Source organism: Crocodylus siamensis, chromosome 5, assembly GCF_052110815.1.
Source record: "Crocodylus siamensis isolate JL-2025a chromosome 5, ASM5211081v1, whole genome shotgun sequence".
NCBI classification, from domain to species: domain Eukaryota; kingdom Metazoa; phylum Chordata; order Crocodylia; family Crocodylidae; genus Crocodylus; species Crocodylus siamensis.
Genome location: NC_143399.1, coordinates 156,097,535 through 156,169,623, shown reverse-complemented (window position 1 = coordinate 156,169,623; position 72,089 = coordinate 156,097,535). Strand labels below are relative to the sequence as shown.

At 42.7% G+C, this 72,089-nt stretch overlaps 1 protein-coding gene across 4 annotated transcripts; it reads right to left on the bottom strand.

The window, feature by feature from the left end:
* Window positions 1-15,062: 15,062 nt before the first annotated feature.
* Window positions 15,063-36,711, bottom strand: TMEM196 (transmembrane protein 196). Of its 4 annotated transcripts, none has more exons than XM_090049467.1 (5): window positions 36,544-36,711; window positions 23,302-23,358; window positions 21,111-21,365; window positions 18,297-18,370; window positions 15,645-15,712 (listed from the first exon to the last, which is right to left on the bottom strand). In XM_090049467.1, the coding sequence occupies exons 1-5, from the start codon at window positions 36,706-36,708 to the stop codon at window positions 15,706-15,708; spliced, it is 558 nt and encodes a 185-aa protein (XP_089905593.1). In that variant the 5' UTR covers window positions 36,709-36,711; the 3' UTR covers window positions 15,645-15,705. The 4 variants fall into 4 exon arrangements, with proteins under 4 accessions (XP_089905594.1, XP_089905596.1, XP_089905593.1 ...); XM_090049469.1 differs by having other exon boundaries at window positions 36,562-36,711; XM_090049468.1 differs by lacking the exon at window positions 18,297-18,370 and having other exon boundaries at window positions 15,063-15,712.
* Between the last annotated feature and the right edge of the window lie 35,378 nt (window positions 36,712-72,089).

Below are 72,089 nucleotides of genomic sequence, written 5' to 3'. Positions count from 1 at the left end.
CCAGCTCCTGCTAGGAGTAGTCTGGTCTCCTGGGGTACACATAGCAGCAGGAGATACACCCCTGGATGAGTCGCTCTCAGCTCCATTCTGTGCCTCCTGGGATGTGCAGCACCTGCCCCTCCCCTAACCCCAGCCTCAGCCCCAGCCCCAGCCCCACTCTCTCTGCACCCCTGTTGCAGCTGCCGGAAACACTCAGCCAGGCTGCTTTGTGGCCCTACCGCTGCCCTTGGGGGCTAAAATTTGTGTGTGGGGGTCCATTAGCCCCCAGTTCCACCGCCTATGTCAGGAGGGGTCCCAGACAACTGCAAAAGGGCAAGTATAGTGTCCATCTTTAAGAAAAGGAAGAAGAAGGATCTGGGGAACTATAGACCAGTCAGCTTCCCCACAGTCCCTGGAAAAATCATGGAGCAGGTCTTCAAGGAATGCATTTCACAGCATTTGGAAGAGAAGAAGGTGATTCAGAATAGTCAGCATAGATTCACCAAAGGCAAGTCATGCCTGACTAATCTGATTGCCTTCTGTGATGAGATGACTAGCTCTATGGGTGCAGGGTGAGACATGGACATTATATACCTTGATTTTAGCAAGGCTTTTGTTATGGTCTCCCACAACATTCTCACAAGCAAGCTATGGGGAGTATGGGCTGAATGAATGGACTGTAAGGTGAATAGAAAACTGGCTGGGTTGTTGGACTCAAAGGGTAGGAATCAGTGGTTCTATCCAGTTGGCAGCTGGTATCAAGTAAAGTGCACCAAGACTGAGTCCTGCGGCTGGTTTTGTTAAATGTCTTCATCAACAACCTGGAAGTTGGGATGGAGTGCAGATTTTCTAATGACACCAAGCTAGGGGGAGTCCTAGATACATCAGAGGGTAGGGCTAGGATTCAGAGAGAGACTTAGACAAATTTGAGGATTGAACCAAAATAAATCTCATGAGGTTCAATAAGTGCAAAGTCCTGCACTTAGGACAGAACAATCCTATGCACTGGTACAGACTGGGGACTAACTGGCTAAGCAGCATGTAACAGGTCACCCTCCCCAGCGCCATCTTTTGAGTTATCTGTGCCCTATGTGGGGGCACCCTTGAAGTCCCCTAAAGGTTTCCCACTCTCTACTTCTCTGCTGAGTCTGGATGGAAATATTATAAATGGAAGACTGCCTATTGTTTTTTGTATGTTGGGGTCCTATGCCAACACTGGCCTTGACCCCAGTCTTTCTCTGGCTAGGCATCCCCATCTAAACCCACCAGATAGGGTTTGACTCCGATGCACTAGCTCTTTAGTCTTGGGGCTCATGGCCCTCCTTTTTGCTCCAATCTGGAGCACAGCCTTCCTGACCCAGAGGCCCATCCCACAGCCAGGCGGTAGCAAGTTCAAAGCCAGGCAAAGGCCTGGACCTCCCATGTCCCAGTTCAGGAAAAAAAAAAGCATTAAAAAAAACCACACACAGTTGCATCCAGGGTGCACCAGGCCACCCTGGCCTTTTAGCCTTGCCCTCTCTGTCACTGTGCCTGTGTACCCTGAACACGGTGCCTACACAGGCACCAGAGTTCCCATGCTGTAGTGGGGCTCCAGTGAGGCCTCTTCCTTCCCCAGTAGCCTCACCCAAACCATCGGTATCACCGAGGTATCAGCACTTGTACCACTTCTTCTTCCCCCCCTACCAGCACGCTGTGCCCAGAAAGTTCTGGTTTTAAAAGGGCTGGCCTGCCTTCTGGTAACAGGGCTAGGGTTCCCTGTTACACAACAGCTCTGCAGAAAAGGACCTGGGGGTTACAATGGACAATAAGCTGAATATGACCCAAGAGTGTGCCCTTGTTGCAAAGAAGACTAACAGCATACTGGGCTGCATTAGTAGGAACATTGCCAACAAATCAAGAGAAGTGATTATTCTCACTATTCGGTGCTGGTGAGGTCACATCTGGAGTTCTGTGTCAAGTTTTGGATCCCCCACTATAGAAGGAACATGGACAAGTTGGAGAGAGTCCAGTGGAAGGCAATGAAAATGATTAGGGGGCTGGGGCACATGACTTATGATCAGGGATCCTGATTTTCTCAGTTTAAAAATCACAAATTCTCTGATAAAAAATCACAAATTCTCAGATTTAAAAAAAGCAACAACCAAATCTGCATTTTTCTGTGATTAAAATGAAAGACCACTATATAGATGTGTCAACTGAATGCAATGTTTTATTGATATATTTACAATTTTAAAGCAATTTGGAAGCCTGCCAGTACCTCAATCACTATAATAAAATGAATTCTAAAACCCTATAAATTTGGCATTTGATTTTGGGCTTTTTATCATGGAGAAATCAGAGCTCTACCTGCCACCTTCACTCACATGGGTACAGCTGTGGCTGTCCCCACCTCCCTCCCTCTCTCCCCTCTGCTTTGTGGCACTGAAAAGCCCTAATATGCTGATACCCTCCCTATGCCATTGCCCCTCACTCCCCACCCACAGCCCCCCTCCCCACCTAGTGGTGGCCTCCGGCCACTGGGGCCATGGGGCTAGGGACTCAGGTCTACAGCCCTCTGCACTCCCTAGCAGTACCTGAGTCCCAGCTGCTGCCCAGCTCCCTCCCCCTGCAGATGGTATGGCTGGAGTGAAGCCCATGGGAGTGGGGCTGGATGCGGACTGCTCGCTGTGGGTTTGGGCTCCCTGCCTTGCTGCCCTTCCCCAGGTGCCTCTGCAGCCTAGCAGGTGAGACCCAGTGTGGCAGAGCACAGCCAGATGGAGAGGCTTGGTGCCGCTGCCAGGAGCCCCATGTCATCATGGCAAGATACCTCCTGCCTACTCGGCAGCATTGGGGAGCACAACTCTGCACCACCATACCCCGATGCTGCTGGGCAGGTGGGGCATGCCTTGTCATGATGGCACGGGGCTCCCAGCTCTGCCCTGCCGCACTGGTTCTGCCCACTGGGCCAAGGAGGCCCCCAGGGGAGAGAAGTAAGGCAGGGATCCCTGAGACCAAAACCACCAGGCCATATCTGCCCCCACCCAGTACACAAATCTAGCGGGCTCATGCCCCCTCCCCCACTCCCCAGAAGTGTATGTAGCAGCAAGGAACCAATCCTTCCCTTGCCCCCTGATGAGCTGCCCACAGCTCCATCCCACTCCCTTCCCAGGCCCTGTTGCTGCACATTCTGGCCCTGGGCCCCGAGTCCCACGCACCACCCCAGCTGGGCAGCAGCCCCAGCCCTACCCAACTCCTTCCTTCACAATGGGGGCCTCACCTCCCCCTGCCCCCCCGCAGACTTACCCACAGGAGCTGCTCTCCAGGCCGCCTGGCTGCCATGTGCATGTGTGCACACACGTGCATATGGCGCCCCCTGCCTGATCACCTTCCTCCCACTCCTAGCCCCTTGCGCGCTGCAACTCTGCCAGCCTGCAAGGAAAACCCACAATTTCCTACATTTTTCCCTTTTAGAGGAGAAAATCTGGGGTTTTCTCCTTAAAAAGAGAAATTCCTGGTTTTCTCTTTAAAATAAGAAAATCTGGGTTTTACTGCATTTTTCTGTGGCAAACTGAAAACCTGTATCTCTGCTTATGAGGAGAGGCTGAAGGAACTGGATGTATTTAGTCTGCAGAAGAGAAGACTGAGAGGGGGCTAGACTGTTCTTAGTGTGAGTCTCAAGTCTTTTGATGGTCTCAGGTTGCAGCAAGGGAAGTTTAGGTTACATATGAGGAAAAGCTTTCTTACTAGGAGGGTAGGAAAGCACTGGAACAGATTACCCAGAGAGGTGGTGGAATTTAAGAGGTTTTTAAGACCTGTCTAGACAAGACCTTGGCTGGGATGATATAGTTGGAGATGGGCATGCTTTGACTAGGGATTTGACTAGATGACCTCCTGAGGTCCGTTCTAACTTTGATTTTCCATGATTCTATACACGATAAGCATAGAACCATTGCCTACTGCTCTTTTGGTCATGTCTTTAAAAAAAGCCCAGATCACTTCTTTCATAGAGTTCTTATAGGGGCTTACTCTTGGAAAAGGATTCAGGCTCTGGATCCCAGTTGGATGGAGGTACCTCCTTTGCAAGCACATTCTTTCTACAGAGGCAGGAAACTGGGCACACCTCTGTGCTGCCTATTTCCTAGTGACTAGATATAGCTGGCTTCTTGGTCAGCATCTGTCCTTCTGAGCTGCTTCTAACTCCCCACACAAATTATATATGGAGTCTCGGTGCTTTAGTCTAGGTTTCAGATTCCATTCTGGGGAACAGGTGCTTACAATTTAGGTATGACATCATGTGATGTACAAGTGTCCATGTCCATTTTGTTTGTTCTAGTGGTTAATGCATATATTGTCTTATTTCAAGTTATGTTAAAAAAGCCAGGGTCTCTAAAAGGATCACTTGGTATTTCTCAAAGCAATTGTGTTCAGTGTAATTTTCGAGTGAACCTAAGTGATCGTTCATACACATAATATAATTTTCCTGGCAAGTAGATGCAATTTTAATTTTAGTTAATGTTTCACTGGGAATGCACATTTGTAAATGTGCCTTTTCTGATTCCTTAGTTAAGAAGAACTGACAAGCACTGATTTATATATTTATAATAATTGAACTCCTTGGCTGTCATATATTTTTGGTAGGACATATTACAGATGTTTCCATGGAAAAGAATTTATATTTATAAAGTGAGTGTAACTCTGCCAAGTTATGAAACTCTATTTGGAAGTAAAGTTCCTGCTTAACCATACTTAAGACATTAGTGTAAACATTTGAAATACCGATGCCAAAAAATGAGTGTCTCCAAAAAAGGAAGATCTGAAAATTTGATTCTTAATTGTAAATAAATGTGCCATTTTGACAGTCATCCTACTATTTGCCAGTAAGATGGTGGGGATTTGCTCTGACTCTGTTCCTTGCCAGACTTGATGAATATTTTGGAAGTCCCCAGAATGCACATTTATACAAAATAAAAGGTAAATTTCTCCAGACAAGTCTTCAGAGTTCAAGTACGAACTTTTTATCTGAGGCCAAGTATGTTGCAGAGGAATACATTACATTTAAATGACTCAAAATAAAGATGTTTCAGATTTACAGTTTGGTAGCTATTAAAATAAGTAACATTATACTTACCCTGATTGGTACTGGGGTTGATATCCTGCCCTCAACCTGCATACAGCCCCTGTTAACAATATTAGCAATTTTACCAAGGCATTGGGACTGGATTTTTACAGCTGAAGGTTAGTTTTCTTAGTTACATGGATACAGATCTGGAGTAATAATAAAATTCATTGGGATTACTCCAATATTAGGCACTAATTTAAGAAAGTATTCATAGTAAAGAGGTTATTTAGCTTCCTGCCTAACCTTAAGCATGTACCTATCCCATTGACAATAGGAATTAAACACATTTTTTAAAATAAGTGTATTTCTATGTGCTTTCCTGAAAAGGACCCCTAATTCATGATTTGGGGAGCATCATACCCCAAAATACATGTATACATAACGTTTTGGTCACAAAGCTAATGCATTTAAAAATTGCTCAGTTTATAAGAAAAGCAGACACAGACCTATCTTATTTTAATAATACCCTCTCTTGCTCATGATAATCCCAAATCATAAACATTAAAAGCATGAAAATAAAAAAAAGGCAACAACCATGGTGGTTTCATTCTGAATGGAGCTGCTTTTTAACCTTAGAGATTTCAAAACCTCTTTGAATAATTTACCTTGAAACATTAGTTTAACTTCTATGTATGACCTCCCAATTTTTAATTATGTTATTTTCACTGACTCACAGTTTATCTTCAAATTTTCCCCAAAGTGCAACAAGGACATGATTGATTTATTTGTACATACACAAACTTACTGTTAAGGCGATACAGTTACCACGGAGCTAAGAATGTTGCAACATTTGCTTGAACTGTGGCAAATTCATGTGAGTGTCCTTGGAAATCTTTTTAGAACTGTTCTGTTAAATATTTATTCTGGCTAAATCAGTTGCCAAACAAATGGTATGGCCCAAATCCTGGATCCAGTAATTTCCATAGCACGGACCCTGAAGAAACTAGTATACATACTGTGAGGAATGAAAGCATTGCCGTGTGAAGCATTCATTTGCCACTTAGGCAGACACACAGCTGCTCCTCTGTTATGAGGGACCAAGACACAGATTCCGCATAGCCCAGATGCTTTTTGTGAGCATTAGACCTTGGTATCAGGAGAAGCACTCATGTGTGCAGCACTGAGCATGAGTCTGACACAGGGTAAAAACAGATGTCGGGATTCTCCAGAGACAAAGCCTTTCATCCTGGGATCCTACAGACAGACAAGCCGATTGTACCACTTTAAGTACCGGTGCAGTATCTAAAGCTAGAAACACCATCTTTACCAGTATCCGAGGCAACTTTGAATTTAAGGTGATCCCCTCTCCCAGCCCCAATGATTAGATTCTATATATGGAAAATTATAAATTTATTATAGTTTTCAATAATAAATAGAATTTAATTATTGGGGGGGGTGTCTTAAATTTAGCACCCCCTAAAACACCAGTGAGGGTCAAGGGCCAGATCTTTGCCCCTTGCCTCCTGCCTGCTCGCTGCTCCTTACTCACACACACCTATCCCTGCTCCCCTGCTGCCTTCCCCTCCTGCCCCCCTGCTCCTTGCCCCTCGATGCCTGCTCCTATGCCTATGCAGCCCCTTGCTGTCTGCCCCGTTTCCCAAATGCCATCCCATTTATTACCCCTGCATCTCTCAGGTGTCTGCTTTCAGGGCAGCAGCTCTGGGTCTGGGGCAGTCAGCAGCAGTGGTGGCAGCTTTGAGTTTGGCCCAGCTCAGCTTGGCCAGGGAGAAGCAGCAGTGGCAGCTCTGGACCCAGCTGATTTGGAAGAGCTGGAGCTGGAAGTGAAAGTAAGCAGTGGAGGGAGCAGGGAGGGGGCAATTGACTGTAGGGGAGTGGTAGGGGAGGCTGTGTTTTCTCTCCCATGCTTTCTCCCAAGCCACATATCACAGATCTCCCATGTATGCCCTGCCAACCATGCAGTCTCCCCCTGTGCTTTTCCTACCATGTGCCTCCTCCTCTGCTGCACACAGCAAGCAACTCAACTCTGGCTCCAGTCTTAGCCTGGGGCTAAGCTGGAGCTGAGATGCTGCCTGCCATGGGCTGGTACTCAAATGTAAGACTAGGCTCTTTTTCCCGCCATAGTGATCAGAGAAAAAAACTTCATCATGGATTTGAGTAAATACAGTAGATGACACCAAATAAAGCAGATCAGCTCTGCCAGGATGTGTACCAGTACAGCTGATCTGCTTCATTGTGTGAAACACATCCCCAGTTGTCCCTGGAGATCAATGGGCAGGATATCAGGTGATATGTTCTCTGCTTTCCAATATACCCCTAGCAATCTCTGGGGTGAGCTTCTCAAGTATGGAACCCCAACTGGGAGCACCTGGCTGGAGTGGCGGGTGTGTGAGCAGTTCTAGCTTTCTGCGCTATCCTCCCATAAAGCAAATAGACAGCTGCCTCAATAAAGTAGTAACAATCTGTTACTACCTTTTGTCACAGCCGCACTGTGGTTTAACAAAAGGTATGGATATCTATTTTCTGTCTGTTTGTGGGTCCATGAAAATTTTTAGAGTAACACAAAAGATAACACTTCTTGCTTGGGACAATCACAGCTAATTCGGGTTAATTGCCATGTGTCCCAGGGACAAGCTGCATTTGTGAAGGGCTATGCCGCTTCCGGGTTTTGACTCAGATCTATCTGAACCGCCTCAAATATGGTGTCTGTTTTTACCCACACTGAATGTCCTTAGGTGGGAGTTTCTCTGCTGCTGACTATCTGCCAGAGCAAAATTAAAGGATCAGCTTCTGGGTAGACACCTCCAAAATAAGATCATCAACTCATAAGAAGTGTGAAATCAAAGATTCGTTCTTGCAGGAGAAGAATAATTCTTTAAAGATCATTCTTAAATCTCTTGCAGAGGACCCTCCCTGATCCCTCTCCTTCCTCATCAACACATCCATTATGAAGGGCATTTTGGCTAAGTGGCTTATATTTAGCCCCTGGCAGATATCTTTTGTATTAGGTGTACAGACCTGGCAGATATCTTTTGTATTTATTACTCACCACATCTAAGAGAGAGGTAATGATATTTGCCTGCCTCCTATAATAGGTGCTATGAGATCTTATTCTGTAATAAGTATAAAGAGCACAATCTATCAGGAGAAGTGATCAGGCTTAAACTGCAAGCCTCTTAAAACAGTGCACTATCCCCTAGGCTAATGGGTACTGTGATTAAAGAGTGCAAATGGGCATGTTCATTCTGATGGAACTTTGTTCAACAAAGTACTGACAGTGCATAACAAAATGTAAGGCAATACAGCTATAACTGACTTGTGTATTAGAAACAGTATAGCCATATGAGTACAATGAATGCCTGGGTTAATTAGCACAGAGAATCAGGGTATGGTACTCTGGATAGAGGACTTAGGGATACTGCTCTGGTACCAGACCAAGTCTGATTTGAGTTAGTTTCATTATTACTGCATTGTGCTTTTTCTTGCTCATGCATACTTACGTTACGTTGATATCATAAGGTTAAAACTATATGCCTGTGTGTACACACATCCATTTCTGCTTTTTGCTCTAGCCATTTCTCATTGAATGATAAGGCCTTTTTTGACATGAGAAACAGTAGTTATATTCAGATGTAGCAGTACTAATGCACTGAAAATGTCAATGCTGAAAACTGTTTTTGGAAGCACCCATGTTGTACCTGATGACAGGACTGAAGTTTGATGAATTTCAGAAATGATTTATTGAAGTAACCTTTTTGCTGACAAAAGTAAAATCACATTGATGGGAAAATCATTAAAGCCACCTGCCATGTCTCTGCTTACCAGAATAAAAGCCTATGTAAAAACCAAAATTAAAAATCACAAACTGCCAATTTCATCTACACATATAACTTATATGAAGATACCTTATAAGGAACAACAGTAGCTCTAAACCACTTGGCTTTCAGACATAAAGGCCCAAATACTTGGCTTTCAGACATAAAGGCCCTGTTTAGGTGGGGAAGTATTACTTCCTTGTCTATGTTTAGATATACTGGTGGCATTTAGGACCACTTACACCTACCTTTTTTAGATTCTACTCCCCTCCACCACCCTGCAACTCCAGCATGCTCAAATGGGATCTTCTATGGCCACTTATTTCTTGTAATTCTAGTCTGCATGGGAAGATGTGTGATTCCATTTAAATGCTTGAAAAATTAGAGAAAAACTACAGACCATTTAATGGGAGAGGAGGGCCCTCCTACTTAATTGGCAAATGGACTACTGCAGTGATTCTCAGCTATGGTGCTGCAGCACCCTAGGATACCATTAGGTGTTTTTTAAGGCGCCATAGAGTGCTACACAAGATTAGTACTGTTGGGTATGCAAAGACTTACACATGCTTTACAAAATAAACCCAGAGATTTCAAAGAGCAATACGTAGCATTCAAAAACATTTTTGAATGTGTAGTGGACCTTCTGAATTCTTTCCAGCAGAATTGCTCTATTATTTTTCTGTAGACAACAAACAAGTGAAAGCTAACAGCTAGTATTTTCTGAGGGGTTTCTTGTATCTAATGGGGTTGAGAACCACTAATTTAGTGGGTAGCATATACACCGAGGGAGTGGGAGACCCAGGCTTTAGGCCATTGGGCAATAGACATGTTTCTAAGCCACAGGGCATTAGAACCCACGTATTGACTTCCCAAGAAAGTGTCCTAGCCACCAGATCATAGGATAAGCAGGGCCAAGAGCATGATCTCCATATTCTGTTGAACCTTTTTCCCAGACAGGCTGGATAGGCAGTGTCTCATCTGTCTGTGGGCCAGATCCTGCCTTGGTCTGATCTGGCACTGTGGCCAGAGCAGTGGGCACCATGTGGCCACACAGAGGGGGTGGGGGCAGCCCAAGTGCAGCCTGGACCCCATGGGGAAAAAGGGGGTAAGGCTTGGCCCCATGAGGGGAAAGAGGGGGCATAGCCTGGGTCCACAGGGGGAAAGAGGTGTGACTCAGCCCTATAGGAGGGAAGATGTGTGGCTTGCCCCTGCTGGAGGAACAAGGTCCTGGCTTGGCCCCAACCCGGCCCTGTGATGGGAAGGGGCATGGCCCAGCTCCACAGGGAAAGGGGACATGGCTTGGCTTTGTTGGAGAAGGGCTGTGGCCCTCCCCCAAAATGGTTCCACGGGGGGATGGGGATGTGGCCCAGCCCCAATTCTGATATGGGGGAGAGGGTGTAGCCCAGCTGTGCCTGGCAGTATGGGGCTTGGAGTTTTGGAATTGGGCAGGGGGAGGGTGACTGAATTAACATCCACTGCTCCCTCATTACCAAAGTTCCTGCTCCATGGGGAGCCCTGTGGGCCACATGCGATGGCTCCATGGGCCACGTTTGCCCCATGGGCTGGAGGTGCCTGCTCTAAATCCCTGCCCTAAATTATGGTTTCATGTTGTGACTTTTAGAGGTGCAATGTAAATCTCACTCAAGCTATTTTTAAATCAGTACAAGAGCCTCCTAACTCCCTCTAAAATGTCCTCAGACCCAGTCTTCTCTTATATAAATTTTTTCAGAGGAATAGAATGAGGACTGTGAAACTCAGGACCACAGAAGATAGGAATGACTGCATTTTTCACAGCATTCAAAACTCAGTGTAGTTTGATGTGGTACTATGTGGTGCAGTGTAGAGATAACTGAGCAAGCTCCAGAAGCAATCCAGCCATGTTAGTGTAATGTTCAGCAGGGCTCATTAGCCCTACCTAAGAAAATGGTATGCTGTTTCTGCTAGCTAAGCTAGTTTAGAGCTAGCTCAGGGGTCTTTACAGAACACTGTTGCACTGTGTAGATATTCCTTAAATGCAAACTCTACCTCTCCAGCTTGACTTTCACCTGATAGTTCTTTATGCAGAGACACTTCCCATCTATAAATACAAACTATAAATTAATCAAGCTATGTCTCCTGCAGGCCAGAAATGGACACAGATATTCATTGTTATTTCTATGTATAACTAGTTGGTGGGGGGTACTCATATTGTGAGTGAGGTAGATTAATTGGTTTTATAACATCAAGCACAGCTGTCCAACTGGTGGCTTGTGTGCAGTCAGAGAGCAGTTGAAATGTGGCTGCTGCTTTCCCTTATTATTCCAGCTGCCTAAGGGGCAGGGCAGCACAGCTCACAGCACTGGGGGAGCCCATGCCACAGTGCAGCAAGGGGGTTCAGATGGGTCCACCTACATAGTGCGGTGTTGGAGGTGGGAAGTGAGGTCACCCACACATGCAGCAGTGGGTTGTTGAGGGAGGTGCCACTTGCATGTGTGGTGCAGTTAGGGGGGTGGCTTGGAGGCCTATGGCTTGAGGGCCTGTGGTTTGTACATGTGTAGCCCATGTAGCGGCCGTTGGCTGCTCAGCTGTTGGACAGCCCTGATATAGAGCTTCTGTGTCTGCCTTAGTATTTAACTATATTACATCTCTTTAGAGTGGGCTGATACTCTCTTGACAGCTCGAAAATGACTTTACCAGACAAAATCATAGCCTTAAGGAAAGCTCTAATATGAATATCTATTTGTGATTATGCACTGCTTCGTATAAATTTAGCATTGAACCTGACCTCACCACCATCCGAGTTAATGCCAATTTGTCTTAATGCAATAAATATGTATTCAGGGCAGAACAGTGCAAAGCTTTTAAATAGATATTCTATGCACCAATTTGCTCCATGTTCTTCCCAATTTGCAATAATCCATTTTCTGTTGATTGTTCTGAATTCAGTGCATGTCTGCACTTATTAAATACCAAAGTTCTATAAATTGGCAGGCACAGATAACTCTATAGTCTCACTAAAAGTTAATATATATAATAAGAAGGATGAATCAGATCCACTCTGTATCTTTTATCTTAAATGATTAACCCTTTAAGACATTAAGCAGTTTGACCCAAGAGATAACATCCTTACAGAGGAAATTTTTCTAGATAAGATTTCAGGGATATCTCCATCCTCTTGCCTTCTGACATGTTTTCACTGTGATTCATTTATCTAAGGCAACCAGTGCTATGCTGGTTGTGAATTTGTCTAATTAGATCTCAAAACGCTGCCTGTACAGTATTGTCTTTTGTATCCCAGGGGACTTGAAAGGTGTCAAGCTTGTTGGACAATTTCTCAAGCAAAGCACAGGCAAGCTGTAACAATGAAAGAGCTCACAAATACTTATATTCATACTTTCTAAATTTTATTTTTTATTATATAGAAACAGAACACTTGATTCCCAATTCCAAGTGTTCCACAGGGGTTGCAGGTCATACCATGAGCATACAATTGTTTCACATAGCTATGAAGGAAGAGAGGCTGCAGTTTCAACCTGTTTGCTGGTGGGGATGATAGCTTTCACTAAGACTTTGTCACAGTAAAGAAGGAAAGAGATTCCTGTGTTCAGTTTTTCTGAAAGAATTTGGGCTTTTGTCTATTTTCACTGCAGCATTAGTCAGGAATAACTGCACTGAAGTCAGTGAGAGTTTGAGCATCTCTGAAAAATCAGGCCAGTTACTTATGTACCTAAAATGGATTTCAGTGACACCCTTTTAGACTGTTGAGTTTGAAAACTTTGGCTTTAATATGTTATTACATGTGTTCAAAAAATTAATGCCTCAATCATTAACATGATTTACATACCTGATTTAATAATCTTTTCTCCAATCCTACCATTAATGAAAATGTTCAGAAAAAGTTCTGTTTGAATAGAACTGTGCTCACACTTAAGGAATGAAACTGCATTAGTGGTTAAAATATTTTCCAGGTACATTATTTTTATGAGCATGCCTGTAAAGCTTTGGTCATTTAATTTTACGTTAAAAACATGTTTTATTTCTCAAGAAGAAGCAATCTTTTCACTGTCACACTAGTTATGTAGGTCTCCTAGTTGTCAGTTTCTCATTTTAAAGGCTTTCACAGAAGGCATAAATGAAGAATTCATATTGTAGTCCTTGGCCTGCTTGTCTACATTCCACATTCTTGGCAGCAAAATCAGAAGAAGCAATTTAATTATACTTTGTTTTGTTTTGTCTTGTTTTTTTGGCTCAGAGCCTTGTTCCCCACCTCTGCAGAAAAGTAACAGCACTGATACAGTTCCACGGCATTTTGGGATCCAGACTTCCAGCTAACTCCCGTCCTCTAGAAAAGCAAATGCTCCTTCCACTTGTAAAGACAGAAGACATAGATGTTGTACTTGGGAGCTCATTTGGGTATACTGCAGTTAGATGTTCTACCTCCCCTACACAATATCACCATCATGCTGAGAGGCAATGGCTTTGTGTCTAAAAATCATTTGAACATTAAGCGACTAGTACTCAACTTGCAGTGGACAGTTGTGGCAACTGGGTTTGCCTCAGACTATAAAGCAGTTATTTTCAGTCAGGATTATGACTAGGAATTTCTTACCAAACCATTACCAAGTGGCTTCCAGCTCCTTATTTTAGGGCATAGTTTCTAGTTAAAGGTTATGTGGCTAATCTCATAGTTTTATTAGACATTCTTAAAGCTCCAACTTCAGAAGTCATATGTTTGCATTGCAGCTTTAATTTAAACTATAAAATAAGTGTCTAGGCCAGTGATTTGCATCCAGCCATGGCACCCTGGGATGCCATAAGATCCTTTTAAAGGGGACACCACACAATATTGGAACTGTTAGCTGTACAACCATGATTCATGACACAAACCCAGAAATTTCAAGTAGGAATTCATGTCAAAAACATTCTGACATTCACTTACCCTAGTTTAAAAAGCATAGTTGTAAAGCCTTTTTAGGGAAAGAAAAATTATAACTAAAGCACCAACCTGGGACTGCTCATATGCTGAAAGTTAAGCCTATGCATAAGTGCTTTCAGTTTAGCAATGAATATAAAAACTTTATAAATAGTCAAGTCTTTTTAATTGTTTATTATTAAACACAATATTTTAAGGTCTGATATTTTATATCTTTCTTGAGTTTGAAACAAATGCCTTGTACTTTCAGAATTTCTAAGCTGCTCTCTGCTGGGGTAAACCAGTTATTTTGAGTTCTGATGAGTTAGATTGCATATTCATGGAATAAAGGTACTATCTGTACTCATTAGGGAGGACCTGCAAAATTCATCTGGGTAATGTTGCTACCCACTAAACTGCTCCTCTAGCAAACTGAGGCTAATAATATCTATTTTACAGTACACACTCATGTCTTCACTAAGTAGTGTGACTGTGTGTGTGTATGTGTATGTGTGTAATGGATCAATGTGTGCCTGTATAATGTGCATATTAGCATATTATATGTACATAAAATGTGCATGTTATACGCTATAATGAAGATTGATCCAAAATATTTTTCAGGTGATTTTGGTGAAATGATTAAAAAAGTAAATATCTGTTTTGGATGAAGGAATCATTTGAACATTCAACTACTAGTACTCAACTTTTTACTCAAAGGGAAAAATCAAATGATTCCTTCATCCAAAACAGATTTTTACCTTTGAGTAAAAAGGAATAATTTGAAATTTACCTTTGAGTAAAAAGGAATAATTTGAAATGTTTTATGTATCATTTAGCTTTGGATTATTTAGCTTTTTTGTTTAATCATTGTTTAATTGGGACTTCTTCTGAATGAAAGCCTACATTTGAAAGGAAAAGCCAAAATCTTTTGTTTGGAAAATATCAAAATAGAATGTTTTGACTGTGGTGAATTTCCCCTTCCCATCTTTTTTGGGTGAAATAAATTGCTGAAATTATTTTTCTATCACTCCAAAACTATATTTTCAACAATTTATTTTTAGTTGCAGAAAATATTTTGCCAGCTCCAGCCTTGACATATACCTTTGCTTCAGTAGACACCATCATAGGCATGCGTGTGTTGTTCTGCCCTAGCCAACCCATGCCGTTCTCACCCTCCTCCAGCCAGTGCCTTTTCCACCCTTTTCTTATTGACCCCTCAATATCTTGTGCAAAATCCAAATATGATGATCCAACTTCACAGATCTTTCTAAAAAAGAAAAAATGAAGTAATCTTTGCTTTAGATTTCATTTTATTGGTCATCTTTTATGAACAAATTACGAAATATACTTCATTCACAAATTGGAAATATTTACAGTCTCTTTACAACAAGGCATTGTTGAGGTTTTGATTTATGGCATTCTTAAAACAGTCTGTCTTTCAAAACAAAGACATCAGTGTTGTTTTCAGCATGCCCATCATTTGTTCATGTGTACTCCGCATGTGAAATGCAAGCTTTTTAAAGTCCAATTTGCACTTTCTTCATGAGACAAGCTGCTGGTTTATCTCTCTTCTTTTTAATGATTTTATAAAGTCTTCTTGAGAAGAAGAGTCTGAAAAGTCTGTTTCAAATGCTATCACAATTTTGGAAAGTTAATCAGAACAAAGAAGGTGGGGAATCAGGGTTATAAGGGGGATGAATAAATATTGCATATCAGCAAAGTACTTAGGAAAGGAATTTAGTACACGCTTCTAAATGGAATTCCAACTGTGCTGCTGTTCTGCACTTGTGAAATTTTAGTAATAAAAGCCAAGATTGTTTCAGTTTCACATCAGTCTCTGGGTGGCTATTTATATTTTTTTCCTGAAGAAAATCTCAAAACGTTTTGTTCCTTGAACTTTTAAATCTCTTAGTACACTCTTCCATTATAAATCAGATGTGGGCCTCCATTGCTTAGGTTGTCCGTCATTTCCTGTAACAAGAAGGAAGAACATTGATTTAAATTAAAATTATTTGTACAACTTGAAAAGTGTTTAGCTACTGGTGTTCGATAGCTAACAAAGAAGCTTAATTTATTTCATGTTTTTGTAAATCGCATTATAAAGTGGAAAAAACCCATAGTTTATGTCAATGAAGTTCCTATGAAAGACACTAGCCTGAGTCCTGTAAATGGCCATTTTCTACCTACAAAATTAAATATACAGCCCAGATGGCAGCAGTGCAGATTTCATCATGCTGCCTTTTCAATAGACTTTAGTGCCAGATAGATAGTAATCTAACCAGGAATGAAATAGTGCTCCACTGTCTAGGTCCATTTGAACCTTGGCTTCTCTGTGGAGATAACAAAAGGTTGCTAGTGAATGCTATCTGTACTAGATTTTTGTAATGTAAAGCTAAATCCAAATAGGGACTTAAGTGTTAAAACAGAACTTAGATAGATTTTAGGTAACTAAGTTCATTTCTCAATGGCAAGCATCCTATGGCAGACAGTAGTGCCTTCAAGCATTCTGTGCTGCTCCACACAAGTTGCCTCCATTGCTGCATTTACATGGTGCTACATAGGAATTAATTAGTATGGCAATGGGATGATTTAGCCCTATTATTTAGTCATTAGCCCTGAAGTGTTGCATGGACACTTGGGCAGAGCTGTGCAATATAGATAAGTATGGATTTATGCTGTCATTGCATAAATTTCCCATGTCCACAAACCCTCGATTCCCAAGCTTAAATCCTAACTTTGCTAGGCACCTCCATGTGTGACCTGAAAGTTCTCAAAGAGACAAAAATATCTTTCTACATGCCCAGACGTTCCCCAGTCTCAAGAGTCCAGTGCGTAGCTCATGTATAAGCCAATCAGGCTCTTGGAACTAGATGCCACTCCACTTTCCCTGCTTGAGGGGCCTGATTCATTAGGTATGCTCAAAGCAAATCCAGCACACACTGACAACATTTGGTCCCTCAGATGATTCAGTCATAACTATTTTCTTTTAAAATGCACCTGGAGGAGGTATAGCCTGTGCCCATATTTTACATAATAACCTAAAGTACTTGCCCAGGAAGTAGGAAACCCAAGTCCAGTATCTTCCTCTGCTTGAAGGAGTTCAAACCCACAGTTTTCACTTCCTGGCTAATGATCTTATCTATGGGCTTAGACGGGTAGAGTGAAGTAAGAGGAAGCTGTGCTACTGTGCAAAAAAAATGGAAGATTCATAGGGCCTGAAAGAAGTAATTTGAATCTGTATCCTAGTGGTTATGACTGTCACCAGAAAGCAGCCAGAGTTCTGGACTTTGCTTCCAGGGGCTGTGTATACTTTTTATATTAAATAATCATTAGATGAAAGAGCAGAAGTAGTTTGGCACCAGAACTCAGGACTTCCCTTTCCCACCTAACAACGATATCATTAGGATAGAATCATGTTTCCTCTTCTATGCTTTCTTTCTGGCCCCATGTCTCTTGCATTACTTTCTGCTCAGTGATCCAGCTTCAAGGGGAAGGCAATAGACTGCCTCCAGCCAACCTAGCCTATAGCTTTGTGGTTAGGATACTCTCTTGGAAGGTAGAAATGTGGGCTTGAATATTCTGTCTGAGGCCAGCACTGGAGCTGGGTGTCTCATGGTTTGAACAACTTTTCTAACCAGTAGGGGCTTATTAGAGAATATGCTTTTGCCATTGTGAAATCTGGTCCCATGATAATGGATGTACCTTCCTGAAGTCCTGAGTCTGGTGCTTAATCCCTAGGAAATAGGGTAGGTGTTCAATGACACTCTGCATTCAGCAGTTTCTATTCTCTAGCTCTAGGTGGCTCCCTGCTCATTATGCTAGATGTTTTGAGATGATTTAACTCTTCCCTGTGTACTTTATGCCTGACTCTAGGCTCTGGATTCCATTCTGTGGGTCTAACAGTTTGGCATTAGAGCAACTAATTTGTAGGTGCCTTTATTTGATATTGTCTATAGATACCAATCTGCTGTGAAAGGGACTGAGAACACCAAAGTCATTAAACGTTAATCAACAATCCACCACCAGATGATAGATAGTCATGTGCTGTCAACTGGGCTTTGCATGAGCTAGTGATGAAGAAATGAAGGCCTTTCTTTTCTAGTTCCATCATTTAGATTTTCTGTAGATTTTTTTCTCTTTGAATCACTAATAAATGCAGAATAAAATACGTACAAATATTATGCTTTCTGACAATCCTATTCTTAACAGGAAAACAGTACATTAAAAATGGAGTTGAATTTAAGACATGAAGAAACATATAAGATAGGAAACAGTGTGAGTCAATGGTGAATATATCCAAACAGGAACATTTGGACGCCTGCAAATAGGGTGAATATTTTAAATACTCAGCTTACTTCCAAATTGTAATCTGTCCAGGTAGAATTTTGGTACTACCTGGAATTACTATTCCTGAATGAGGTACTTCTTGGAGTGACATCACAGCATCAGCCAACACTGATTAGCTGAAACGATGATTCCCTCAAACAGACACCCCTTAGAAGCGGGACTTCCTAAAGTGACATAAAAAATGGTAGCTCCCTAGATTTCAGCGTACCTTGGAGGTAACTCTGGTGTCGGGGGAACCACCGGGCAGCTGGGCAGGTCGGTTATTTCAATACCCCTCATTCTCTAATATAAATATAACAGTTATACAATAAATATAGCACAAACATATGCACATACAGTACATGTCTACATTACTGTATATCAGTATAAGTATAAAAATATTATTATATATACACTCCCAATGAAAACCTATTTTCTGTTAGTTAGGGTCTAATTTATTTATTTTAAAATTATTTTAAAGGGTATGTCCTAGGCTTAATGTACTGTGAGAGAGCTATCCTCTCAGACCTGGTCTTTATCCACTCCCTTCTGTGTTTTTGTCTCACATGGGTCTCATCTTTGTCCTCTTCTCACTGCTGATGTAAGATGTTCCTCATTTTCAGCCCCTACTGTCTGGAACAATCTTCCTGTATCTGTCTACCCCACTGACTCTCTAGCTCATTTCAAATTTCAGTTCAACATGTATCTTTTGTCTTTCTTTTCTATACATTATTTTAATATTGCACCTACATCCTTCATGTTTCTTAAACAAATTTAGTGTAAGATAAGTACAAAATAAAGGTAGGAATACTGCATTTGATATTATTTTTATCAGAACCTTTAGGAAGTGTAATTGAACTTTTATACATTCAAAATTCTAAAGAATAATGAACCCAGTCCTGTTAAGGTAATATCAGACTGCAGCAGTTTTCTCTTGTGATATTCCCTTGAAACAAAAATGCAGCATTTTATTTTAAGTTCAGTAATAGTTCCTTAAAGTTTCTAGTGGAGTAGTGGCTGTTGTTCTGCCTGGGGTCTAATCCCAATTAACTCACTCCATTAAGTGAGTAATTCAGGCTGCAAACTAGTAATCAATCATTTTCCTTATTATCCTATCATTGCTACGTCATATTTTATTAGAGAATCTTAAATCACTTTACATATATAAGTTAATTGATGCTCATAACACCTGTTTATAGGGGCTTGTAAATATGATACAGATGATTGAAGTGAAGCATAGGATAGATTTCCCCAGGATCTTGTAGTGAATCAGTTGTACAGATATGGATAAAATCTACCATCCCAGACTCCTGATTCCATGCTCTAATAATTGCTAAAGACTATACCTCTGCAATGAAAGGTACAACACATCCTGCCCTTATTGGAGACCCAAGGTGTGAATGAGTACTTTGACTGGGTAATAATCAGATTCCCTACCAAACAATAGGGCTGTGTGAAGCGTTGCTGGCTGTTTCATTTCAACACTGTTTCAACTCATTTTGTGCTTGAAACAGTGAAATTGAAATAAAACTAATGGCTTTGAAACAGCCTTGAAATGAAACGAGGCCAGTTGAAACATTTTGAAACTTTTGAAATGTTTCAAATTTCGAAACAGCCCAGTAGTGGGAGACAGGGGAGAGCTAGGGCTGCACTCCGAGTGGCTCCACAGCCCCATGTGGCTCAGCCCCATGGGGAGTGCTTCCCTGGTTCTCCCTGCCTCCCTACCCCCTCAGATTGGCTCTGATATAGTGCCTGGGGAAAATCAGTTTGTGCGGGGACCTGCTGCTGCCCTGATTTCAAAGTGGGGGCAGGTCCCTGCATGAGCTGATTTGTCCCAGGCCCCACATGCTCTTCTGATTGGCTCTGGTACTGGACCCACCACCACTGTCTTGGGGTCGGGTCCCCACATGAACTGATTTGCCCCAGGCCTCTCATCAGAGCCAATCTGAGGAGGATGCAGGGTCCAGGGCAAATAAGCCCTGATCCCAGGGTGGGGGTGGGTCTCCACACAAGTTGATTTGCCCCAGGCCAGCCTGCCAATGGCCCCAGGCAGCAGCATCAGCCTCCTGTGGTCCAGGAGGCAGATCAGGGCCCACACCCCCGGGAGCAGTCCAGGGGGTGCGGGCGAGCCACCAATCTGCCTGGCAAATGACAGGAGGCTGGTGCTGCCAGCTGGATGCAGCCTGTGCCAGGAAGATCGGTGCTGCTGCTGACCCCAGCTGGCAGCACCAGCCTCCTGTCATCCAGCAGACAGATTGGAGGCTCCCCTGCACTCCTGGGAGAGCTGCGGGGGCTTTGCCAGACAGCTCCTGAGGGTGCGGGCCCCTGATCTGCCTGCTGGATGAAACACTGTTTTGTCGAAACATCGGAACGGAAGTCAAAGCAGAACAACGCTGTTTCACGCAGCCCCACCAAACAGCACTAGGATTCTCAGAATCCTTTTTGCTAACATCTTCAGACTTGAGTGCTAGATTTAAGCATTTAAATCTATATTTAGGCACGTGAGGCTCTGAGCACTCAGTGTTTCTGAAGGGGAGTCATCTATATGTAGGTATATATGAATTTATGTGCTTAAATTTACTCATGAATGTTTAAATATTGTTTTTGTGTTTAAAGTACTGACTTCATCAGCTGAGTACTAATGGAGAGGAAGACATTTATTAAGCCCTGGAAATATGCAATGCTGTGGCTAGAGGAAGCTTTCCCCCCAGTACAATACATGATCTTCTATATTAATAAGGTTTTTAAATTATTTATGAAGTGCTATATTTAGTAGCAAAGCCTTTGAATAACTATGCAATGGAATTATGTTGAGAATGGATGTATTTCACTGAAATGGATGTAGTACAAAGATACAGTACCTAAAAATAACTCCATATGATAAAACAGAATACAGCTTATACAGAAGGGCAGCATTTCATTTCCCTGAAGCTCTTCCTCATATAAAGCCAAAAATTGAATTCACCTATTGCCAATTGCACTTTAACACATACAGTACCTTTGTAAGAAAAGCACCACTGATAAAGAAAGGCACACAACTCACTTTCTCTGCCATTTCATGGGAGTGATGCAGCGAATGTTCTCTTTCTGAGAACATCCTCCTTTGTTCATAGCTGGCTAGCCGACAAGTGAGCCATGAAGAAAGGGTGCAGCCACCAATTCCAATGCATGCAAGAGACATGGAGGCAAGATGCAAAGAATAAAGAGCAGAGGACTTCTTTGTGAGAGCACGAAGGAACTGGAAATTCAGTATTCCTCCAATTAGTCCACAGATGCAACAGGCTGAAAAAAGTATCATCTGTCAGAAGAACAAAAGAGGTTATGTCACAATGAGATTCTCCAGAAACTGAGCAAACAGACAACTCTCCCCCTCTCCCTACCCCATTAAAAGTAGCAGACCCCTTAAAAGTAGCAAATAATGATGCTTAGTGCTTCTACACCATGCATATTTCAAGGGTCAGAAATCACTGGAAATTAGCAGACAGTAATTTCTAGACTCCCTTCCAATTCTTACGTAATAAAGTATCATTCATAATCAACATTTTTCAGTTAAGGCACCGTGAGGTAAAGTGAAGAACTGAGGTAGAACTGGGCTAGGACTCCTGATTTTCAGTTCTATATTCAGAACTCTGAAATACAATTCTTTGAATCTGGATTAAGTTACATCCATTTTATATTGCTAAATTGTTATGAGATTGGATTCAGGCTTATGTTTTGCCCTATTTATTTTTACTCCTTGTGTGTCTACATGAGACGCTATGTCACTGTAGCGACAAGATACAGCAACATAGCTAGTTGCTATGGTGACATAGCATCAGTGGGCATTAACTGTGATGCCGCCTCTACTGTGCAGTAGGGTCAGAAACAATCCATGCGCTGCCAGGACTGTGCAGTACCAGCTGTGCAGTGGGGTGCAATGTGCCCCTTGAGTGTGGTTTTTTTCCTTTGTTTGTGTTGAATCTCTTCTAGTAGTGCGTACCATCCACCCAGCATGCCTTTTTTAAGTTCTCCAAGTTATTCCAAAGTTTGATTCTGGTTTCCTGATTTTTGCTGCTTGTTGGAAGTTTTGTGAAGTCTTTGCATGTGATCCTGGTTAACTTTACACCAGTAATAACCCTAACAATCAAAGCAATGAAGCAGTGAAGTGAAGTGAGACAGTGAAGTACCTTTTTTCCATTTGGTAAAAAAAAAAACTTCTGGGAATAGAGAAGTGAACTGAGTGAACTCAGCTACAATTGACAGGAAGTGTGACTGTTTAAGCCCATTTCACAATAGTGATGGAAGCAATTTGTGGAGCCTGTGGAAATATTCCACAGAGCACCAGTAGCCGATGGCCCACTATTATATGGCAATGGGATAGAATGTGGTTCTCAAACTGTAGCTCATGGTTCATTGGTGAGGGCTTACATAACATGACTGCTAGAACTGACAGAGGAAAGGAGGAATATATAGTTTGGAAACAGTGGGGTTGTTCTATAAAATGAAATGATCCAAACATTTAAAAAATGTAACTGCTTTAACTGGGAGTTCAAGTGTTTGTTGACTCACAGAAGTTAAACTTAAATTGATTTTTCCCTCACTCCCATTAGTTTTATAAGACTAGCCCCACTGAATTAACTAGAGTTGCAATATATTCTTGGGTAGATCATAGGAAAATCAGGTCCATATTTTTAACCTATAGATCAAATATTTCTGCAGTTGCCCTTTTAGCAGTTGCATCATTTTTCTGCAGTCATAAAAATGATTGTACTTCAGGATCTTTTAAGAAACATAAAAGTCTGTAATGATTTTAGAACTGGCTTGGTCGTTACCCAGAAAACCTCATTAAAAACAGTACTCAGCTAATTCTGCCATCCGACTGAGCCAGAAACTCTGGGCCCTAATCCTTCCTACACTTCACAAGTCTAACTAGAAAAGACACAAATCAAACTCCCAATAAAATTATCAGCAATCTTCACTGATTTTTAACAGGAGTTAGATCAAGCTTTTAATCCTTAGAGGGATTAATCTGAGGCACTGATGGGCAAGACTTGCATATATTTCAATATGTTCTTACTTTGCTATGTTAACTGAAGGGTTGATTTATTTTTTTTCTGCCTGGATGTTTAATTTATTTATGTGTTACTCTTTATCAGCAACATTTGGACAAAACTTTTCTAAGGTAAAAGAGTTCAAGTTACATAAGCTTGGATTTCAAGTACTGATTCAGTAGAACAGGTAGAACAAAAACTTACAACAAGTCCGGTTTTTTTTTTGGCGCACAATATTCCACATATGCCACAAAGCAGAAACTGCAAGGGAAAAAAATAGCAATTATTTCATTGTCTAAGGTCTGTAGTGTAAATCTTGCTCTGTTACTGTAATGGTGACCATGACCATCTGTTACATAATCATTCTGTCAACATTTTATTACAAACCTATTTCAGGAAGTTATAACTCAGCCATCAACATATTTATCTGGAAAGAACTGATATGAGAAGTCAGCCTGAGGCTGATTACTCAGAAACATAGCAACAATTAAAGAAATTGTAAATTAAAGAAATTTACCTCATCTGTGAGGTAAACATTGTATGTCAGAACCAATTTTAGCAGTGTGAGCCCCCTATGTGTTGTATTGCTCAGAAAAGAAATCTAGCAAGTTGGTAATCAGATATTCTGATACTTAATATGCATTTAAAGCCCTGGTCCTGCCAGATAATCCACTCGGCCTATTGGCTGCAGTGGAGTTCCACGCAGAAACAAGGGTTCTCCTGTATGAATGAGATTACAGAATTTGGACCTAATATTTGAAAAAGTTACAATGAATTTGCAGCAGCAACTGCTTCCAGGCAGCTCTAACAAGCAGATTTCAACTATATAGATGCATGACTGATACTTTGAAGGATCCTTTTATTACTACATTGAGTGAACTGAGTGTTCAGAAATGAGTTACACTGGCAAGGCCAGAACCTGGATTTGGGTGAATGCTGAAAAAAGTTCTGTGAACATTTCATTCCTGTTTTTGAATGAATACATTTCAGCTGTCTGTGAACTTTTGGTTTCGGTGAATATCTTCTCCTGACCCTTGTGCTGAGGCTGGATAGCCTCAGGGAATCAATGAAAGGAAGAATCTTGAAGGAAATGCACTGATACTGCCTCTATATATGCCAACTGCCTATGTGGAAGGAGGCAGAAAGCCTTCTGCAAGTGTCCTTAACATCATCAGGACAGTTCTCCAAATATACCTCTCTGTGGTCACTTGACCCCAGTTGTCTTTTCCTGCCTAGGGCAGGGGGACTGGACCTGATGATCTACAAGGTCCCTTCCAGCCCCAAACAATCTATGAATCTATACCTGAACTGTTTTTTTCTTTGCAGTCACAAAAGCATTGCTTTCCTCTCTGATAGAAAATCAGAGAGGAAAGCAATGGACTTTTCGACTTTACTATTGCACTACTGTAGGATTTTTTTCATAAAAGAACCTCATTTGCCTTTTAATTGGGATGAACTCATCACAGGACAGATTCGGTTATAACATAATAAGTGAAAACAATGCTAATATAAGACTTTTTAAAATTCTTAAGGCGCATTCAGACAAGCATATGCATGGTTTGAGGTGCCGCAAACTGCACATGGTACATGTGCAACTGTGAGCTGTACTGCAAATTTGTAGTGTGGCACCAAAATTTGATAGAGGTCAACACCCCTCATCCCTTCCCACTGTGGGGGTGGATAAAGGTGTTTTATGACTTGTGATATTAATGAGTTCATTCCATGTCTACGTCATATACTCATAGAACTACATCACAAACATAAGGCTTAATTCGCTGATGCTCATGAATCATACTGAGATCTTTTGATGAAAATACTTGGTCATAGCAAAATATTGTTATTTTTGCAAGTTTAGATTGTTGTATATCAACCTTAGCATGCTTGCAGAAAAAATGGATTTACCAACTGTTAGAATGATTATTTAGTTATTCTGATAGTTGATATTACTACTGAAAGCAATAGATTGATTTGGGCTAATGTCTCATGCCACCAAAGTCCCTGGCAGTGCTTTGAAAAGGTAGGGGAAAGTACACCCCTCTTTCCTGGAACTGCAGAGGATCTTGGTCCAGTGGTACTATTACAAATGCACAGCATGAAAGGAATAGAAGGATGTTGAAATCCTACTAAGACATCCTTAACTTTATCCAGCCCTAAAAAGAACTAAACTTTAGAGTGGATAGAATATTATGGGGGAGATTATTTTTTTGGCAAACCAGACCCATAGAACTGCATCTGCAACCTAGGATGACGACACCTCTGATACATTTTTTTTTCTTTCTGAGGATTCAATATTGCTGACAATATTTCACAGTGGGTAAGAGAAGCAGAGAGACACATATGCTAGATAAAAGGCAGATGCAAAGTTCACTTTTGAAATACCTCTTGGGGGTTTTTTTGGGATGGGAGTTTGGTTTGTCATTTCAATTGTGAACTCTTGGCCCACGTCCAGATGAGAGTGGTACCCCTGCTCTGCCATTTGGGCAGCTATTACCTGGAAGATGTGATTATTGTGGTGACCCACTTTGAACTGTCAAAGCATGTCTTCCTTGCCCCAAATGGCAACAGGTTAGCCACCTTGTCTGCCCTCCAGCTAGGTCCCTGGTGCTGGCCCTGGGCAGGCTCCTCTGTCCAGGTCCTGCCACTTGCCTCACCAGCAAGGATCCTGGTGTTCTCTGTTTAAAAATTGCAAATTATCTGATAAGAAACCCAGATTCTCTCATTTAAAATACCCAAAATCCATGTTCGTCAATTAAAAAAATATATATACATATTTATATATTTATATTTATGTGTGTGTGTGTGTGTGTGTGTGTATATATATATATATATGTATAGAGAGAGAGAGAGAGAGATCTGTTTGGCAATGTTTTATTGTTATATTTACAATTTAAAACCAATTTGAAAGCCCACCAGTGCATCTATCATCATAATAAAATAAATTCTAAATATCGATACACTTTGGAATTTGCTTTTGGTTTTTTATCATATAAAATCAGAGCTGCCCCTGTCCCTGTCCCCTTAGCTCACCAAGCTGTGGAGACAGTTTCAGCAGGACCTGCAGCTCTTTTATGATGTTGAGCAGCACTGATATGCCAGTGTCCTGCCCCTGTCCCTCAATCCCAACCCACAACCTAACCAACGCCCCTCACTCCTGACCCATACCCGCTATCTGCCCCCCCACTCACTCCCTTCTGGCAGCACCAGGATATGGGTCCAGCTTCAGCTGTCCCACCAGCTGCTTTGTGGTTCTGAGCACTGCCAGCCCTTACTGTTGTTCTCTCTGCACCTATGTCCAGGCCCCAGTGATCCCCATGCTGTTTGTGAGCAGCCCTTGACTGGGGCTCAGGTACTGGGCTAGGCAAGTCCCTTCTCTTCTAGGCTGGCATCCTCCTGCAGAGGCTGCTCTAGGGGGGCAGTAGGGCTCCAAGCCCAGGTCTGGTGGCCTCTCCTACCCATCTCCCACCCCCATCTCCTACCACCATCTTTCTCTCTCTCTCACACACACACCCCTGCTGCCATCCGTGACCCATCACATACACCCACAGACCCTGCTGCCATCTCAATCACCCCCTGCCCATCACCCACTCCCTGCTTCCCACACAGCCCATCACACCTCACAAGTGGCTCCTGGGACCAGGAGCATCCCCAGGCCAAGGCTGCATTTCCTATCAGTGTTGTGGGCACAGTGCAGGGTTCCAGTGCAGCACTTGCCCCTGAAGCTGGGGCTCCCTCCAGCAGGACCTATCCCATCTGGCAGCTCGGTATTCAGGGTGTGAGATTGGTGGAGGGATGTGGGGTTTGTGGGGGGGTGGGGAAGGGGTATGGTAGTGTAAGTGTGGGGTGGGAATTTGTGGGGTCATTTGTGGGGGTGTGGTCTGTGGGGTTTGCAGGTGGACTCTGGGGTCATTTGTGGGTGTGGGAATGTGGTAGGGTGGGGTTTGTAGGTGTATTGTGGGAGGTTTGCAGGGGATGTTCTGGGTGTAGGGTTTGTGGGGGGTGCTACCGCATGCCTACCAGCCCCCCACCATGCACTGGCATGGTCCTGTTTGAAGGCTCATGCCAGTGGGTTGAGCCAATCCTATGTGTTATGTGTAGCCTCTGGGTCTCAGGAGGTGCAAAGTTCCACTGGGGTTCTCTGCCTGCAGTGGACCATGAGTGCCCAGAGGGTGCACTGCTGGCTGCTGTTGCCACTGGCAGTGGGAACTGTGCACCATGGGAAGCGGGTGAGGGACCTACCCCTCCCACACAATCCCCTCCACCCCCACACAGTCCCCCCACCCCCATAGTCCTCCCCATCCCCACACAGTCCCCCCACCCTCCAAATCCCTGCTTACTGGGGACAGAGCCTGGGTCCCAGCCATCTCTGAGCCACTGCTGCCAACCTGCCCTGCTTCTATTTCCTCCATCACACTGACATAGCATTCTGGAACAGCAGGGGCATGTGGTGGGCATAGAGATGCACTGGCCAGGTGCTAGAGCTTCTCTTTGGAGGACCCAGCCACCAGTTGCTTCAGGGCACACTCCAGGAGTGCACCCTGCACCACATTTTTCTTGCATGTTTTCTTTTGATACCGGGATTTCTTGGTATAAAACTTAAAGTCTGCATTACATATTTGCAGCATGGGGAACACTTTTTATTTTCATGGCGTGCCTCCTGCAGCATCTCAGACTGCTCTGAGACACTACAACAGACACATGCGCACTCATGTGGATGCAGCCCCAGGTTTCACAATCCTGGCACCCAGAATGCAACATGACCCACCATGTGTCCATCCCTTGCTCTCCTCTAAGGTTTCTTCTTAACTTAGATATTTAATCTAGTCTAAACATGATTCTTACTTATTGAGCTACTGAGACTAGGCATCACACTGAGCATCAAGGCTAAGTACAGACAGTTAAAAAACCTGAGGCTGAATCAATTCAATCTTTGCAGGTTAAGCTAACCTGTGTAGATTGAATTGATAAGCAAGTGAACAGACATTCATTTTTGATTCTAGAAATGGAGCCACATGCCTGCAGTGGCCCAGGTCAGAAGCTAGGGGGTGGTACAGCACACCTCCTTACTCTGCTGGAGCAGACAGCTTGGGACAGGGCTAGTCCACCCACCCTGTGGGTAGCATTGGGGCAGACATTCATTTGTCTTTCTCTTTTTTTAATCTAGTGTTTTATATACCATGTTTTGCTGTATTATCTAAGCTCCTTAGAGTGATAAAATGAATCATATCTCCAAATATCTCAATCTAAGGGTGAGGACAATATTTTTAATAGGGGGTAAGTGAAACAAACCAGCCTGAAAAAATGGCCTGATCCAGATCCATGAGGGAGGCCCCTTCAGTTGGGGCTTCAAACAGTACTGTTGGACTTCTATTTCCTTTTGTACTTCCAAGTGGCAGTTTTCTAGGCACATAAGTGGTGCTTTTGGTACTTACAGATAGTAATTCTAGCAATTCTGCATGTTGTCTAGGCCCACATCACCCAGAAAGGGTTGGACTCCATCTCTCTCTAGCTTCCCAGGGCTATATATAGGAAGTTATAGGACTGTAACTACTACACCACAGGCTAAGGATTCTCTCCGGTGTCCTCTACTACACCCAGAACTCTCTCCAGTGGTCCTTTTGAGTCTGGCCCCCTACACAGCCAAGAAAGAAATGGAGTTAGGAGAAAGGAAACAAAGGAGCTGCAGGGTGGGTGGCCAAGTAAGATGACTGCTGATGTGGATGGGAGTAAGTCCTTGGTTCTATCTTAGAAACTTCCCAATGCTTTTCATCTCTTTTATCAAATGACTAGTAAATTCAAGGGGCAGTCAGTCAGCATGTGCATAATTGCCAAACCATGTGATAGGTCCTCAGTGGTCACGTGCAGTTCCTGTAGTCTATCACTGAACTTAGTCAGTGGGCAGTCATTGACAATATGTGACCTGGTGTGTGTTTGCTATAGCACAGCCTGGTCATGAAGACCCCAATGGTGGAGGCTGGCAGTGGTTCCACTTCAAAGTGAAGCATTAGAGAAAAGACAGGGTAGTGCATGATCTGTGGTGTACTGATTAGCATGCTATGCAGAGATGCAGGTTCAAATCAGTTCTGTGTGAGAGGGGCTAAGAAGCTGTCTCTGGCTTCCTGCACAAGTGCCCTAACCATTCTAAACATGCTGGGGCTAAAATGTGCTTCTCCTTGTGCATTTCCACCTTTTCACAGATTTAGGTTCAGGTATATGGGTGTATGCCCAGCCAGTGTGCAGCCTAGCGAGCTGTCTACACATATACACTTAACATATGCACTTAACGTGTACATACACACTCTTAACAACGGAAGCACTGCCTAAAATGACCAGTCATGCGACTAACAATCTGCCATTTAGGTGCACAAAGGGAAATAGAATTCTGTCCTTTGATTTAATCTGAAATTTATATATGTATAACTCAGGAGATGCAAAAAATATCTGACAGGTCAGGATATCACCCCACAATCTGCAGATATCACTGCTTGCTAACATTGTTTTCATCTTTTTTGAGAAAATTAACAAATAAATGTTAAGGTGAGACAATAATTGTTCAAGTTAAATTACAAAAAAAGTTAATACTGTGCATATGCCTGGTATAACACACAGTCTCAACTATTTGCCTAACACTTTATTTCAAGTCTCACAGAAGGACAGTGTTATGGATTGTTAGTTTATATTTCTAGACTGATCCAGGAAAGACATTTCCAAAAGCACAAAGATCAATTAGAATGTTTATCCCTTGCAGAATTAATTGGACACAAGTACCTAACTCACATTCGTACCTTTTGAAAATTCCCCTTTTGTTGATTCTTGGAACCAAGAGCCAGAAAGGGAGGATGTTTATTTTGAATATACTCCAATGATTTAGCTGTGTTATATTAGATCTGGGCCTAAAATAAAACATCATAAGCACACTGATTTTTTGGATAAGAAACTGAAATCTAGCTCCAGATCAAAATTCTGCAGCATAGGTCTATCTGTATCTCATACTCTCTTAAACAAAGAACTGGCTTTATTTACTTTTCCTTGCGAAAGGGGATTATTTTGTCTTTGAAGTAGGGATCCAACTTTAGTTATATTCACTAAGAAGAAAGGAATTGTTTATTTCCTCTTTCCAGAAGGAATGGGAATGCTTTGTCTTGTTATATTAAATCCAAGAGACCTTTCTTTGTTTTATTATAAGGAGACAAACATAAGGGTGAGTATAATTCCTTTGAGAATATGAAAGCTGTCTGCGGTAAATTCTTTTTGGGGAGCCTGAACATCAAAGAAAACTTGTTAGACTGCTTGATGTCCATTTATTTTTGCTTATATACTGTATAGATGCCCACAATTAGGCACAACAATCCACCCACCCAGAGACAAAGGCCTCACAGATATGCCTGACAATCTAGAGAAATAAAGCAGGGAGAAATAATCCAAACATAGCAAAAATATTTTACATTATTACAGGAAAATGCAAACACATTGTGCCTCATTTAAACAGCCTTCCACTTTTTAGGGGATGGAGCAACAAGCTAGGTAAAAATTTAGCAGCTCTACTCTCACTTGAAGTCACTTTCTGGAAACCCAGGGTTTGCACTGTGAATGCACAATTACACAGATAAAAAGACAGGCTACTAGAAGCACTGCTAGAAACCTGAGCTCAATAACGTATGAAAAAATTCTGGTACTTAACAATCTTGACATTTTACCTCTGGGGAAAAAAGAGATAGAAGCTGCAGTTCCTAATGCACGCACTGACCAACGAAGGTGTTAAAAGCTGCTAAGGCCTCTTGTTTAAAGTAACATTTCATTACCATGGTAATCCAAGCTGAGTGTTGGAACTGAAGAACACAAATTCCACATAAGCATACGAGGAATAAAACCAGAGGAAAAACAAACAGGAAGAGAGTGGTAGAGAGAGAAAAGGAAGGAAAGAATCCTGGTAGATAGGCTGGCTATACAGAAAACAGAAGAGAAGACTAAAACATCTCTAGAAAGTGAGAATGAGTCTTAGACTATCTCAGCAAAACTCTGAATATGATGTGGAAGCTTTTCAAGGGAACAACAGGTAGTTAGGCACCAAACTCCTGCTAACTTGCATTTGCTAAGTTGCTTAGTTTCCATTTGTCTTTGTGCCTTCTCCATCAGAAGAGAAAAGAAAAAGCAAACCCTACCCGAAGCCCTTCTTCAGTTCTAGCAGTACTTAACACATGATTTGCTTTGGCTCGAAAAGGCTTGAACCAAAACCTATAGAAAGACTCACCAGGCACATCCAGACAAGCGCACACGTGTTTCCCCAGGGACAAATAGCAGTGGCACACTGTGCCGCTGTTACATCATGTCCCTGGGAAATGCCTGTGCACGCATGCTGTGGTGCGTAGCAAGTTGCTGCCACATACACTGCTCCACTTTTATTATGTGTGGGTTTTTTTGACATCAGGATCTCCTGGTGTCAAAGCCCCTCCCTGCGCTGCAAATTAGCAGTGTGGGGAATGCCTGCATGTGCTGTGTGTGCAGTATGCGGGTCTGTGGTACTACATACTGCATATGTATGCTCTTCTGGATGCACCCACTGACTTCAGCAGTCTGTAGATCAGGTCTTAATGCTGAACAGCAGACACACTAGTTGGGACCAACCTTTTTAGCTGGTGTGCCACAAATTAACCCTGCCCAAATGCCACTCCCATCCCCTTCTCCTACCTGATCAGACACTTTGCTCTCTACTTCTTTCCTTGTGCTCCCTGTATGATCCGCCACTCTTCTTTCTGCTTCCTGCCCCATCTGCTGCTTTGCTGAATTCTCCTTTCCCTACTTGCTGCATGCGCACACACAAAGTCTGCCTGTGCCACTTGTGGCATGTATGCTGCAGGTTGGCTACCCCTGGTTTACACCATGAATATTGTTTTGTATTAGCTCCCAAATAATTTGAAACATGCAAACTTTTCTTACCCTTAATACATATATATAAATATATATATATATATATATATCAGATTATTTCCAGCATGTCAACTAAGGCCTAGCTCAGCAAACCATTTCGGCAAGTGTTTAAGTCCCTCGCTATTCATCAGCATTTGGCTTTAGACATAAGCTGGAGTGCCATTGGTGTCTATATTATACGTAATTTCCTTCAGAGTAGGAGAAGGATCTGTTTTAAAATCTTTCTGGAGGGTCTAAACATTAAAGAAAACCTGTTAAATCTACAGAGGCAGACTCTCGTCACACAGATCCAAGAAAGCTAAGGAGTATCTGCCCCTTAGATTACTGTATTCACTTAAGGGACTCCATCCTGTTTCCATTTTGCTTACTGGAGTGTTGCCATTCATTTCACCAAGAGCAAGAGCAGGCTAGAAATACACTCATAGTGGAAATGTAATACACATGTTTAAAGAATGTAGGTTCACATCTGCATTTTGTCTACATGCTAAATGACACTGAATTTTTTTTGAGTGTTCATCTGAAATAATCCTTTCATTTGACTATTCTTTTCCAAAATAAACTTGGCAATTAGTCAGCAGCAACAACTAAAAGTAGCAAAATATTCTTTTTTTGATTTCAGACTACCAACATTGCTTTTAATAATCCAAACTCTTATGCCTTACTCTGAGCTAGTTCCATGCTGACTAAGCTGCTTATTCTTAACCTTGGGGAAAAAAATTCCCAGTGATCATGTATTTGGGATGCCATCCTTGAACAAATTTCTAAGGCCAATGAAAATACAGGTTTCCAATGGAACAGAAGATTGAATTGTGCAATAGTCACAAATGTGGAAATATTACCTATAGCAAGTCTTACAGAGAATGTATAACATTTAGGTATGTTTTGACATTTCTCTTCATGAATGAGGAAACTATCATTCTTGAGTGGCATAACCAGAAGGGAGTCATTAGGTGTCTCTATCAGTGAAGATAAATGGCATGTTTGACTAAAGATGTGTTCTTTTTACTCTCCTTATTTCTCTGTGTGATTATCTTTAATGATTCCTCATTGCACTACCTCAGTATAAACGATACTCAGGTTCATACATTCTCATATATTACAGTGATAAATATATTTTATCTATATACACACACATTTGAAGATTCTGTTTTGACAGCCAAATATATGACCACTTTTAAATATCTTATTCTTTAAAAAAAAATTGGAAATACTATTGTTCAGATTTTTCTTGTGTACAGAATGATTCATATTACCTTTGTTGTGCCTGTGTATGAGCTGTTCAGTATGTTCATGCTATTATTCATTGAGCTGTTTCTATGGTAAGTCAGATAACTGAATTTGAATGGGGGTGTTTAGAAATCTGGCTTTATTTCCATTCACTTGGAGAAAGTAACTATAGCAGGTGAAGTAAAATATAACAAGTAAAGCAAATGGAAATAGATTCTGGAAATCAATGCCATATCAAGCATAATATTCAGAGTTTTTGATAACTTAGCAGCCACCACCTCTTTTAAACAAGTCTGAACATAACAGTTTATTTTTCATGTACTAGAATGAAACAAGTAAGCATGTCCATGTACATTGGATAAATCAAATGATTGGTCAGTGTTTTCATTTGGCTGTTTTTCTCTATCAATTCTCTTAGTTCAACTCTATTTTGAAAGTATGAGAACAAAACAGTTATAACTAAGCATCAAATTTAGACATGTCATATACTTCCCCATATATTTTATCTATATGAATATCTTATGTAGATGCCTTCACATTCTTCTGTTAAATCACTGTTGGCTATTCTGGTTTCTTGAGTGCAAAACACTCTGGTCCCAACTGAGCAAAGCACTCAAGCCCATGTTTAACTTTAAATATGTTACTAATCCCATAAATCCCTTGCTGACTAGAAGCCATGAACAAGAAAAAGCATTTTTTCTTTTACCAAGAGGGTTGACATGCTTCACAATATCATCTAGCTATAGACAGATGCAGTCTGTTTGATTTAAAATTTACTGGCACCAGAACATTCAGAGTCAATGTTCCTAAAGTAATGTTATTTTCACCCATCTGTGAGTCTGGACTTCCTGGTAAGTTCCACCTATGTAAATGCATGGAGAGCTGGTTCTAAGGCCTTTTATTACATTTTCAGGTAACATTACTACAGGAAATATTCTTAACTCTCCTTAACTCTGTTGTTATACGTTGTGGTATTTCAGAGGAGTAGGTTCCCTCTTCCTTTAATATTCTTTTTTAAAGGAAAATCTTGATTTAAGAACAGCAAAACAGAAAACCTTAAATGTATAGGCTACACTAGGGAACTGATGCTCTGATCCAGCCGAGCTAGTGCAAGACCCAATAAGGAACAAACGTAGTTTTGCTCAGGTCAGCTCAGGTCAGCTTAGCTGCCAGAGCAAACTCTCCTAAGGCTGCTTTAACCTGGGTCCAGTTATTAACAGCCCCAAGGACTGTTTCATCCACCTGGGATCTCTGGAGAGTAGTAGTACTCTGCCCCTCGCTCCCCCCTCCCCACATCTTCTGCCTCATCCTGAGCAATTCCTCTGTGCCAGTTCTCTGCTGCTTGGCTACTTTCCCCTGTGCTTGAAAGCCATGCAGGCCAGATTCAAGCTAGGAATATTTAATAGGCTTTGAACTGTTGGAGTGGGATGACTAGGCTGCAGTGGTAGAAAGCCTCAGACTAAAGATTTCTACTTTTACATTTCAGTTAAAGGTCAAATAAATTCCGTCCTTTAGGCACTTCACCTTGCTCTTTGCATCCCCCCTTTGGACCACCCTCAAATGTATGCTACTTGTCCTTGTTCTCAAGGCCCTACGCAGTGCAGCTGCACCCCCTGTATTGCCTTTTGTTCATTTTTGAAAAGTTGACTTCTGTCTCAGATTGGCCCATTATTCCAACCCCCATTACCCACTTACAAGTTTTTCCTATACCTCACGCTTGTGAGGTGCATATTCATAAAGATACTTAATTTTGTCTGTCTTAAAACTGTCCTTTGGTGTGATACCTGGATAACACTTCAGCTGTTAATCCTGATGATCATGGCCTATCAAAAACAATGACATCCACATTGTTTCATTGTTGCTTTCCACTCCCCTGTATGCCTGCATTAATCTGTGATCTGTTGCTTTACACTTGAATTATAAGCTCTTTGGGACTGGGACCATCTAGCACTGGGTTCTCAGTGACTAGAGGCTGTACAAGCAATAACAAATGATAAGCAAAGGAGGCAGCAATGTGGGACGCAGACATTGCCATAAACTACTATTCAATTGTAATAGCCTATTACTCAGGCTGAAATCCTGGCCCTGATGAAGTCAGTGGGAGAATTCTCATTGATTTCAATGGAATCTTCAATTCCCTCTTTGAGCAATCTGCTTATTTTTCTTTGTCAAAAACCATCACAACCTCTGCTAAATGTACTGTTTTGGTAGCTCCCTTACCTGTTGTCCAATATATTGGCTTGTCTTATCTTGATTGTCTCATCTTAGACCGTACGTTCTCCAGAATAGGATTTGTCTTACTCTGTACAATGCCACAGATACTTGGACTGTGCACATGATTTATTAATCATGACTGACAATGATAACAGTACATTAATCCTGTTATAAGACCTATTCTGGCAAGTCACTTCTCTAGTGACAAATCAAAAGGGTTTTGGTGGGGAGGGGGAGGAGGGAGGGGGAGGTTTTTTGCTTTAGATATTTTACCAAGTGAAAAGCAAGCTAATCCTTTAGAAACAGAATTGTTCAATCTTCATCAAATATCACTTAGGAGTTCAAAAAAATGCTCACTCATGTTTACATCTAGTTTTCTCTGTCTGCAAGCCTTTGCTTCCTCAGTTTATATACTAATTTGAAGAGGAACACTTAGGAATAGAAAAAAAACTGATCAGAGAAAATTACAAAATGCTTTGAGATGTGAGGATTAAACTAAGTGGAGCGCTGGTGTGAACACAACTGGATGTTAACTACATTCCCCAGGATTTTTCTTTTTCTGGCTGGATTCTCACTAGAAACTCAGGCTGCCCCAGTCACAAGAGAATCTCTCTTCCATATCCTTTTTTCACAAAGGTGCTCAGAAAGTCAGGCAGTGGCTTTTATTCTTAACCAACCCCTCGATCTTCCTGCCCAGTGACAGAGCCAGATGCTGCCTTCTTTTAAAAACAACCAACCAACTGACCAACCAGTCTCCTCACTGATTTCAAGATGACAAGTCCGGGCCTATCTTTCCCCCAGCAGAGCGCACAAGGGACCCAGGAGCTCTTCAGCCCAGAGGTCAGGGGTTCACATCAACTCCACTGGCGTCCATGCAAAAAAAGCAAAGGGGTGGGGAGGAGGAGAGGGTCCCCAGACAAGGCGGGTGCTGCCCCATGCACATCCCCCCAGCACAAAGCATCTCCCCGAGCAGCATGCGGGGAGGGGGAGGGAGGGGGGCAGGAGAGTGAGGGGGGCATGTTCACACAATCCCATCGTCACCATCAAGAGTTAAAGAGAGAGTGAAATGGCTTAACGTACACACACCCCGCTCCATACCGGAGAAGAGTCTCCCAGCTGAGGCTTATGCTCGCTAAGGACCAGGCTGAAACTGACGGCCCCCACGGCCACGCTGGACACCCCCAGCCCTATCTCCAGCACAGAGAGCACCAGCAGGCTCCCAATGATCTGGCTGCTGGTGCACATCGTCCCTCGGGCATCATTCCTTCCGGATCAGCCGGGGAAACAAACCATCCGCCTTCTCTCGCGGGCCCCGGAGCGGCCCCCAAACTTTTCTGCCTCCGTCGGGTCCGCAGCCGGGGGCGGGGGCGGGGGCAGGTCGGCAGGCGCTCGCCCCGGCCGGGGCCGCCTCCCGGGGCAAGAGGCCCCCGGCGCCGCGGGGTCCCGCGCCCGGCCCGCCCGGCCGCTCTCCAAGGTGCTGACGGCGGCTCCCGCGGCCGCGCTGCCGGCTCGCCCGCTCCGCCGGGCTGGGAAACGCAGATTAAATTCAGCCCCACGCTCCTCGCGCAGGCGGCGTCTCCTCCAGGAGAGTCGACCTTGTCTGAGCGCCTCTTTCGCTCTCATTGAAATGACCTCACTGCTGGGGGGGGAGGGGGCTCTTCCCGCCCCCACTATTGAGGGGAGGGGAGGGGAGGGGGGGAACCCACCCCGGCCATATTTATGTACGACTCCCGGACCAATATAGAGGCGAGGCTGTAGAGCAGCCCCGCCTCAGGGCCCAAACCTTAGGTGACTCCCTCCTCCCCGCACCCCGCGCCCGCACGCCCCCTCCACCCCCGGCCCCAAAGGCAAGGAGGCAGCGAGGGGCTCCGGCTGCACAATCCCTCAGTTAAAAAAACAAAATTAGGGAAAGGAAGAAAAGCTGGAAGCCGCCCATATCCGTCCCCGAGGCTTCCTCTCCCTTCAGATGCTGCTGCCGCCAGGTACAGCACCAACCCGTGCTGGCTTTTTCTGCCCCATGGAGAAGCCACCCCCGCAACACTTCCTGCCATTTTTTGACCCTTGATCTCACACACGGATGCCAGCACGGTGTGGTCGTGCACGCCTGTTGCGTCCTGAAGTAAATAGATCAGGTGCCAAGAGCTCGTGCCCGAATGCTGTTCCAGGTGTTTCAGGCATCGGTCTAATGCTTAGAGAGAGCGCATGTTAGCTGCCCTGACTGCTGCTTCCAATTCCAAATACAGATATACTTCAATGCAATAGTAGCAGGACAGTTCAGGTCTGGCACCTGCATCCTGGCAACTGTTGGTTACAAGCCTCAAAACAGACTGGGAGCTGACTAGCGAAGCAGCAGCTCTGCAGAAAAGTACCTGCAGCTTACAGTGGACAATAAGCTGAATTTGATCCAACAGTGTGCCCTTGTTGCAAAGAAAGCTAATGGCATACTAGGCTGCATTGGTAGGTGTGTTGCCAGAAGATCAAGGGAAGTGATGGTTCTTCCCCTCTATTCAGCACTGGCGGGGCCACATCTGGAGTACTGTGTTCAGTTTTGCCTCCCCTCCCCCCCCCACTACAGAAAGGATGTGGACAAATTGGAGAGAGTCCAGCGGAGGGCAACAAAAATGGGGAGGGGCCTGGGGCACATCACTTATGAAGAGAAGCTGAGGGAACTGGGCTTATGTAGACTAGTGAAAAGGAGACTGAGGGGGGATTTAATAGCGGGCTTCAACTACCTGAAAGGGAGTTCAAAAGAGGATGGAGCTAAACTGTTCTCAGTGGTGGCAGATGACAGAATAAGGAGCAATGCTCTCAAGTTGCAGCAAGGGAAGTTTAGATATCAGGAAAATCTCCCTTGATGAAGGTAGTACAACACTAGAACAGGTTAGCCAGAGAGATTGTGGATTACCCATCTTTGAAGGTTTTTAGGACCCAGCTAGGTAAAGACTTGGCTGGGATGATATATTAGGAAATGGTCCTGCTTTGAGGAGAGGGTTGGACTAGATGATCTCCTGAGGTCCCTTCTAACCCTAATTTTCTATGATTCTTAAAACTCAAGGAAAGAAACAATAAATGTTTCTCTACAATTATATCCCCCCCAAAATGTGGAGCCCTGCACAGCCTAATCCAAGATAGTTACAAAACTTTATTTTACCAGCCATATCGTGCTGGGTCCTGCTAATTTTGGCTGTATGCACTCCTGTTTATGATTTATATATGTAACTTTTCCCTAGCCCACCTGAAAAACCACACACTGCAAACACTCTCATGCCAAGACAAATATAGTGCAATATGACATCCCTTACATAGCCTTTATAGTAGTAGTATAATTAGGGGCTGAAGCACAAAAAATAACAGGATGTAGGTTTTTCAAACCCCCAAACTTTCTTCTGCAAAAGGTACAATAATTCTATAGCCATGAGATGAAGAAGGATACCTATAGTGAGAACAGGCTGCATAGCTACCATGTATACAGGAAACAATTAGATCTATCATTAGATGCAGACGCTAGATCTCACATGAATCCAAAAATGTGTTTTTGTCCTGAGTGAAGAGACTTCAGATTTCCACTGTTGTCAGTCTGACTCGCAACGATACTTTCTGCATGAGGTATGTGTGTGGATGGTCCAGGATTTAGGAAAGGGGCAGCAACCTGTATTACAGGGGTGGCTGCACCCTGACTCCCAGCCTCACCCTCTGCCTCAGGGTGCGCAGACTGTGCCATAGAAGCATCAGAAGGGGACTTTAAAAAAAAGTCCCAAAAAAGCAGGTAAGAATCTTCCCTCCCCACTCCTTTCCTCTCCATGCCCAGCGGCACATTCCCTTTTCTCTCCTCCCATCTCCCACCTCCTTCCTCCTGCCCACTGCTACTCCTGCCCTGCTCCAGCAGGCTAAGCATGGAGCCAGATTTGGCTAGACACAGCAGTGACAGCAGACAAGTTCCCTTCTCTGTGCCTGGTACTGGGTTGGCAGAGAACACTGGGAAGAACCAGGGGGAGAGGAGCAGAGTGGAGAGGAGAGAGGAGGAAGGTGCCACTGAGCATGGAGGAGGGAGAACAAAATTCTTACTTGTTTTGGGGACTAAAAATAAAGTCCCCATCTGCTGTTCCCACAGAGTGGTTGACTGAAAGGGAGCTGCATCTGGGAACCAAGGTGCAGCCATCTTTGCAGTACAGGTTGGTGTCCCTTTCCTAAATTCTGGATCCATCCATGCACTTTCACTGCACCCCTCCTGGGTACACAAATATAAGAGGGACAAATGCAAAGAGAAATTATATGCAGTTAAGAGATAGGATCTTAGAGCCTCACCTTAGAACAGCACCTGCTTCAGATATATTCATACTTCTCTTAATGCATGATATCTCACTTTCCCAAAAGATAGGTTTATTGCAGGCAAAAACTAACTGTCCCATTTTCATTTCTCCTGTTTGAAAAGGTATGTGGTATCTGTTATCATTAAAAATCTAGGCACGTTATAAAAGCTCAGATACTATATTTCTGTTGGAGGATTTAAAGTACCCACATGGACAGTATTTCTGTTATAACAGTATGTCATATTATTATAAACTTATAAGTGTCCTATGGGGCAGTTATTTCCCTCCATAAAAATCCTGTGGTGATAAGATGGCAATTGGATAATGTTGTATTTATGCAATCATTTCATCCATGCATTTATCCAGGCACTTATTATGTGCAGTTGAATATGGTGCATGTCATATCAGGATTGTGCTCATGTGGCACAAATGAGGTTTCTGCAAACATCTTGCTTTATATAACATTTCCAATTGAATCGGAAGTGTCAGAAAAAGAGTGGGGGAGAGACCTTGTAGAAAGTGTCGGAGATTCCTTGATGTGACAGCTGTTAGAGACAGGGATATAAACTAAAGTCCAGACATGCTGAGTGCATGCTCTCTAATCTGCAGATTGCAGGGAGTTGAAGAGATGGGCAAGACCTCAGAGACAATAATACTGGACCTGATTGAGTTATCTCAGTTTTGCACCTTTTATACTGAAAATAGGAATGAGTTATAATATTGTAATAATCATATTTTAGAAATGAAAGTGTGCACTCTTAGTTTAAGTGCTCAGTCCAGTCTATTTGTACAAGAGTGCTGCATCATCCTTATGAGCTGCTCCAGGCATTTAAATTTTCTATGGGATAATTCACATGAATTTAAGCACATGCTTACAACATTGAAGAATCAATTTATTCATTTACGTGCATACATATAATAGTTTACTGTTTAGATTGGGTATATTTGAATTTTATTGTGCTTTATTATGCTTTATGCTTATTAAAAACCTGGCATATACACCATTACACCTAATGCCCAGCACCCAAAATGCAATTAGCTATACACAATATTTTTCCTTTTGAAACATGAATATTTACTTATGAAAATAAAATTATGGAACTTTCTGCATAAAAGTTCCATAAATCTTGTATCATTTCACTTGTTGGAAGAATGACAACATATTTAAAATAAAATTGCTTCTCTGTTCTACAAAAATGGGTATGCTGCGGGGAACTGGATGACAGTACAGGATGTGAGAAAAATTATCATGTGGGCTATATTTGCATTTATTCTAGAGTCTTTTATATCACTGTGGCAGTGTAAACAAATCTTAAAACAGGCAAATTGTAACTTGTTCTCATTTCGGTTCCACTGACGCTGTTAAAGTACTGTAAAGAGGCTTTAGCGTAAATAAGGAGAAGGCCTGTAATATTTAGGCCTCTGATTTTAATTCATGTCAGATAAGTAGTGAATAAAAATAAAAATACATAGCAATTCCATGGTTGCTTAGCAGCATATGAAAAATGGGTTGGCCTACTTCCTAAGAGACAGCTGTCCTCATCACAAACTTCACTGTCACTTAACAGGCAAAGTGTTGGTTGGCAGTTTCAGAAGAACAGATGGAAAAGTGAGTAGTAATAGAAATAGCTTTACTTTCTCACTCTAAGAGGGGTTTCCTTTTGGAGCACATTTAGTTGGGTAAGTGTGAGTTAGGAAGTAGTTCAGTTTGTACTCTACTTATTTTACAGGTAGAGAAAGAAATATGATCTCATAGACTGTTAACAAATCTGTCACTTTCCATCAGTTCTGCATTATTTGGCTTTTAGTTTGCTGAAATCATCACTTTTCATTAGTCTGTCACTGAAGCATGTTGATGAAGTTTTGCAGAAGCAACAGTATCCCAGAAGAGAACCCAGCAGCTCTTAAGTGCTCATGGTGATATGATGACACAAGTTTTTAAGCAGGAACCATTGATTTTATTTCAAGCACAGCTAAAATTGGCCCTCTCCTTCTAAGAAGTGGAATAAATAAGCACCTGTATCCTGTTCCCTCTTTTGCACATACCTAGCACAATCCACCCCCTTCATATATTCCTAATACTATTATCCCTATTATGGGAAGGCAAGCCAAGCAGAAATTAAACAGAAAAAGGAGTATATTGTTTTGCCATTGATTTTATTCTTTTTTTAATTACATAGTGAGATATCCTTTCTGCTGAGTAGGTAGCTCAGTCTCCAGCAAAGCCAAAATCTGTGATGTTCTTGTGATCTGCAAGGCCTTCTAGGTCAATCTATTTTGGTAGGATCAAGATCTTAAAGTATTGATTTATAGCACAGAAGTATTCTGATGACATATTATAAAATTACTTGGCACGTCTTTTTCTTAAACTATTTAGAGGGTTAGAAGCAGTGTTTATTTCTGTTTTAGTTATACTTGAAATCGAAGGAAAATCTCTTTCCACCAGGGGAAATTTTGCTAATTATGACACTGGTGGGTGTCAATTACCCCACCTTTGAAGGAGGTAGGAGAACCTGTCCACTAATTCTGGGCACTAATTCTTCCCTCATGAGAGTAAATTTAAGTGTCTCACAGGGCACGTCTACATGAGATACTACAGTGATGTCTCTTGTCACTACAGCGATGTAGCATTGGAAGGCATGAACTGTGAAGCCATTGCTACCATGCAGCAGGGTCAGAAATGACCCATGCATCACCAGGACTGCACAGTAATGGTGGTTACTACACAGTCATTTTGTACTTGCTAAACCAAATACTAAATGACTGTGCAGTAACAACTATGCAGTCAGGTGCATATGTAGATGCACCCACAGTCTATTAAAAGAGTTTATCCTTACAACATCACTCTGAGGAAGGAATATTATCTTTATATTACAGAAGAGGAATTGAGACACAGGATAATTTAAGTAAGTGGCCCAAGGTTATACAAAACCCTCTAGCTAAGCAAAGAGCAGAACCCAGATCTTTGTGGTCTTGCACTAGTTAAACCATCTTCCCTAGTTGCAAGACTCTTTTGGGGTCAGCACAAAGAGGGAATCTCTGAAGATGCTCTACTAGAGCTAGTCCTTCATTCTGTCCAGGCTGGTAGAGGATGATGGTAGAGGATTTTTCCTAACTTGCTTATTCCTTTCCACTCCCCAAATCTTCCCCTAGCACATTTCATGTAGAAGGCTTGGAGATACAGTAGCCTAAGAAAGGGAATCTGTTCCCCAAAGAACGGGGAGGGTGTGCTGAGGATACTTAAGGCTTGCCTGGGAGAGGATCCTGCTCAGGAAGATCTAGAGAACTAGAGCCTGATAAAAAGGTAAAGAGGAATGATCTCTCCTCAGGGTCCAGAGGGAACTCTGGGTCAAGGAGGGCTAATGAAGTATGTTTCCTTCCCAGCCAGTGAGAAAGTCCTGGTAGGAGATATCTGCATTAAGAGACAGGATCAGAAAGTCTAGTGGACTCAGCAGACTGGAGAAGGCAGCCAATTTCTAGTCTTGGTATTAAATTTCTATTTTATAGGAGAGGAAGAGTACTTCAAAAGTGCCAGTTGTGCTGGCTTGTTTCCATGCACAAGAAAGCAACAGAGAAAGAACAAAAGTGCAGAAGTCTAAGACCCAGTTACACTCTCCAACTTCTCTCTCTTGTCTAATACATCTGTAGTAGGATATGAGCCATGTCCTATCATCTGTTCTGTTTTGTTGTTTTATTTTGTTTTTTGAGAGGCAAAACTCTGATTCCAAATCAGTAGAAAAGTTAATACATTGTTTTTTCTGGAGAGTAGCTTTGAAGAGGCATTCTATGCCTGAAAAGCCTGGATCGAATTGCACATGGCTTTGTATCAGGTACCTTCTCTGCATGCTTCTATTTCCTTTCCATTTAGATTAATCCCTAATCATCATTCAGACTTCTTACTGGAAAGACCTGCACATGACTGAGGCTGTTTATGTGTCTATATTGTGGCTACATTACTGCTGCTTTTGCAGGATATGTAATGCATTGCATTGGGGGAGCACAAGGGGAGGAAAGAGGGGGAAGGGGCATAGGCAAACTAAGCCAGAATAAGGTAAGAATCCTAGCACCAGCTATGCCACAAAGGTCTCAGTAGCATTATGCAAATGGATTGCTTCATTTGCATTTTGCTGAACTCTGTGATAAAATAGACAGTTGGAAAGTTCTCAAATGACATTTGTCTTGATTTTTAACAAGCAGAGACATGATTCATTTATTGTGATGACCTGAAAAGAATTCTTATCATACTGACATAAAATAAAATGCCCAGAAATAAACAAACCTGGTCATCTTTTTAGTTTAATATATTAATCTTGTGTGTTCCAAAGAAAGTGAAAATAAGATAACATGAATACTAGGGCTATGTGAAATTTCACCGGCCATTTCATTTTGACACCGTTTCAACTCATTTTGAGGTCAAAACAGCAAAATCAAAATGAAAAAAAGGGCTTCAAAACAGGCTCAAAACAAAATGAGGCTAATCGAAACATTTCAGAAGTCAAAACATTTGGACCATAGCACTGCGGATGAGAAGTCAGTCCAGCTGCGTGGACTTCCCATCTCCAGCACTAGATTGGACCCAGGGTGGGAAATCAGCCCAGCTGGGCTGACTTCCCAGCCCTGGCCTGATCTAGCGCTAGGGATGGGAAGTCCATCCAGCTGGGCTGACTTCCCGCTCCTGGCTGATCTAGCGAAATGTTGAAACAGCCTCACTGTTTCGATGAAGCAAAACAGAACAGCTATTTCAAATCAAAATGAAATTCAATATGAAACACTGTTCTGTCGAAACCTCAAAACTCAAGGAGAAATGGTATGGTGCTGTTTCGCACAGCCCTAATGAATACTTCCTTGCTGTATACATAAAGTAGAAAGAATTTCTGCGGGATTTTGAATTGAAATACTGCTTGAAAGGGATGACTGACATTACCCACTTGATGCCCTGCTATTCTTAAGTTCTGTGGCCTTCACCTTGTGGGATGGTTGATATCCCACAAAAGGCCATTATGTCAAAGTTTAATTAAACTCTTCCAATCTGAATGCAGGACAGAGCTTTTCTTATTGTACGTGCAGTAATAAAGGATTTTGAAACGTAAAGTGCCATAATGTAAATGTCTAATGGAGTCTCAATAAATTCAAGAACTACCACAAGTTTTTGGAATCTAATAATGCATTCAGGTAAAAAAGGTTGAATTGCATTAACAATAATGGCATTAATACAATAGTGCACTCAAGCATATGCTTAAAATTCAGCATATGCTTAACTGTTTTGCTGAATAAGGATGAAGTTGCAAAAACAAATGTTTAGAGACAAGCATGAGCTTGTGGGCTTTGTTTAAATGGGCCAGTATGTATTTTCTGGTTTATTTTTTTATTTTGTTTTGTTCATATAAACATTAGCTATGTAAAGGTTCCATTTACATATGTAAGGCTCTTGCCTAAATGAGGATTTTAGTTTTGATTCTACACATATGCAATGGCCTAGGGAATAGAATTACTGTCTTTACTCAGAAATTCTCAGCACTCCAACTGCATCTTAAACTAGGTATTAATTTCTAGAAGTTTAAGATAGGACATTCATGGGCTGTGGGAGGCTGGGGCTATTGGAGATACACAAGTGAGGGTGAGAGAACTTTGAAAAACTCCTCTCAAATCTGTGGGCCTGCTTCATAATAACATTAGGGCTCTGTGTACAGAGTTTGAGAGGTAGGGTGATAGGTCTGAAAAAGTGGTCTTAAAAGGCTAGATTGGGTCTTGAGCCCATAGTAGAGGGGTTTTGTTGCTACAAGAGTAGTGAGGAGAAAGAAAATTGGCTCTTGCAAATCTCTTTTACCTGTAGTTCTTGGTTTCAGTTAGGGATACTAGTATACTATTGTCCCTGATGCATCGTGGGAAAAGGAGCAAAACAAAGGGGCTAATCATTCTCTTTCCATACAGGAAAGTAAATGACAGTACAGATCACTTAATCCCTTTGCACCATGATCCAAGGTCCAGGTAGCTTTTGAACAGGATCCAGATTAGTCAATTTTTACCTTTCTCGCCTGTGAAAGTTCACAGTCCAGATCAGAGTCTAGCTCATGATGAGGAATTCTTTCTACTAAATCAGACAAGTTGTCCTATGCATAGGTCATTCAGAAATGGAAGATGTGGGCCCTTCATCCTCTGTTTTTTGGCATGCCAGTTGTTCAGATGGAGAAATTTAAACTGGATGTTGTTTTGTGGTGTTATAACTTTACAGAAAAATAAGGATGGAAAGGAGTTTGATTTTTGTACTGCAACAGCAGGGTACAGCAAAAGCAAGGGAAAAAAAAGGACATTAAAATAGGAACTGGCCAAACTTTTATTTTTCCCACCCTTGAACCCTATAACTTGGGGCAAGAGATGGAAATTAACAGCTAACAAAAGAGCCTTTCCTTCAACTGTGTGTGCCTACATCAGTCTTCTGCCTTGCCAAACTGAAAGTAATAATTTCTCTGTGAGCCACACAGAATACAGAATACTGAAAAAATGAAAAAGGAGACTGAAATGGGAAGCTCAGAGGGCACAAAGGTGGAAGAACAATTTGTCAGGAGGCCTGAAAATACAGCTTTTTCTTGGACGGCTGCAGCAAAACATTAACCCTGGGAACACATGGCTTCTTTAAAAATGTATAAATCCAGTCCAGCAGCTACTGCAGCCAATAGGAACATTTTTGTTGACTATTATATAAGTCGGTTTTGATCCTGTATACATACAGTGGTTGCCGTTAAAAATAATATTTACTAGATGTTTCTTCAAAGTGGTGGCTGAAACAGCACAAGCTATCTGAGTAGACTAGTAAATATTGAAATGTCCCACCTAGTAAACTGAGGTCACTTTTGGTCAATGTTGTTTTTATAAGGATGGAAATGCTATATGAATATGTATACTAGCTTATATTAAAACTGAAGTGTCTTCTTTCTTCCCTAACCACTAAAATGGTAGGGGAACAGTGAAATGCCAGAGTGTCCAAAACATCCTCTATTAGAAAAAAACCTGTTACTGGGTCCTACTTGTTTGGTGTTCTGGACTGTAGATTGCAGTTAGGAGTAAAATCAGCTCGTGACATAGACTTCACTAATTTCAATAAGATCACTTTATATTTGACAGGAGAACAGTCATGTAAGCAACGTTTCCCCTTACTTGTTCAGGTGTTGATACTAATGAAGTCAGGAAGAGTATCACTATTCTACAAGTAGGGTTAGAATAGTGGCCTACATATACTGAGACAAAGCCCTGTAACTGCATCTATGTGTGAGTGTTAAGAAACTAAGTTCTCATTATCTTATGACCTATATTTATACACTGAGGAACTACAAGTTATACTCCTTAGGTGAATACTACATTGATTGATTTATTATCTGCAGTGTTAACCTGAGGTGTGGAAAGAAAAGTGAAACTCAGCAAAAAGTGTTGAACAAACATTGAAATAGCATTTGTTCCAAGACTAAAATATTGAGAAGACAAGAAGGATTACAAGCAATGGGCTCTAAATTGCACCCATCTGGCAGCAATTAGTGCAGAAAATCACATACCCAGTTCTAACTGGTAAAACAGCAGGTATTAACCAGCAGGAAATGATTGATTTTGTAATAACAGAATCTAACAATCAAAAAAGGGAGAGAGGATCCTTGTCACTTAGCTTCCATTTATTCCATTAATCCTCAAACATCTAGAACAGACACTTGCAAAACTGAGCTTTGATTTTGGCTTGTAAAACCCAGTGCACAAAGTATAAGGTTTTGATACAGGCCCAACTCTAAACTTGGTATTATAAAGAACTTGGCAATACTGCATGTTACTGCACACATACTCCTTTGCATGCAAAGGCTGGTAAACAAACTGTAAAGTGTAATGATTCGATTCTAAAATAGATATTTTAATAACCCCAAAAGCAACTCACTCTTCTTCCCCAAAAGTTTTCTGAATACTTTAGTCTTTGATTGCTGGGTTTTTGTTTGTAGTTTTTGGTTGCAGTCTAAGGGCATAGGCACGCAAGGTTCTTCAGGTAGATACAATATCCTTTAGTAGACCAACTGAGTAATTGGAAAAAAGTTTTTTTGCAAACTTTTGGGTTCAATCACCCTTCTTCAGGCATAAGCAGTCTCCAGTGTTCTGAGACTCCAGTCTTTGATAGAATATACGTAGTGATCTTCATCATACAAGGCTAGAATCCCATACTTAAAAGCCAAAGCAGCTGAGATAGGGTCCCTTTAAGATTGTCTGCACACCTACCTCTAGCTCAGCCCTGTGACTTATCAGGGGTGCATCAAAAAAACCCCAATCAGCTACAGAGAGGTCACAATTCTTAAGGCAGGAGCACTGTGTGTGACTTTCTGAGCATGACTACTAGAATTAGAGGGTATTCTGGAGGTATAGTAATTACTAAGAGATTGTTCATGGAGATTTTGATTGAGGAAGAGATTGATAAACCTTGTAGCCAATATGGCCAAGGGAAAGGGGGCGTTGCTTGAGACCTGTGTTGACAATATTTCTTCAAACCTTTGTTGTCCACACAATTTAAAAAAGAAAAAATCTAGTTCTTACATCAAGATTGCTAATGAAAATATTAAACATGATTGCTCCTGAAGAGCATCCCTAGTAATCTCTCTCCACATGGATAATTCCTCTCGGTTTAATCCATTGCAGTGTCCTTTCAGCCAATTCCTTTAATTGTTCTACAATTATTCCATTGATTCTCTACTTCTCTAGTTTTGCCACTGTGCCTCATGGGAAGTTATTGATTTGGTTAAATCTAGATCAGGTCAGCTGCACTGCTCTTGTTTAAGGAGGGGAGAGTAACTGTAACATCAACTGGCAACTTAGAGCTTATCTACATTACAAACCTTCTGTCAGCAGGCCACCACCACTGGGAAGCTGCCAGAATGCTTTCAAAGTAGCACAACATCTGGCAGCAACACTATAGCAGCTGTGCCTGTATAGTACAAAGTGCATCCTGAGGAGCGCTAGATGTCAATAAGGTTGCAGTGCCAGAAGAAAGCATAGGCAAATCAAAATGCCCTTTCTGGGGACTTCATAGTTGTCTTCCATCACTTTCAGAGTAGGTGATGATGAGATAGTTTTACCATGAGAACTCAGACTTTCTTTCAACAAAACAGAATGCATCCATATTCCCAGCCCCTGTGACTGCAGAACTATGTAGGCTAGACCAGGCCTTAATCAGGAGGGCTCTAAACTAGGTTTGAAAGGGACAGGAGATTTTACTTACCTTTGGTCTTATAATGGCCTAGTTATAGAACTGCAATAGGGAGAAATAATGGCAGTTGTTGATAACCATAAGTGAAGCAAGAGTGATGATTAATATCAAATAGACTTCATGGGACAAATTAAGATTGGACTAGAAGGATATAATTCCCTCAGGAGACACAGACAGACATAAAAGACGGGATGGTCATGGGTAGTATTAATTCTTGAAAGGCAAAATGAGACTGGCTCATTTCTTTCTGGATTAAGATAAAAGGAAAAGAAGAGGGATGGGGTAGTGGTCTATTATAAACCACCTGATCAGAGGGAGGATATAGACGAAATTTATTGAACACCTATCAGAAGTAGCTGAAGGATGAGTTGGTGGTAATGCATGGCTTAGCAACTTGATATTGATTGGCAGAGGGAATACAGTTCCTCAAGTTCTTGCAATAAGTTAAAAACCGCTTCCTTCTGGAAGGTGCAGATGGAAGCTGTTGGGGAGCAGCTGGTTTAGATTTGGTTTTAATGAAAGTGATGATGAAATGATCAAGTTCACTATTAGAAGAAAAGGTAGGTGAGCAGCCAAAGAAGGATAATGGGTTTGGAAAAAGCATGCTGTAATAAATTTGAACTGGTAGGAAAGGTCTCTTTGTCTGAGGGGTAAAGGGATGCAAAAGAGCAAAGTAACAGCAAGTTATCCCACTGCAAAGGTAAGCTAAGAAGCATCTATCTTTCTATATAGTACATGTAAGTGGGGGATAAGGGGGGGATTATTTGCATGTGGTGGAGGGGGGAGGCACAAGGACATACAACTAACAATGAGTGTACAAGAGCTCAAGGGGCCTTCAGGAAGCTATCTTGTCCAACCCCCAGCTCACGGTAGGATTATCGTCTACATACTTTTTTACTATTCTCTTAACCCACTAGGGGAATGAAAAGAAAAAGTCCGCTAATTTTCAACAAACAAGTTTTGAGTTGGTTATTGAGTTGAGTTGGCTATTAGATGCTTTGTTTTTGCATCTCTTCCATTAGGAAAAGCATGTGTGAGAGAGATTTAGGCATATGCCCCTCAGGACAGGATGGTCTGCAAGCCCCCTTATGGTTGTATAATACAGCCAAACTTTTTAGCATCTATCAAATGTAAGTGGCATTTCCAGAGTTGTAATAAAATATTTAACTAGTTTGTTTTTCTTTATTTTATATTAGTCCATTATGAAGCAAATAGAGCTGCACCATTTTATGGCACCTGAGGATTTGTTCATTCTCATGGGCCATTACAAAATGTGTTTTGTAACCTATATTTTAGTTGCAGAATATCTTTGTAGCTTTTACCTGGTTTACCACATCTTATCAGCCTCTCCATCCATTCTCTAGCTACCTGTCAGAACTGAGGTCCCTATGGGAAAGCCACTACCCCTAGGAGGTTATATTTTCAGCTTGCTTATAGCTTCCTTATTGTTGATGTGGAGGTGTTGAGGGATTACAGGGGCTGTCAAAAGTGGCTTTTTGTTTAAAGCAAAGTATCTTTTTTTTTTTTTTTGTTATGACTATTTTAGCATTGTTTCAAATGACGGAAGCTTCTTCCTTCTGGGTACTAATTTAGAATCAACCTGAATTTGATCCCATGAGCTGGATCTAGTCCCCAGTGCTGCCCCCAGGGCTGAGTTAATCCACACCCCACCAGCCTGGTCCTGTGTGCAGTGCCTGGGATGCGTGGCACGTGGTGCCCATTCTAGGATCTGTGCCTGTACATGTTGTGCCTTTTCTTTCCACCTCTCCCTGCTGATCTGGGACTGTATCGCATAGTGCCTGCTCCAGCAGGTACAGATGCTGCGTGCATGGTATAGACCTGTGCTGCATGTGGTGCCTGTGCACTGGAGAGGGCCCTGCATGTAGTGCAGTCCTGGACTAAGTACAAGAGGGGTAGGATGGGGGGTACTGCATGTGGTGCAGTGCAGGGGTCTGGCATAGGGGTGGAGGGAAGAGGACAGGGGGAGTCTGGCTGTGGGCCTGATCTGGTCTGTGAACTGGCCCCACACCACTCATTTGGCCCACAGAGCCAGATGAATTTGACACCCTTGCTGTATCAGATGGGGAAACAAACTGATTTATATGCATTTCAATTAACAGGCTTTTTGTATGGTTGAAAAATCTAAATAAATACTTTTAAATTTGTGTAGTAGGAGGGCCTTAAGAAAGGAAGTCTATGCAAGCCATGCTGTACGTAATGGAGGAAGATGAAAATGAGGGAGATTTACAATGGTAAAAATTACCTAAATACTACCAAGATTAAACAGTTAATAGGTTGATGACATTGACATTGACTTCAGTCCAAAATACTGGGCCATATTCATGGTCATATAAAAACTGTCAGGTAAAACTATTACACTTTATTTTCCTTAAATCACATAAAACAGAAACAATATAATTGAAATCAACATGGCATAAGGAGCCTTAAGTAGCCAAACAATCCTTTCCTGTAAGGGGCATATTTACCTTACAATTTAATTACCCATAAATTGTCAGAGAAGAAGCCTTAATGAAAATGAAGATCAGATCCTTGAACGCCCTGTTAAGTTGTACAAGATCTCTGGGTCTCTCTCTGATTTTGTTTTTTGTTTTTGTTTTTGTTTTTTTGTGAGGGGGTCCTCACAAAGGAGTGGAGAGGATGAGCTGGGGACAGAAGAACTGGATGGTATTGTGGCAGAATGCCATCTCTGTCTCTCCCCCAAAACTCTGCTATGTGACAGTTTGGTTAACTTGGTCCCTGCAGAGGCAGACATCCCATCTCTTTAGGTAACTCTGAGTTTTAACCTGAGCTGGATACATTCCTGGGGGTGGGGTGGGCAGGGAACTTGCTCCCTCTGCCTATGTAACTGTCATCACATACCTGAGTGAGGGGCTTATGCTCCTTATTGTTCTAAGCAATGCCAACCTGACTGGGAGGGGGCTAGAGACCCTGCCAGTCTACCTAGCAGCCAAGGATGCATTTCAAATTGGTTGGCTGGCAGCCAACATGTGCTGGCCTCCATTGTCCCAGATAAATGAGTTCATAAGGCAGGGGTCAGCAACCCCTGGCACACATGCCACGTGTGGCATGCAAAGCCATTTTGCTTGGCACACCACAGCCAGCCCTGGCTCCAGGTAGCTGCTGCCAGTGACTGAGCCCAGGCTGCTCCCAGCAGGGCTTGCAACATCCCAGCTGCCTGGTGGGAGCAGTCCAGGATCCCGGCTGGCAGCAGCTCCCCAGACCTGGGGCCGGCTGCAGCTGAGAGGCTCCAAACAGCTGTGCTGGGCTTTGGCATCAGCTCCACACCAGTGCATGCAGGCACGCCTCGGAGCGGGCAGTGGGAACGGGTTCTGAGGCAGCGCAGGCCTGGTCTCTCCCCTGCTGCTGGCACGAAGGTGATGAGCCCAGCACAGCTGTTTCCAGCCTGCCTGCTGCTTGCAGCAACTTCCCAGAGCCTGGGCTGGCTACAAACAACTGCACTGGGCTCATCACCTCTGTGCCAGCAGTGGGGAGAGGACCAGGGCTGTGCTGCCTCATGCCCTGCCCCCACCGCCTGCTCTGAGGCACGCCTGCACACACCAGTGCAGAGCTGATGCCAGGGCCCAGCACAGCTGTTTGGAGCCTCCCAGCTGCAGCTGGCTCTGGGGAGCTGCTGCCAGCCAGGATCCCAGGCTGCTCCCAGAAGGCAGCTGGGATGCTGCAAGACCTGCTGGAAGCAGCCTGGGCTCCAGCAGCTACCCAGAGCCAGGGTAGCTGCTAGCAGCCACAGAGTCTGGGCTGTGGGGCAGGAGCTTTGGGTGGGGGGCATGAGGCGGTAGGGCTGGGGGGCAGGGGCTTTGGGTGGGGGACAAGGGGGGGCAGGGGCTTTGGGTGGGGGGCAAGGGGCACAAGCAGGGCATTCTACCATGTACCCCTTGCCCTCATTTTGTTTTTCTGCCATGCCAGCACTCCGGCACCTTCCAAGGTAGGCATTGCTTTTTGGCACTAGGGCCAAAAAAACATTGCCTACTCCTGTCATAAGGTCTATATAAGTTAAAGACTGCCCAGGAGAAGGACCAGTAGCCATTATGAAAAAACTCAGAGAGAGAAGCTGGACCATCTGAAACTTGCTCTCTCTCTTGAAACTCATGATCAGTGAACTGCCTGCCTCCAGAGGGAATCTCCACCTGCTTCTGGATGATACTTGTCAGTAAGCTGCCTCAGATCTACCTAGATATATACCTTGCAGTAACTCAGATGCGTGATCAAAGGCTACGCAGCCACCCTGTTTGCTCTATGGGATTTCTCTGACATTGCTCTACCCTGTACCCTATTCCAAGCCTACTCCTTGTAACCAATAAAGTTATCCTTTGTACCTAGTGCGGGAGACTTATTGGGAGATGGGCTAGATTATGTGTTGTGGGGGTTCCCTTGGTTCAGCTGACTAAGGGAAACCACTATTTGGGCTTCAAGAATTTGCGGTGCTTCCCTTAGTTTGAAGTGGGTTGAATACCCTCAAGGACTACTAGGCCTGTGTTTCCCAGGGGGCACAGAGCCAGGATCTGTCCAGACCTTGGGTGGTGGCAGTGTTGGCCCCAGGCTAGCGGGTGTGCTCCAGGAAGGGGGTTGGCCAGACGTGAGGCACCGCTGAGGAGGCACTTGGAGCCTGGAAGGTGGTTGGGCACAGTGAGGTGGGTGGCTCAGCCCAGGAGCACCTCCTTCTGGCCTGCCATAGCTATAATCCAATTGCTATAGTAATTATGACCTACTGACCTAGTTAGGGGTTTCTAGGCTATGCATTGTTTTTTCTCCAAAGGCCTGGAGGGTTGGAACTGAAAAGCATTTTGTACCCAATTAAACAGCCTTGGCAATATCTTACTTGGCAATAGGGGGCTACCACAATGAAGAAGCAGAAGACAGATGAAGACTCCATTTTACTTTATTGTGTACCACCTCTTTAAAGGTTCTTCTTTCTGCTGGGATGGCTTGACTATCTGAAATATCTATCTGTCTACTGAAGAGAAATGGATATACATTCCAGAGAGATTCCTTATCTCTGTCACAGGAGTTTAGGATATTTAGAATGTGCTGCCACTTATAATTATACAACTTTTTCTACCTAAATGAGAAGAACCATCTAAAAAAGAATGCTTCAAATACTGAAGTTAATTTTTACTTTTTAGTTTCAAAATATTCAGCTTACTGATACTTGGTTCACTGACTCATGTTGTTCAACAAGGGCAAGTGCAAAGTCCTGTACTTAGGATGGAATAATCCCATGTACCAGTACAGGCTAGGGACTGACTGGCTGGGCAGAAACAGAAAAGTACCTGGGGCATTACAGTCAACAATAAGCTGAATAGGAGCCAGCATTGTGCCCGTGTTGCCAAGAAGGCGAACGGCACACTGGGCTGCATTGGTAGGAATGTTGCTAGCAGATCAAGGGACGTGACTATTTCCCTCTATTCGCCACTGGTGAGCATCTGGAGTACTGTGTTCAGTTTTGGGCACCCTGCTACAGAAAGGATGTGGACAAATTGGAGAGAGTCCAGCAGAGGGCAACAAAAATGGTGAGGGGGATGGGGGCACATGACTTATGAGAAGAGGCTGAGGAAACTGGGTTTATTGGGCATCTATAGATGTTCTCTGGGAGGAGAGGGAAGGAAAGGGAGGTCTCTTTTAATCAGAGCGACTTCAACAGCTGCTCTAATTAAAGTGCCCATAGCATCACATGTATCAGAGTCTCTGCTGTGAAAAATGGTGGCAGAAGTGATTTAACTAAAGCTTGTTTGAGCTCTAGTTAAAGCACCCCCACCACCATTTTTCAGAGCAGGGACACTGATACATGTGATGCTGGAGTCAATTAACTGAGTCTGCTCTGATGCATTGTAATTACAGGGCATTGGAGCAGCATCTCTGCACATGTATAGATGCTCTTTTAGGCTAGAGAAGACTGGGAGGGATTTTAATAGCAGCCTTCAACTACCTGAAGAGCAGTCTAGTTCCATCCTCTTTCGAACTATTCTCAGTGGTAACAGATATCAGAACAAGGAACTAAGCTCTCAAGTTGCAGCAAGGGAAGTTTTAGGTTAGATATTAGTAAGAACTTTCTCACTAGGATGGTAGTAAAACAGTGGAACAGGGTACGCAGAGAGGTGGTGGAATCTCCATCCTTGTAGGTTTTTAAGACCTGGCTAGACAAAGCCTTTGGTGGGATGATCTAGTTGGGGATGGTCCTGCTTTTATCAGGAGGTTGGACTAGATGATCTCCCGAGGTCCCTTCCAACTTTAACAGGTCCTGTTTGGACCTGTTAGTGATGCCCCTGTTGATGCATGACAGGGTGCGGTTGGTTCTATGATTCTATGGACTCTTTGGAACACTTTAATTGAATTAGCTCCAGAAGATAAAAAGAAAATGACTCAGGATTAGCTCAACACAGCAGAAAGTCTGAGAGATTTTGAAGTGACTTCAATCCCTTTTATACTCTGCATGAGTAAGGGATGAGTCACATGAGTGACAGTACCAAAAAGAAAAGGTGTGGGAAAAGAGTAAATTATAATTAGCATCCATGACTAGAGCTAGTCAGAAATCAGCAAAATAGTCTTGTATTGGAAAACACAATTTCCTGATTTTTAAAACAAATGTTTACATTAAATTTTCAGTGGGGGTGGGGAAAAGTCTAAATCATTTCATTTTGACCTTTAAAAAAAATGAACTAGTTAAATGACATTTTAAAATACTTTGATTCAAATGTCTTATTGGACTTAATTCCAGATCAGAGCACAAGCTTAGAAATATTGGAATTTCTCACAAAAACAGAAAATACTTTCTAAAAAGCTTTTTATCAGTTTCCAAACTGGTACTCTCACATAGTTAGAGGCAGAAAGTGAACAATCATAGAATCAATGAGTCGGAAGGGACCTAGACAGATCATCTAGTCCGACCCCCTCCCCCCCCCGCCCTGGGCAGGAAGGCGCACTGGGGGTGGCAGGAATCATACTGGAATCAAGTTGTAGGCAGCCACAAGATCGCCCCCTCAGTCTCCTCTTGCGGAGACTGAAGAGATTCAGGTCCCTCAGCCTCTCCTCATAGGGCTGGCCACGGAGGCCCTCAGCCATATGAGTGGCCCTCCTCTGGACCCACTCCAGGTTCTCCACATCCTTCTTGAAGTGCGGCGCCCAGAGCTGGACACCAGTACTCCAGCTGCGGCCTGACCAGCACCGCATAGATGGGGAGCAAGACCTGTTTGGACCTGTTAGTGATGCCCCTGTTGATGCATGACAGGGTGCGGTTGGCTCTGCTTATTGCTTTATCTCATTGGCGACTCATATTCATCCTGGAATCGATCATGACTCCAAGATCCCTCTCTGCCTCCCTGCTGCCGAGAGGGTCAGCCCCTAACCAATAATCATAATGCTGGTTCCCTCTCCCCAGGTGCAGCACCCTACACTTGTCCTTGTTGAACCACATCCTGTTCAGATCTGCCCACTTCTCTAACCTATCCAGATCTGCCTGGATGCGGTCCCTGCCTGCTGGTGCATTCACTTTACCCCACAGCTTGGTATCACCAGTGAACTTGAACAGGGTGCTCTCCACACCCTCATCCAGGTCGCTAATGAAGATCTTGAACAGCACTGGCCCAAGGACCGAGCCCTGGGGGACTCCGCTGTCCACACCCTCCCAGTTCGACATCAACCCGTCCACCACCACCCTCTGGGTGTGCCCCTGGAGCCAGTTTGCCACCCATGTGACTCTGCATTCGTCAATGCCACAGTCCCTCAGCTTGCCCACCAGAATTGGGTGGGACACTGTGTTGAAGGCCTTCTGAAAGTCCAAGAAGATGACATCAAAATCCTTCTTCATATCTAAGTTTTTTGTTACCTGGCCATAGAAAGAGATCAGGTTAGTCAGGCAGGATCGGCCTGGCATGAACCCATGTTGCTTACCCCTCAACATCACTTCCCCTGCAGGGCTCTCACAAATGTGGCCCTTTGATAATTTTTTCAAAGACCTACCCCAGGATAGAAGTGAGGCTGACTGGCCTGTAGTTGCCAGGCTCTTCCTTCCTCCCCTTCTTGAAAATAGGGACCATGTTGGCCCTTTTCCAATCCTCAGGGACTTGGCCCGAGCACCAGGAGTCCTCGAACAGCCGTGCCAATGGCTCCGCGATGACACCAGCCAATTCCCTCAGCACCCGTGGATGAAGGTCATCTGGGCCCGCCGACTTGGATACATCTAAGCCCTCCAGGTAATCCTTAACTAGGTCTGAACTAACAGTCGGGAGACTTGCATCCTTCCCAGGCCTCTCTATGCTATCACCCGAGAGCCCCCCATTGTCAGCAGACAGGAACACAGAAGCAAAGAACTTGTTGAAGAGTTCTGCCTTCTCTTGTGCGTCCATCACCAACTGCCCTGCCCTGCCCTGCCTCATAGGAGTCCAGTGTTACCCCAAGACTTCTTCTTGCTACCTATATACTTGAAGAAGGACTTTTTATTATCCTTAATCCCAGAAGCTAATATAAGCTCCAGTGCTGCTTTAGCCTTCCTCACCAAATCCCTACAAGCTCGGGTCAGGGAGGTGTACTCCTCCTTTGTCCCTGCCCCCTGCTTCCACCACCAGTATGCTTTTTTCTTTGCCCTCAGGCCAGCCTGGATATCCGCGCTCAGCCATGAAGGTTTCTTTGACCCTTTTCCTGCCTTCCTGCGCAGAGGAATTGCGTCCTGCTGTGCCCCAAGGATAGCCTCCTTGAGGAAGGACCACCTTTCCTGGACCCCCATACTAGCTACACCCTGGGCTCCGAGTACCCCCCTGACTACTGCCCTGAGCACATCCAAGTTGGCTTTCCTAAAGTCAAGCATTTGCACTCTGCTAGTTACCTTCCCCACCCTTCTCTGAATAGCAAACTGGATCATTTCATGATCACTGTACCCTAGCCTCCCTTGTACTAGCACATCCCCCACCAGGTCGTCCCCAAATGCTAACACCAGATCCAGTATGGCGTTTTCTCTAGTGGGGACGAGTACCTCCTGCATGAGGCGTTGGTCCTGTACACATGTCAGAAACCTTCGTGAGTGGCTAGACCTGGCTAACTTCTCCTCCCAGTTGATGTCAGGGTAGTTCATATCACCCATGACCACGACATCCTTTGCATGCACAGCCTCCCCCAGCTGTCTGGAGAATTCCAGATCCAGCTCCTTCTTCTGATGTGGTGGCTTGTAGTAAACCCCTACCACCAGATCCCTCTCCCCCTGCCCTCCTTGAAGTTTGACCCACAGGGTCTCAGTTAAGCCTTCCTCTGGTCCCATTTGGAAGGTAGAACTGGTATACTGTTCCCTAACATAGAGTGCAACCCCCCTCCACCACCTTTTTCCCCCTTCCTATCTCTTTTAAACAACCTATAGCCTTCTATGTCTAATGCCCAGTCAAATGTTTCGTCCCACCATGCCTCCACTAGGCCAACCAGGTCGATTTTTACTACTTGCAAGCAGGAGAGCAAGTAGTAAGAACAATGTTAATCAGTGGCAGGTAATAAAAAACATAATAATGTTTCAGACTATTCTAAATAATTTCTGTAACAGAATTATCTCAAGGACCTGGTTCCATGATCTCAAGTCTTGGTAAAAAAGTGTCAATAGATTGATTATAGATTCACTACATTCCAAATCAATTGTCAAAATCATGAAAGACTGAGGAGTCCAAGGCATATAGTTTTTCTTCTGAGTCTTCCTACTTTTCATAGTTTTGCCTGTCCTTGCCATGATCCTTGAATTCTCTGATCCTCTGCTTCTGATCTGTGGCAATTCTTTACAAATTCCTTTAGTATGTCTTTGCATATAAAATATGTAGATATTTTCATGTTATACTTAACGGACCACAAAATAGGATTTTCTTCAGAAAAAGCTCTTTTTTTTTTCTTTTTTTCTTTTTGTTTTTAAAGCCTCCTGGGACAAGGCTCTCTCTATTTGATCCAGAGTTCATTGAAGTTGGTAGAAAATGTAAATAGTGATAGCTATTTCTGTAAAGCTTGCTGCAGGCTTGTGGTTTTCCTTTTTGAAAAAAAATTACTACCTTGTGGCAAAGCTGCACCAATTTGTTAGTTGGGATCTGGCCCATCAACTTCAGTGGGCTATGCTATCCTGTTGCAAGTCACATACCTGATACTTTTACTGACAACAAGAAACATGCTTCTGTGTTGGTAGCAGGAGACAAAATAACTTTGAAAGAACAATCTGGATTTCCTCTGCCTTGCATATAAGCACACACATAAATAAATAATTGCCAGCTAGATTCTAATTTTTGATTATTTCTGACATCTAATAATGTAATAAATAGCTTGTACTCCTGATACCAGACTCAGTTGACAGAGCTGCCATTTAGAAAAGTCATTTTAGTTGGGACCAGAGCATGTATTTGGATGTCGCCAGAGGATAAAGGTGGTATTGTAAGAGGTGAAATTCTGACCCCAGTGAAGCCAATGGAAGTCTCAACTTGGCATTGGGATCTTACTCTGAATCTGTTCTTGCACGAGAGAGAGAGGAAAAATATCTTGCTATATACAGTATATCTTACTCTCTCTATATATACGTGTCCTTGCTTCCTTGTCAGATTTGATGCTGAAATATAGCAATCCTGATACCACTAACTCAGAAGCAGTGCATTTTTGTTTGAAGCTCTGCATATACTTTCTGCCACATTAACAAACCACTGCAATTATGACTTGAGACAACTGATTGGAATTTCTTCTCTAAGAACACAGAACTGTGAACAAATGGCTAAGCCAGGTCAGCATATAAATATGCAGGATCTAATTACTTTATATCTAATAGATAGCTATAAGGGTTCTAATGACTTAAAATGCATGGATATAGTTTCTGAAATAGCTGGACCACACTGATAAAATTTATTGAACATAGAGATAGTGTACATCATCGACACATCTACATGACATGTTTGCTGCAGAGCTGCCTTGATTATCTCCGCAGTAGTCTCAGCATCTACATGTGTGACCCTATTAGGCTGCAATAAATTAACTCCACTTTAGGTTAGTATTTGTAAACACAAGTAATATCCTATGGTGGTGTTCTTTAGTGTGCAGCAATGCACTTGTAGAAGGTGATGGGGCTGGCTGGGGACAGAGGGTACTTCAGTATAGGGGTTGCCTGCCAGCTAGTCCCACATTGGAGCACCCTCATGCCCCAGCTAGTCCCTCTGCAGCACGTTGAGCCATGTCACAGGAGCCCTGGCAGGCTGACCTCTCAGGCCTCCTGTCAGCTGGAGCTACTCAGACCTGGCTCAATCTGCTGCAGTCCTAGGCACACATGTAAACATGTACAATATGTACCAGAGTTTATTGCATCACATTAATTTCACATGTAGACATGCCCTCTATGTAACAGTTTAATTTGTTAATCTTTCTTCTGTGAAGTTGAAAGGCATTGAAAATTCCAAACATCATTTTTTTTTCTAATAACTTCTAGATTTCCTGTGTGGGCTTAGTATTCCATCTAAATACAGCCCAACTAGAAATGGTCTTCTGATTGCATATTAACTGCTCTCAGTTGGAGACCTGTATTTAACTTTGTGCATATGTTAAATAAAAGGCACGAATGCCATCTTTCTGTCTTGATGGTGTTTTGTTGCCTGTGTGGCAATGTAAATGACAAAGATCAGGGGAAAGCTGTATCAAATAGTTGCTTTCTTACGCACTTTACAGTCATGGGTGCTCTTCACAAGGAGGGTGGGAAGGGGGAATGATATGTGTGTGCATGTATAGGCCTGCATCTCCATACATGTCCTATCAAAATGAGAATGGGTAGACCCTGGCCTTGCCACTACCAGGGTATGCATGCCAAGTGGCTAGATATTAGCATGGGGCAAATAAAACAAATTAACTAACTTAGCAAATTTAGACCATTTTATATTTAGTAAATTCATCAGGAGACATTTAATCTTAAATAGATTCACTATTAAAAATTATCAGTTGAAGAATCATCAAGCAAATAACTTTTCATCTGAAATAATTTGTGAGCAGTTCATTGGAACCATTTAGTTCTTTAGAAATCTAGTCACACTCATATAATCCATCCTAACAGGCTGGGAATACTCCTCAGCCATGTTTCTAGTGTAATAGTTCTATCTGAGTTGGAGAACTCAAAAGTTCATTTTTAACATTATAAAGATAACTATTAAATTTTACCCTAATTAAGTAAATTAGTTTATAGCTAGGAAAGTTCAATATGTCTAGAAGTAATACAAACAAAAAAGAAGATGGAGTAAAATGAGCTTTTTATTCAAGTTAAAATGTACTGCTATCTTTTTTGAAGAACTTCACTTTATTAAAAAAAACCCCCAAAACCCTCCACTTTTCAGAAACTTGGTCTTTTGAGGAGAAGGCCTATAAAGCTGTATTTAAGTTCCCTTTCTTTGGGGTTCACAAAACTAGAAACTAAATGCAACACTAATATGCTGTGACTGCTAATGGCCATAAGGGATAATTTTCAGAGTTGGACTGCTGGAATAGCAACATCCCAGTTACCTGATCTTTTCACTCTGATCACTTTTCTTTTGCTCCAAGAACAGGAACTGTGGCTTTATGCCACCAAAGGATCTTCCATCATTATAGAGATGAGGGCTACAGGCAGAGCTGACCTAGACCCTTCACCTTGTAGGTGAAGATGTCACACATCACAGTAGGGAATTACTTTAACTTTTAACTTGCTTATTTCTGTTTCCTTTGGGCTTCTCCGTTGCTAGCTATTTCTAGTATGTAAATATTTGGTATCAAAGGGAAAGCTCACATATGACCTGCTGCAAAAAAACTGGCCCATATTTATTCAAGCAGAGACTCCTAATGTTGTGTGTTCCTTTGCAAGCTACAAAGGAATTATCCTTTTGATTTGGATTGGCAGGGGAGAATAGCTAAGCACAGGTTATATTGAATTTAAAGAGTAATTAAAAGGATACTCTCAAGACCTTAATGTAATTTTTCACTTATTTTTAAGTTGGTGGAAACTTGAAGCTAAAATCTGCTCATTTTCTGTAACACTGGCTGCTTGCAGACACTAAAAAACCCCTCAAAAACTAATCTCCTGCAATAAAATAGCACTTTACTTTAAACTCGTTACATTCCTGTCCTGATCCCCATGCATGCCCAGAAGAGGCAGTGCCTTAGTTGGACCTAGCTCACCCAACATCTGTAAAGAATGGGCACTTCAGTGGGGCTTTTTTGTTCTTTTATCTGATAGCTGATTGAATCAACTTTAGCTAGAAGCACCAAAAATCCCTGCTGAAGTGCCCAATCTTTACAGACACTGCCATGTCAATCTTTACAGAGGAGCCATGTTGAAATAACAGACTGCCTCTTCCAGTAAAATGTGGTTTGTTTGTTTCTTTGTTTTAATGTTTGCAGGCAGCCACTTTTTTCTGTAGATCATGACCATTTTACGTTAACGCTATAAGGCTGCTTGATAGGCCTTGGCCACTTGCTGGCCTTGATTTGCATGCTCTTTTTTAGTAAACAAAGTTTGGAGGGTGGAACCTCAGCCAAATTTACTCTCCACTACTAAAGTAACCTCAAAAACAAGTAATAATATCTTCAGTTAAACTCTGAGCCTGTTTCTAATTTCACAGGCATTTCACTGCTGTGGATTGAGGTAATTTAGGACAAGAACTCAGTGCCTTCTGTAAATTAGTTACATGGACTCATAGAAGAGACAGGGCCAAATGGTTGCCTATGGTTGCCATAGTTTGCATTTTCTTAAATTTCTGCCAATCTGAAGCTAATCTACATAACTCTCTCCCTCCCCCCCCTCCTTCCCCTTGATCCTAGAGAGTTTAGCATCACTGTAGAACTGAAGCCAATAGCTATTTCAAATGTTGGCTTAGGAAGATTTTGATGATCCCACCAAGTGCCTTGTGAAACCAAAACTGACCTTCTCCTGGCTTTTCAGTAGGGCTTGCTTTACTCAATGATGTTACCTGGTGCCCTTTATGGTTTGTCAGTTACCTGGAGCAGTTACATTTAAGTTGGCTGTAGCCCAATTTTGGTAGTACAATTTGTCATATAACTGGAATATGTGCAGATATTTGGAACTTGCCCATTCCCTTAAGAGAGAGCAGTGAGAATAAGTGTTTTCTTACCTTAAGTGCTAATTCCTGGCACCCATGTTTGAGGCATCAATGCATATTCAGAACACCTGGCTGTTGATCATCTGTGTTGCCTGTAAAAGGGGGAAGAACTCCTCCTCAACTTAGACACAGCATGAGTGCAATATCTTTCATGGCACCAAAATGCTCTGGTACAGTGAGAAGGTCTGGAGGATACATGGGAGTGTGTTTTTCAGCCGGGGCACTAATGCTCCTACTTAGCAGAGCCTCTGGTACTAAAACAACAGCTCCAGGTATGGTGTTATAGGGTTTGTTTTCACAGGGAACTTCTGGATTAATAGCATACTCAGCACGTCTATTCACGATACAGGCACTAGGGGGAGACAAAAAGCCATTATATGGTAGCATAATTTACCTTCTCCTAGAGGGAGTGTTGTTAGAATTTGTCCCTAACAGCACTATGGGGCAAAGTTGAACATAGCAATCTCCTTAACTAGTTTAGTTTTTATATAAATTACTGAATTGCATTCTGGGAAGTGTGTGACTTGGTAACGATAGATATTTTTATGAACTGAATTTTTTTTCCTACTATAGAGAACCAAATACAGCAGGAGCTGAATATAAGCACATGCTTTGAGAACAAGATCTTGTGTGCATACATCAGAAATTAATTGTTTACCAGTGCTGTAAGCACAGGTGATTAAAGGAGTAATGTTCAATGTAACTTAGCTAACAGCAAGCCAAAATTAAACTAGAAAATATACACAGTACTTTAAGCAGCAGACACTGCATATTTATTAGAACTTTATTTGGCAAACCACTTCTATACTAATAAACAGATTCTAACAAGTAGCAGCACTTACTGCATTCGCACAAACATATATTATGCCATTGTGATATAGCCGCATATGTGCAAATATGTCACTACTGAAATGTGATAAAAGGCTGAAAGTTGCACCTTTGCTCTCCAGCATTTGGCATTATTCTCCTTCCCAAATCTCTACTAGTTTGCATAATTTATTAGTTATACCTTTGCTCCCCAAGAAGAAAATTTAGTTTTCTGATGATGTGTTGCTTAAGATCATACTTACACAGACCTCTTTTTTAATTCTCCTTCAATTTGGATGCAAATATCTTTTGAAGTCATTGGCTCACCTCATTTAGAACAGCCTTCCTCATTCTCTTATTTTAAAAGAGAGTATTTTTTTCTGACTAGGTCTCAGTGGTCTTCAGTATCTTTGAGAAGGTTTTTTTTTTTAATGTCTTACAAACCGTCGTGCCATTAAGAATAGCACTACTTTATTTCCAGTGGTAAGACCAGCCATTTTTACTAAACTCAAACAGTAAAAACAGTAATAGATTACTGTTTTTTCCATTAAAAAGTAGGACTAGAACACATTGAATAACATATAGGGATAAGAATCAGAGTGAGTGGGTTTTTTTCTTTCCAAAAGAACTTACTTGATGATATTCTCATATTAATTCTAAAACTATGTTTAACTTTGCCCCATTTTAGGGCTTTCTAACTTGAGATACCTCTGGCCTAATGTTTAAGAACTGCAGGAAATGCTAGATTGTAGCAGGTAATGGTGGTTTAGAGAAAAATTGGTTTCAGGTGGCAGTTCCACAGTGTTAACAGTGCTGTATCAGTAGGGAGTCTAGTCTACACAGAGCTAGTATATTTTTATTATTCTACTGTAGTGATCTATAAAATTGCTCCTTCCTCTAGAAGAGCTTCCTACAGTAAGTGCTTACAACAGTGGTTTTCAACCTTTTTTATTCCTGGGCCCCCTCCATAACTTGTAAATTGAGTGGCACCCCTGTTCAGGAATAAACTTATATTACATCCTCCAACAGGGGCTGAGTGGTGTGTGGAGGAAGCAGGAGCAAGAGAAGTGGCTAGGCATGGTTGAATACATGCTTACCTCCTTGCACAAGAGGGGTAGAGAGGGTGGGTGGAAGTGGCCGGGGAGAGACAACTGTATGCTTCTATCCCAGCACAGGGTTGGGTGGTTGATTGGGGGAAATGGGAAGTGGGAGGAGGAGCTTCTGGGCAGGGATGAGCATGGACTTAGCACCTCAGAATTGTTCAGTAAGTGGATGGGAAGGAGGAGAAATAGCTGGGCAAGGATGAGTTGCTATAGCATCCTGGCTGGGAATCACTGGTTTATAAAATGCTTAAGGAAAGGAGGAAAAGGCAACTGGAAGAATAATATATCCCTGCTGCTAGCCTTAGTATGTGTTGACTGAGAAAGGGAAGAAGTTATAGGGTACAAATTATTTTCTCTTCTGTAATTGGTCTCTTCCACAGTGGCATATGTCTGAATATGTGAGTTTTAATTCTATTCTCTGGCTTGTATACAAAACAAAGGTAATATCACTTGTGTTAATAACTAATAAAGAGTTAGGTTATTTACTGAGATACTATTCTTTGGAGATGAAACCAAGTAGCCTAGGTGCTATCAATAATTGGGCATCTTTGCCATTACTCTCCACTCATTTAGGTCCTAGGATGTGTTTTTAAGTAACTTATCTTTCCCATTCTCTATTTATTGTTCAGATTGGGCAATACTGGTACTAGTTGCCTAGCTGCTTTATAGACAGTTATATTCAGTCTACCATATTTTCCTATCCCATGAAAAAAGCAGAACACATATTTTAAAATGTTAAAGATGACAATATCAATCTGGATACATTAGGCCTCTAGCTATTTCATTTTCAAATGAGTGCAGAATATTTTCTATACAATGGATGTTAAACTTAGTTGAATCAACCCAATTAACACATTTCATTCATCTGACCACAACTTGTTAAACATTTCTGCTGTTTACACTGAAGTCAGGAAAAAATAATACATAGTATTGGTGCTAGGTACTCTAGATGACAGATGGTTTTTCTACATGTTAATGACAACACTTCATTGCCAAACCCTCAACACTGTATACATCACAGTCTGTGAGTGTTAGGCTCCATACTGTTTACAGTTGGAAAGAACAAAAGGGAAAATGAATAATAGAAATTCAAAGTGTGAAAAATCAAAATTAGTACAGGTAGTTTTACTATTCCAAATGTAAAAATGACATATTGCACAGCTGTATGATAAGCTACTCACTTGGAAGTAAGGACTATGAGTGAAATTCTGATACAGTAAAGATAACACCAGTATAGGAATTCAGTAGGTATTGTGTACTACTGGAGTCAAATAACAAGTATTAGATGTCTGGAAGAAGGTAGGACAGGGTGGCACGTTAATGTCCTTCTACATCGTCTGAAGCAAGGACATTTAAAAAAACAGCTCTTACCATTGGTTCCTATATACTTACATTGAAGTTAATGATTCATTGGCCTTAGCAGGAATAGAGCTAGAGCAGGGGTGGGCAAAATGGTGGATCCGGCTAGTGGCTGGACTCTGTTTCCCAGCAGCCCCATCCCACATCGCTGCAGCTGGTTTCCACAGAGACCCCAGCAGTGGTGGAACTGTGACAGTGTGCAACCAGGGTTTCCATGGAGACTAGTCCCAGCAGCACTGGCAGGAGGCATGGCTGGGTGAGGTGCTGCTCTGGGACTGGGGCTGGGATCTTGTGTGACAACATGGTTTGGAGCCAGGGCAGAGCTGCAATCTGCTGATGGATGCTCCTGCCCGTGGAATGGCACAGGCTGCTGGTAAATAGCCTGCCATGGACCCAATCTGGCCTGCAGGCCAGACTTTGTCTTCTCCTGAGCTAAAACATGGTACTGCTAAATGTTTTGGAAAATCCCCCTGTAAGAGCCCTTTAAGTAGTACTCATGTAAAAGCTCTTTCTTCAGAAAAGAATCTGGTTGGGAATAGGGGTTTTGTTTGTTTAGTTTAGTTTTTGTCCTCTAGATCTCGGAGAGAGACTGATTGGGACTGCCAGATAAGACTATAAATCCCTTCAAGAATCTATTTAGCTTAGGAAGGAGTCTATGTAATTACTGCTGGGGGTAAACCACACACAGTCTAGTGCTGATTTGGGAATTGATAATTTCCCAAAGATAGGGTAAAGCAAGTCTCTGACTACATATTTTATCGGGTGGTGTTCCTTCAAGAGCCTCTCACTCCTCTATAGCACTGAGGAAGGAAGAACCAATCAATCAGACCTTCCATGTGGTTCCCCTATAACCTCTTATATATCCTTCTCCTGAGCAAAGATTCAAGGCTCGCTTGAACAAAGAATGGTGAGGAGCTTCCTCAGTACAGTGGGCTAGGGACAGGCATTACACACAAACTGGTTTAAGTGATCAGAAACTGGTTTAAACCTGTAACAGAACAGACATTCAGTGCACGTAAACCAGTGTGAAAATGGCTGAAACTGGTTTGAGATAAACCTGGTTAAAATCAGACTTAACCAAATTGGGTCAAACTGGTTTATGCAATGCATGTCCCATTCCCCTTCCTGGTTTAAGTTAAACCAGAGTCCCCCAGCATCCCAGATGCTTTGTAGCCCTGGGCAGGGCTTTCTGCTCCAGAGCAGGGCTGGCCCCACCCTCTGCTCCCTATCTGGAACTCCAGTAGAGATGGAGCTCTGGCTTCCCCTTGTCCCCTCCAAGCCCACCACTCCCTGCTCAAGCATGGATTTTCCCCCCTGCCCAGCACAGACTGTAGCCAGCATGTGGTATGCTAGATAATGCTGAGAGGTGTCTGTGTAAGGCAGACAGGACAGTGTCCACTTAGGACTTTTTGAAGCTAATCAACTGGTCAGCTGGTAATGTCCTGTCCCTCCATTCCTTCCTTGAAAAAAAAAGTCATTTAAGAAGAGCTTGAACTAGGGAGAGAGGCTTTTGTTTTCTTGATGGAGTGCTAAATGCTATCAACTCCATGTGTAACTCCCAGCTGTGTAACTAAATGCTCTGTTATCAACTCTCTGCTGGCTCCCTCCCTGTTCAGAAGCAGCAAGGGAGAAGGGGGGGAAACCCCTCCCTAATCAGAGCATCCTGCCAGGGCCTGGCCACCCCATCCCCTTAGCTCAGCATAGTAGAAGGGTAGGGAGAGCTGCTCTAGTGCCTCCCAGCTTCTAGCTTGAGCCACTGCAGGCATATGCCTGCATTTTTTCAGTCTAGAAGGGGATGTCTGTACAGTTGCAAACCAGTTAAGTCTAGCCAGGTTAAACTAACCTGCAATGATTGAATCAATTCAGGATCAGCCTTCTTGAATGTCTGTCCCTAGCTGTGATGCTTAGGTGGCAATGGGCACCATGTGGCATACATGCCACTTTGGGATCCTGTAAGAGTAGATATGTTGTATATGAAAATAAGCATTTACTTTTGGCTATTATACTTTTTTAAACTTAATTGTGTAATACTAGAGACAAGCAGATGCCTTTACTGAGCCCCTCTATTAAACTGCCCCTAAAAAAGTGACCCCTTCATATTAATACTTTGAAAAAAGTTATACTAACTTTTTGTCCCCAAGCCATAGCAGTTCATAAACCCATCTACTTGGGCAACTCAACCCTTCCCTTAAAGCCTAAGCAAGTAGATGGGGTTTTAAAGTATGTTTTGAAGGACAACACATTTTTTATTTCTTCAGAAGCTGTCAGAGAGAAAATGACTCCCAGAGTCAAGGAATCTCATGAAGAGGACCTTGCTTGCAGTCGTTCCTGAACACCATTCTTAACTAGTAAGATCCCATCTGTGTGTGGAGAGGACCTATTTGAGAAGGGAATTCAACAATCAGGTTATAAAAACATGCCTGTTTGAAAAGTCCAGATTATGTTTCATAAAATATGGAGAAATATTTATTACTTGTTTCCAATGTGAAGAAGGAATATTGAGAGAGAAATATCACTAGTGATGAAAAAAGCATCTGTATATCAAGATTCTCAAACTGAATATGGCTTATAAATAGGCAGCCCAAGAAATTATCTTCAGATATATTCTTCTAACTTGCTTCTCTAGCACAAAAAGATCACCAGATTTCCTGAATTAGGGGCCCTGAGAATGCAATATGAACAGTGCTGTACTTTTACCAAAAATAAAAAAGCATTGTTGCGAGTACAAAACCTTATAGTATTACTTAGATTGGTAAAATGACCTTTCAGTTTAATGTTACCAGACTTACACAGAGAAAAGAATTTCAAATATGAGAGAAAAATAACAAGTTAAATGTTCCTAATGCTAAAGGGGGCAGAGGAGAAAGTACCATAAGTTAATTCATGGATGACTGTAAAACCCTGAACAGATAAATGAGTCACTGAACAAAGTACCATCAAATATTATATTTAAGTCCAATCAATCTTGAAGTGCAATGTGATATACTTCAAATAGTACTGTTAGTCTTGGTACAACTCTTGAGACTTTTGCCCATATCAAAAAAAATCCCACGCTTTCCTGAAATCTGGTATGCTTAGTGGGCGTTGCCGAGACTTGGCTTTAACTGAAGTTAGTTTTATGAAGTCTCCTCTCTGGAGAGAGAGTGTTCCTTTCAAATTTGATATCCATTAAGTTTGCTATATTTATATAGAGGTTTAGTGACAAGGAAGTAGGTTAAAAATGACTTAACTAAAATGTGCCATACTATCCAGGGATATTATTCTATTGACTTCAAATCAGTTGCCTTATTTTAGTGATACTGATTTCAGTGGAATTATGCCAGAGTTGATTTTCATCCAGTGTCTAATTTACTTAGAGCATAACCCGCCATCCCCATTATTAACTAAAAACATACTATTCAAATGAATACTGTATGTCTATTTGTAGAAATCTATTAACATATAAGGCACTATGAACTCATGAAAGTATACCAGTAGGCAAGTATTTCCCATGTGAGGCTATTGCTTACTGTTACCAGAAAAGATGTCTGCCCTGATGGTTTCTTCTTCATGAATAGTATTTATGCTATAAATGAAGTAGTACTGCACAAATAACTTGCAGTGAGGTGGAACAGATTAGGATTTCCTTAATTTGTGGTGCCAAGCAAATGTATTTGCTAAATAATATTTTAAATAGTTCATCATCTGTATTTTATTCACGCATCATTTAATGTACATATTCAGTCTTGGATAACTAAAAATTGGAGCAGTTCTGACTGGGCATATAGGTCATAAAATATGATTCTGTATTATGCTATTGAATTAGCATAATTTTATAACCAAGTATGAATATTTGTGATACTAGATTATAAATTTACTTATAAATATTTTGCAATGTCTCTTCAAAATTCCAAGTTTTTGCCAATATACTTAGAAGTAATTTAGTTTATTAAAATAGTTGTAGAAGAGAAACACAAATGAGGAACAAACACTGCAGATGGGAAAGTTTTTATCAAGACATCACCTTTATGCTTTTACTGTCACTATTATCACCGGTTGACACCGTCTCCCACCCCATCCTCATTAAGAAATTGGGTGACTGTGGCATTGATGCCTACACAGTCAGATGGATTGCAGGTTGGCTGAAGGGTTGCACTCAGAGGGTGGTGGTGGACGGGTCATATTCGACTTGGGGAGAAGTGGGCAGCGGAGTCCCCCAGGGCTTGGTCCTTGGCCCCCCCCCGTTCAATCTCTTTATCAGCGATTTGGACGGCAGGGTGAAAAGCAACCTGTTTAAATTCACTGATGATACCAAAATTTGGGATGAGATGAGCACACTAGTAGGGAGGGAAAGACTGCAGCAAGGCTTGGATAGGTTACAGGGGTGGGCTAACAAAAACAGGATGCGCTTCAACACTGACACTTGGTCAGTAGTAACCACCAGCACACTTATAAGATGGGGAAACTCCCTTCTTGAGAGCACGGAGGCAGAAAGGGATCTTGGAGTCATTATTGACTCCAAGAAGAACATGGGCCGACAATGTGAGGTCACGGTTGGCAGGGCTAACCGGACCTTGTCGTGCATCTACAGGTGCATCTCTAGTAGGGCCAAGGAGGTGATCCTCCCCCTCTATACAACACTGGTCAGGCCACAGCTGGAGTACTGTGTCCAGTTCTGTGTGCCCCACTTCAGGAGGGATGTGGACAACATTGAGAGGGTCCAGAGGAGGGCCACCTGAATGATCCGGGGACTACAGGCCAGACCCTACAATGAGAGACTGCGGGACCTGAACGTGTTCAGCCTTCACAAGAGAAGGCTGAGGGGGGGACCAAAAGGGCTTGGGAGAGACCTTGTTTCCCCTAGCACCCCCTGGCATAACAAGGAATAACAGCCACAAGTTGTTGTAGAGTAGGTTTAGATTAGATACCTGTAAGAACTACTTCACAGTTAGGGTGGCTAGGATCTGGAACCAACTTCCAAGGGAAGTGGTGCTGGCTCCTACCTTGGGGGTCTGTGAACGTGCCAGTCGCCCGCCTGGCAACACGGTCCCAGTATCCCCTCTTCCGGTCACCAGCCTCTCCTCCCTCCTTCTCGCTGTCTCTGCGCCCGCCGCGCTCACCTGCCACAACTTTGTTGTTATTCCTCATTCAGTTGGATCTTCCTGTGTGGCACGTGCAAGAGTGTCCAAAAACGAGACTGGTGATCCGTGGGGACTCCTGAGGGCTCCTCCTCCCCTACACCCTCGCCCGGTCCTCCAGGATAAGCGTCCTCACCGCTCCCCTTAAGCAAAGTCTCAGTCCCCCTTTTTACCAGGGGTGTTGTGGGGTATGACCCCGCTGCTTCCGTCCTCCGTCTAGGGGGGTCCCGCAATTTCCCCTGCGTCGTATGGCACGGCCTCCACTTGGGGTCTATCGGCTACAGCCGGCCCTAGGCTAGCATTACGCCCTCTTTCCACCGGGTATTGTGGTCCCTGGGCACCTGACTCACCGCTGGCTCCCCGTGTCCTCACCGGCCGTCCCTGCTCACTGTGCCAGAACGTACGGGTTCCATGTCAGACGACACCTACTTGCTCCTCCGTGTCCTCATCCGCAACCGTGGTCCTGGCCAACCATTCTGGCTCTGCGGATCCTCGCTGGGCGACGTGGATCCGCCCCCCTCACTCTTGCCTGCGACCGGGGACCACGCCGTACGACCTGGCTCTGCGGTTCTGCACTGGGCGGGGTGACTACA

Excerpts from the sequence above, each read along its gene's own strand:
- TMEM196 (XM_090049467.1), bottom strand. The coding sequence starts at position 36,708 with ATGTGCACCAGCAGCCAGATCATTGGGAGCCTGCTGGTGCTCTCTGTG. Across the intron at positions 23,359-36,543 it reads CGGTATGGAGCGGGGTGTGT|TTTCTGCTTTGTGGCATATG; the intron begins GTACGTTAAGCC and ends TTTCCCTTGCAG. Across the intron at positions 21,366-23,301 it reads AAAAAAAAACCGGACTTGTT|ATGATACTTTTTTCAGCCTG; the intron begins GTAAGTTTTTGT and ends TTCTTCTGACAG.